Genomic DNA, 71,031 nt, shown 5'->3' on the forward strand with positions numbered 1-71,031 from the left:
AGACTTTCAAAAAACACAATTCTGACAAGCACGATTTCTTGTCAAATGTTTCTCAGAGGGACTGTGAGGCCTCCAGACTGAACAGGACTCATACTGTTTACCCATTCTTTATCTCCATCAGTCAGGCTGCATTGATCTAACAATCTCCCCTGACTCCACATCATCGCTGACCAGCCCTTGTGAAAGGTTATCCATTGTCCTAGTTCGTAGTTCAAAGGTCAGTGAATACAATAAGAATTGATTCTTGTTCAGCAATAAAAAAAAAGACATTGTATTTTTTCAAGTCTGTCGAGATCTAGAAACAGTGATATAGACAAATCAACAGCCGTGGATGTAATCTGCTTTGACCAGAATAAAATCAACGAGGAGTCGTTTGAAATTTCATGGTTTATAATATTACTACTGATTGCATGAATAATTCATTAAAGCAAAGGACAAATTAAAGCAAAATTTTAAATCCTTGTCTACAAAGTAGCATTTTAAAAATTCAATACTAGTTTAATACAGTTTGTATTAATAATAGAAGCAAAGCAAAATTAAAATAGCAAAGTATAAAATTCAAATATTAGTGATTAAGGGTTGGGCATATATTGAATACTGCATTGGATAAAGGAGTACAGGAGTTGAAAAATGTAATCCAGGGGTTGGATAAAGAAACACAGGGTCCTCCACACTAAAACCTCCAAATGAAGCCTTTTACACAGTAGGTAGTGCATACCAGTCAGAGGTACTGAACTCTTAAATTGGGGAGAAGGTGGAGAATGAGATCTGGGGTTAACTGGAAGGATCTCTTACAGACTGATGCTAACATTGCTAAACAGCATCACTGTCTTACTAATTCTGAAAGGATGGCCTGATATTGAAGTTGCACTTGGACTTTCTGAAGCCTAACTTCTTAGACAAGAGCATAAATGGGGAAACCTGCAATTCCACAGTTGTTGTTCCTCCCCCTGGCCATCAGGATGTAGCCAGACTGGCCCCAGTGTTGTCCCCAGCTGAAAGAGAAATGTAGACAGAAAGGAATTATAAAGGAAGGATGGAAAAATCAAACATAAAAAAGTTCACTCTTTGCTATCACAGGTTCGGGATATTTTCTTCCCAGGGAGAATGTCCGCATTTTTTCACAATTTCTGACTGCCTGCTGTAACGGTGCAGTATGAAATGGTGACACTCAGTTGCATCAAGATTATGGTACAGAAACAGTTGCTGCAATGTGTCTCATTCTAATTCATCAACAATAACCTTTTATTCCTTCCTCCCTCATATGATTATCTAGCCACAGAGTCATACAGCAAGGAAACAAACCCTTCTGTCCAACTTTTCCATGCTGACCATGTTTCCCAAGCTAACTTAGTCCCATTTGCCTGCTTTTGTTCAATATACCTCTCAACCTTTCTTATTCACGGACCTGTTCAAATTCTTTTAAATGTTGTAAATGTACTTGTCTCTATCACTTCCTCTGTTAGTTCATATAAACCTCCCTCTTTATGAAAAAGTTGCCTCTCAGGTTGCTTTTAAGTCAATCTCCACTCATCTTAAAAATATGCCTCCTGGTTTTGAACTGACCCATACTAAGGAAAAGACCTTTGCTATTCACCTTATCTATGCCCGTATTAATTTTATAAACAGCTGTAGGGTCACTCCCCAATCTCCTATGCTCCAGTGAAAACAGTTTCAGACTATCCAGTCTCTGATTATAACTCAAAACTTCCAGTCCTGACAACATCCTGGTAAATCATTTCTGAACCCCCTCCAATTTAATAACATCCTCCAGTCCCCAAGATGCACAATGCTACTCAGCATGTCTGTTCTGTTTGATAACAAGTTCCTCATTCTCACCACATTCTGTAGTCAGGCTGACCCTTGTGAGGGTCATAGGGGTGGGGGCTGGGTTTGTGGGAGGAGCAAGCATGACTGGGGATCTGGAGATACCTGAAAAAAGAGTGTATCCCCTGCCTAGAGTCATAGAATTGCAGAGATGTAGAACACAGAAATTTAGACCCTTCAGTCTAATCAAATCCCATTTGCCAGCACTTGGCTCATATCCCTCCAAACCCCTGTATTCATGTGCCCATCCAGATGCCTTTTAAATGTTGCAATTGTACCAGCCTCCACCACTTCCTCTGCCAGTTCATAGCATACCCACACCATGCTCTTCATGAAAAAGTTGCCCCCTAGGTCTCTTTTATATATTTCCCTCTCACCCTAAACCTATGCCCTCTAGTTCAGATCTTCCCCACCCCAGGGAAAAGACATTGTCTATTTAGCCTATCCATGCCCTTCATGATTTTATAAACTTCTATAAGGTCACCCCTCAGTCTCCAACGCTCCAGGGAAAACAATCCCAGCCGATTCAACCTCTCCCTATTGCTCAAACCCTCCAACCTTGGCAACATCCTTGTAAATCTTTTCTGAATCCTTTCAAGTTTCACAACATCCTTCCCATTAGAAGGAGACCAGAATTGCATGCAATATTCCAAAAGTGACCTAACCAATGTCCTGTACAGCTGCAACATGACCTCCCAACCCCAATACTCAATACTCTGACCAATAAAGGAAAGCATGCCAAATGCCTTCTTCTCTATCCTATCTACCTGCAACTCTACATTCAAGGAGTTTTAACCTGCACTCTAAGGTCTGTTTGTTCAGCAACACTCCCTAGGACCTTACCATTAATTATATAAGTCCAGCTAAGATTTGCTTTCCCAAAATGTAACATCTTGTATTTATCTAAATTAAACTCTATCTGCCACTCCTCAGCCCATTGGCCCATCTGATGAAGATCTCATTGTAATCTGAGGTAACCTTCTTCACTGTCCACTATACCTCCAATTTTCTGTCATCTTCACACTTACTAACTATACCTCCTATGTTCATGTCCAAATCATTTATATAAATGATGAGAAGTAGTGAGCCCAGCACCGATCCTTGTGGCACTCCACTGGTCACAGGCCTCCAGTCTGAAAAACAACCCTCCACCACCACCCTCTATCTTCTACCTTCGAGCCAGTACTGTATCCAAATGAGATATTCCATGAGATCCAACCTTGCTAACCAGTCTCCCATTTTGTCAAACACCTTACTGAAGTCCACTTAGATCACGTGCGCTGCTCTGTCCTCATCAATCCTCTTTGTTACTTGTTCAAAAAACTCAATCAAGTTCGTGGGACATGATTTCCCACACACAAAGCCTTGTTGACTTTGTCTAATCAGTCCTTGCCTTTCTGAATATGTGTAAATCCTGTCCCTCAGGATTCCATCCAATAACTTGCCCACCACCAACGTCAAACTCACCTGGCTTGTCCTTACCACTTTTCTTAAATGGTGGCACCACATTAGCCAACCTCCAGTCTTCCAGCACCTCACCTGTGACTATTGATGATATATTGATGAGGCCCAGCAATCACTTTCCTAGCTTCCCACAAAGTTTGAGGGTACACTGATCAGGTCCTGGGGATTTATCCACCTTTATGCATTTCAAGACATCCAGCACTTTCTCCTCTGTAATATGGACATTTTCAAGATGTCACCATCTATTTTCCCACATTCTATATCTTCCATGTCCTTTTCCACAGTAAACACTGATACAAAATACTTATTTATTATCTCCCCCATCTCCTGTGGCTTCACACAAAGGACACCTTGCTGATCTTTGAGGGGCCCTGTTCTCTCCATAGTTACCCTTTTGTCTTTAATGTATTTGTAAAAGCCTGTAGGATTCTCCTTAACTCTGTTTGCCAAAGCTATCTCATGTCCCCTTTCTGCCCTGCTGATTTCCCTCTTAAGTATACTCCTACTGTCTTTACACTCTTCTAGGCATCCACTCAATCTATCCTGTCTATATCTGACATATGATTCCTTTTTTTTCTTAACCAAACTCTCAATGTCTTTAGTTATCCAGCATTCCCTATACCTACCAACCCTTCCTTTCACCCTAACTGGAATATACTGTCTCTGGACTCTCGTTACCTCATTTTTGAAGGCTTCCCATTTTCCAGCCATCCGTTTACCTGCGAACATCTGCCTCCAATCAGTTTTTGAAAGTTTTTGCTTAATATCATCAAAATTAGCCTTCCTCCAATTTAGAATCCCAGTGGCAGTGGGAAGAATTCAGGAAGATTTGAGGAGGCAATAGACCACAATGTCCATTTTACATTCTACCTGCTCCCTAACCCCTACAACCCAACCATATCCACACAGTTTGGGAGAATATAATGTTCCAGCCACCTTACCTGTTTTTAACAATATAGTACTTCATTCCTGATTGAATGCCATATCCCACCACAAGTACAGCATGGTTAAAGGTGTTAGTGCTGCATCTGGGATCATAATAAACTCCTGGAAAATGAGACATACTGTTATCACCATTGCAAGAATTTAATCAAACTCTCCTCGGAAAGCCTTGCTTTCCCCAAACGGAAATTAATTGATGATCTAATTAACATGTTTAGGAGATTGGTGAGTGCTGAGGTGAAAAGATTTCTTCTCGTAGTAGAATCCAGAAGAAAGGGGCTGAATTTTAAAATTAAGGGCAGAGGCTATTCAGGAGTAATCTCCAGAAATATTTCTCCATAAGTTGGGCAAAACGGAAAGTTTAAAAATTAAATGAGGCTGGTCTTTTTTTATGGGAGAAAGTGAGGACTGCAGATGCTGGAGATCAGAGCTGAAAAATGTGTTGCTGGAAAAGCGCAGCAGGTCAGGCAGCATCCAAGGAGCAGGAGAATCGACGTTTCGGGCATGAGCCCTTCTTCAGGAATGTGGAGAGTGTGCCAAGCAGGCTAAGGTAAAAGGTTGGGAGGAGGGACTTGGCGGAGGGGCATTGGAAATGCGATAGGTGGAAGGAGGTTAAGGTGAGGGTGATAAGGTGAGGGTGATAGACTGGAGTGGGTGTGGGGCGGAGAGATCAGGAAGAAGATTGCAGGTTAGGAAGGTGGTGCTGAGTTTGAGGGTTGTGACTGACACAAGGTGAGGGGAGGGGAAATGAGGAAACTGGAGAAATCTGAGTTCATCCCTTGTGGTTGGAGGGTTCCTAAGTGGAAGATGGCCCTCCCCCAAGTTTCTCCTCCCTACCTTTTATCTTAGCCTGCTTGGCACACTTTCCTCATTCCTGAAGAAGGGCTCATGCCCGAAACACCGATTCTCCTGCTCCTTGGATGCTGCCTGACCTGCTGGTCTTTTTTTATGGCAAGAACATAATGGATTCTGGGGTAAAGGGCTAAATTTTATACTCCCCACCCTGGGTCTTTCTATTTGGATGGAAAGATGCAAGATGGAGACTACACTGCCTTCCTGCAATTGAAACTTTAATCAACTTCAGGGCTTCATCCAATCACCATGAATTTTGTACCAGTGATGGATGGGGATCGACTACCTAACAAACCCTTTTGAGCCTGAGTGGTAAACACGGAGGTCCTTTGTTTTAAGGGACTCTGACTATTCAAATGCTCTGACTTTGGGAAGAGGGTTTCTCAGGAACCTCTACCCTTCCCTTTCTATTTACATTCAGCCCAACCCTGAAAGTGCCACCGTCCCAAGAATCCCCTCCCTACCCCTTTACTTCTCTCCACAGTGTCCAGCATTGGAAGTCACTGGCATTAACAAAAGTGCAGTACCTGCAGTGGCCTCCCCTCCCAGTGGCACTGTTGATCTTGGACAGCTGCTGATCTCTGGTCGGATTGCAGCTGTTGAAGACTCACTTTCCACCCACTAGCTGGCACGGTGCAGTTTTGTTTTCTTTATCTGAGTAAGGATGTTCTGGCTATGGAGGGAGTGTAATGAAGACTTACCAGATTGATTCCTGGATTGGCAGGACTGATAAGACCATAAGACATAGGAGTGGAAGTAAGGCCATTCGGCCCATTGAGTCCACTCCGCCTTTCAATCATGGCTGATGAGCATATCAACTCCACTTACCCGCATTCTCCCCGTAGCCCTTAATTCCTCGAGACATCAAGAATCTATCAATCTCTGCCTTGAAGACATTTAGCATCCCGGCCTCCACTGCACTCTGCGGCAATGAATTCCACAGGCCCACCACTGTCTGATGAAGAAATGTCTCCGCATTTCTGTTCTGAATTGACCCCCTCTAATTTTAAGGCTGTATCCACGGGTCCTAGTTTCCTCGCCTAACGGAAAAAATTTCCTAGCGTCCACCCTTTCCAAGCCATGTATTATCTTGTAAGTTTCTATTAAGTCTCCCCTTAATCTTCTAAACTCCAATGAATACAATCCCAGGATCCTCAGCCATTCCTCGTATGTTAGACTAACAATTTCAGGGACCATCCGTGTGAATCTCTGCTGGATACGTTCCAGTGCCAGTATGATGTGTGAAAAGAGATTGGATTGGTTAATTCTATATTCACTGGAGTTTAGAAGAATAACAGCCATAACCACATTGAATGGTGGAGCAGAGACAAACAGCAGAATGGCCTACACCTGCTCCTATTTTCTACATATCTGTTTTGTTTCACAGATCAGGATCGTAGCACCTATATTATTGCTACCCAAGGCATGTTTATAGAGTTTGTTATTGACCAGGCCAAACCCCCTCAAAATATTTTATGAAGGTAGCCTAGACTCTAACTTTTTCTTATTTTAAAGGCAAATGTGAAGTGGATATTGCAGGAGTGAGGCAGCTGGTCAAATCACCCGGCTTTGAGCAAAACAGAATTTATTTAAACACTGCAGTTGAAACACAAACAAAGAAAGCAGAATTTAGAATAATTTGACTTTTGGAAAGCTTAACTGATACAGTAACTATTACTAATTAACTGTTCCAATTCAGTACACCCCTTGGCAAAAAGGTAAACTCAAACAGAAATTCTTACAGACAGGAAGAAACAAAATCCAAAGAAAAGTCTGAGAAGAAAATCAGCAGAGTTTTTTTCACTAAAGCTTGCAACTCCCCTGGTTTCTCACATTTTGTGACTGCTACAACTAAAACGAACTAGAAAAAAATCTGAACTGGGAGAACTGGCCACTCTCTTCCTAGACTCTTCAGCATCTCTGCCCTTATGACCTCTCTTCAAAATATCCAAGGGTAAAATAACCTTTTTAAAGTGACAGCATCATCACAAGTTAAAGTGCAGATGAGCGGTGATCTACTTGACTAGCAGAACAGGCTCAATGGGCTGAATAGTCTACTTTTGTTTCAATGTTGCTTTTTACTTCTGCTTTAAGCCTATTAGTGCAGTGGGTAGAGTACCTGGCTCTGAACCCAAAGCTCAAGTTCTACCCCAGGAGTTTATTGTCAGGAAAGGTGCATTTACAACATGGCTAGACATATTCATTTACAAAACTTTCTGAGACAGGCAAAAAGAACAGGGTTGATTCCTGTGATAAAAAGTCTCCATTATCACTACCTATAACTCCAGGCTGCAATGTGCAAGGTGCAGGAGACTAATTCTCAGTTTGAGGAGTCCGAGTTATGAGGAAAAAGCTGGAAAGCGTTAGAATGAACCTCAACATAAATTTATTAGATTAAATTATGAAGGCATATAAAGTAATAAACAGCATAGTGAAGGTGGAGCACAATTTGAAGTAAGTGGCGAACATAGAATTCTAAGGAAAAGGTTCAACAAATGAATAGTTGCATTAGGAAGCTCCTCTTCATACAGAGGGAGATTAAAGTTTGAGTCATACTGGGGGCTATTACATATTCTGCAATTCTTTAACAAAGAGTCTCTTGATAATACAGAATCAGTATATTGCTGAAGTATAAGATATATCATTGAAGCTTTCCATCTTGCACTCATCCAGGCAGAATTGCAAGAATACCAAATCTCAAAAGGTACAATTTATACTCCATGAGTAGAGTGTGTCGATTGGTTGGTAAGTGGGCTCTGATTGATAAAGCTGTTGTCATAGACAATGCACTAGGAAACACCTAACTGCCAAGGATTTGTTTAAAGTTAAGTTGACTCAAATTGCCTTTCAACGACAACCCAGAAGTTGATGCCAACTTTGGTTTTGTTGAAAAGGCGCAATGTGTGGACATCCGAGGATCAAATTAAATTGAGAATTTAACATTCTGAGTATGTTTTGGAACGTGAAACAAATAATTTGATGCACCAATAGGGAGGGAACATAGGGATACATTTCTGATGGTTTTTCATGAAGGAAATATGAGGTCTAGATCCATCACTATTCCATGCTCTCCCAGCGGCATTTTAAATTCCAAATCCTTAGACAGACTGTCTGCCTGTCACATTTACTTTCCAGCTTTTACCATGTGTCAGGGAGAGGGCAAGTGATTCACCATAGAAAGGTCAACTATATTGACCCCTTCCATTCAATAGTTCCTGAATCTGCTGATCCAGGAGGTTTTGATTATTTGCTAATGGGTGGTCAATTGAGCTCTATAAGCCAGTGGAAGTCAAACATTGTTCACTTGCATTGTTTATTCAGTAAGGGCTCAGTGATCCACCTCCCAAGTGCCACTTGAAGCACCTGTTGAAATTAGATTGTCTGTTACAGTTAGAAATGTCATGGTTGGCTGGAAAACTAGTAGGGTCCTCACCTGAGCTGTAAAACCGCCAAGATTCCAGTCCTGCATCAATCACCACAGCTATGGGTCCAATTTCAGCCACTGCTCTGGTCAAAGCTTCTTCATCTCCATATGGAAGGGTTTTATAGCTCGATACAGAAACCACACTCTTAGAAGTGTTGTATTTGCAAGATTTGCCTTCCTGTGTGGAAGAAAAACAGGCTGGAAAATATATACAGTGGACCAGCTAGCCTTTAGGTTAGTGCAAGCTGTGGGTAACACACAAACCTTTGCACAGCACAATGTTGTAACTTAGGATATAAAATCTGGCCTGATACTTCAGTGAGCACCATGCTGTTGAGGTGCTGTCTGTTGGATGTGATGTTAAACCAAGACGTTGCCTGCTCTCTTTGGTGATGTAAATGATGTTGAGCAGTGGCTAAGAATCTCACTACACCATATAGCCTCAGGACATCTCAAAGTACTTTCCAGACAATGAGTCTTTTTTTCAAATTTGGCCTTCAGCAATACAACATCTGATTTGCACAGACAAGATCCCAAATGTAACATGGTGATAACAGCACTTTGATCTGAATGATACTGGTTGAGGGATAAATATTAACCAGAAACTAAAGGGAATGAATCTCCTCTTCAGCAACATGGTGCCATGGGATCAGTCATGTCCACCTAATGAAAATCCTCATCTTACGTTCTTACAAAGATCGTACCTCAAACAGTGCATCAGTGTTTTCAATATTGCAGCGAAGCCATAATACTGTATTTCTTGCTCTGTTCTATTTCCCTTATACTCTTTGTATGGTATGATCTGCCTGTACTGCACACAAAACAAAACTTCTCACTGTACTGAGGTACATGTGACGATAATAAATCAAATCAAAAAAAAGGAGAGTCAGAGTAAGAATCACAAGTGACACAACAGAAAAAAGCAAGTGTTAAATTCCACCTTTACATATTGCTATGTAAAAATGTTTTATTCCACACAGCAACTGGACCACTCCTTGAACAAGTAGATTGGACCTTGATTTAACATTTCCGAGAGACAGCAGCCATAATGGTGAAATAAATGGGCAGTTTCAGTGAGAGGTTCAAGTACTTGAATGGCCCATAAATTCTGACATTTCTTTGCCTGTGGTGGGATTGAACCAAGTAACAATTATGTCAGTGCTGTCTATGAATCCAGCTATGCTGCATTGGCTGCCTCTTATTTATCTGTGTAACAGATGCTGTAAATCATTGACCTTGAGGCGTTTGAGATAAAGAACCTTAAAAATGTCCAATGTTAGTACTGACATATTTGAAATTTTAATTGGAGAAACATTTATTTCATTCAGAATTGCAATGCACAATAAGCAATGTTAACTAAAAGAGGGGAGTGGTGAGCTGAATTTTAATAAATTAACAGAGGTTGAAAAGAGATACCTATGTTTAACCATATTTGAAGTGTGGCCAAATGTCAGAATGGTGAAACCAGGAAGGAGATGTACCTTTGCAGTGTAGGCATAGGTGGACTCAGCTTCAATTCCTCCATTCTCATATACGTATTCAAAGGCATTCAAAGACCAGCCTCCATTGCATCCAAAAGCTCCATGACTCCTTGAACAGTCAATGAGGTTCTGTTCACTCAAGGTGATGAGTTTGCCTGTCTTCTTAAACAATTGTCCCTCCAGCACCCCAGTGGCACTGAATGCCCAGCAACTATGGCACTGACCCTGATGAGGAAGATTAAGAGTTTCAGTTTCCACACTGAGACTTGAGCAATTAGTTCAAATTCACTGTACAGCTCAGCACTGAAGGAGAACTATATAAACCAAGTATCATCTTTCAGATGAGCCATTAAACTAATGCCCTATCTGCTTGTTTTTAGAATCATAGAATTCCTATAGTGTGGAAATAGGCCCTTCAGCCCAACAAATCCACACTGACTCTCCCAAGAGTATCCCACCCAGACCCATTCCCCTACCCTATTACTCTACATTTCCCATGACATGCACCTAATCCACATGCCCCTGAACACTAATGTCAATTTAGATTACATTAGATTAGATCCCTACAGTGTGGAAGCAGGTCCTTCGGCCCAACAGGTTCACACCAACCCTCCGAAGAGTAACCCACCCAGACCCATTTCCTTCTGACTAATGCACCTAACACTACGGGCAATTTAGCATGGCCAATTCACCTGACCTGCACATCTTTGGATTGTGAGAGGAAACCGAACCATTCGAAGGAAATCCACGCAGACATGGGGAGAATGTGCAAACTCCACACAGACAGCCGCCTGAGGCTGGCATCAAACCCAAGTCCCTGGTGTTGTGAGGCAGCAGTGCTAACTACTAATGTTTTTCAGAGAAAATTTAATGAATAAAATCCATGGATGGACAATAGACATGGATGGAACAAATGAGATTAATCAGTCCATTATATTTGTGCCATTGTCTTCTTAGAGAATCCAATGACTTTGTTTTTCCTTTTCTACTCCTTCTACTTCAGTTTAATCCCATGTTCCCTTAAAAGTTGCAATGGTCTCTTCCTTAACCATCCCTCTACCAAAAACTGACAATGACATTTCTTTCTGTATATGTAGAACCTTTATCATATTAAATTGTTTTAAAGTAGTTTTGAAGTCGTTCACTGGAGTGTGTTCAAGCAAATTTACACTGAGCTATGTTCGGGAGGTTTATGGAGGTTCTAAATGGAACAAAATGATGAAGATTGCTGGACAGGTTTAGAGAGTGAGAGAGATAGAAACAGAGAGAGAGTGGGAGAGGGAGAGAGAGGGAGAGCTGTAGCTTTTAGGACCTTAGTAACTAAAGACCTGGATATCAGTGACATTAAAATCAGGGATGCTCAAGAGACCTGAGTTGGTGGAGTTATATCAAAGGACTGGAGCAGGTTATAGCAATCAGGTGAGTTGAGTACATAGAAAGCTTTTAAAATCAAGGCGTTGTTAAAGTAGGAGTTAATGTGAGTCAGTAAGCATAAGAGCTGTGAAAAGTGATTCCTTGTGATTTAGGACATTGATAGCAGAGTTTGGATGATCTCAAGATTGGATCCAACCTTCAGTGCATTGGAATAATCAAATCTACAAGTAACAAAGGCATAGATGAGAGCTTCAGCAGCAGACCAGCTGAGACAGGAGTAGAATTGAGCAATGTTACAAAGATTGAAATAAATCATTTTAATGAATAACATGAATATGTGTTCAGAAACTCAATGTGGGATCAAATCTCAGACTTGTTGAATAAGCTGATTCAGCATCAGACAATGACCTGGAGAGGGCTCGAGTGGTAATGGATCTAATGGCTAAGAATGAAGTTTGTGGTGGGCACCATACTCGATATTTAAATGTGAAGAAAACGCGCTATAATAAAATGGGATGGTGTTCTAGTAGCTTTGGTAAAGTCCAACACTCTTGTGATAAGAAGAACAGGGGAAATAAGAGCATTAGAAGTCTCTTCAGCTCCTCAGTCCTGTTCTCCAACAAGATTGCTTCACAACTCAGTTCCTTTTTCATACCAGCTCCTCATAGATCTCAACTCCCTGATATTTCAAAAATCTACTCACCACCTCTTTTGATACTTTTAGTGAGTTATCTATGCAGCTCTTTGGACTGCATTCTCCATACATTCTGGGAGAAGAAATGCTTTCACTTCTTAGTTCTACATGAGTGCCTCCCTTATTCTGTAACTGTGTCCACCACTAATGGAATCATCTTCTCAACTTTCACCCTTTCAAGCTCCCACAGAATTTGTATGATTCAACAAGATCATCCTTAACTCTAATGAAAAAAGACCTAACCCATTTAACTGTTCATTATAAATCAACCGCTATATCCCAAGAATCAGCCTTGTGAATCTCTCTTGAGCAGCCTCTAATGCTATACATTAGCTTTTCTTAAACACAAGGGTCGAAACTGGACACAGTTCTCCAGATGCAGCCTTGCCAACAGCCTGTACAGTTATAATAAGAATTCCCTAATTTTAATTCCAAGTTACTATCAATAAAAGCCAAATTCTATTTTCCTTTTTAATTACTTGCTGAACCCAAACACTAACTGCTTTTGTTTTGAGAACTCCAAAATCCTTCGGTGCTGGTCTTTTTAGACTGTCTCTCCATTTAAATAATAGCCAGCTTCTTGGTTCTTCCTACCAAAGTGCATGGCCTCACACCTTACTAAATTAAAAACAATGCCTCCATTATCTCTGCAGCCACTTCCTTTAAAACCCTGGATGTAAGCCATCAGGTTCTGGCAAATTGTCTGACTTTTATCCAATTCGTTTGTCCAAAGCTTTTTTTCCTCATGATACAGAGTATTGCCAGATCTTTCCTCAAATTAGCACTTTGCTTATCTGTTAACTTTGGGCTATTTATTGTGTCCTTGATCATGAAGTTCAAAATGTGGGTTTCAACCATCTGTAGTTTCCCTGTAATTATTTAGTCACATCTTCCACACACTTAGTTCAGTTACTTGCTTGCTTTTTATATGCCCGTAAACATTCTTGCTATATATTTTGTTATATTTATCCAATTTACATTCATAGTCGATGTTCTCTACCTTTATTAGCTGTTTGATCATCTATTGCTGGTTTCTAAAAAATCCCAATGCTATGGCCTACCACTAGTTTTTGATACTTATTCCTGCACCTCTGTGGTCTGAATTTTTTTCAACTTTTGAAACTCCCCTACAATTGAAACCACCCTCAACGAATTAGTTAGTTCACACCCTAGTTATACTATTCACCAGGACAGCAGTCCCAAAGTCTGGTTCAAATGAATCCTGTCCCCAAAACACAGCGCTGTCTTTACCCAATACTGGAGCCAGAATCCCATGTACAGAGCCCATTGCTCCCACAACAATCTTTGAATCATACATTTATCTCTTGAAACTTACTTACCCTAAACCAATTTACACCTGGCTCCGATAGTAACTTGACAAAAATTCCATTTGGTTCTGCTCTTTTATTTAGCTTTGAGCAGTTTGTAATCCCTCAGCACAAATCTTTCTTAGTCCTGTCTATACTGTCAATTCCTACATGGACCATGGCAACTACAGATTTACAACTATAACCGTAGATCCTTCCCCTACCACTGCAAATTGTTATCCAGCCCTGAAGAGGTGTCCTGAATCTTGCTATCAATGTAGCCCTCGGGACTCTACATTTTGTTGCACAGAACAGTATTTCTTCCTCAACTACATTATTCTGCTGGGGAATTTCCCTACTCTTAGAATAAGGACACATTACCGAGCCAAACAATAATACAATAATGATTGAGGAATTTTGAAGCAATAATCATGCATGGTAGAAACAAATAAGAAGATTAGGAACCTGGTTCTTTGGTGGGGTAACATAGCCAGCTGTGCGCCAATCCACACTCTCTGGAATACGGTAAAAGTGTCGAGCCTTCATTGGCTCTCGTGTCTGGTTATTCACTGGCACAGCTTTCCTCTCATACGTGTTGAATAATTCAGCAAATTCTTTTAGTGTCTGAAGAAAAAGAAAGAATTAGATTTTCTACAGCATGTCTCACAGACTCAGGCCATCTAATACAATAGGGATTTAGGAAACACAGCTGCCAATTTGTGCATAGCAAATCCCATGGACAGTAATGCAATAAATGACCAGATAGTCTTCTGCTAATGCTATCTGGAAAGTCAACATTGACCAGGAAACTGCCCCAGTTGTTTTTGCTGTTTGTACATGATGCTGTTTGGGATGCAGTATTCTATTATAGAGACAGGACAACATTTGTATCTGCACCTTAATTTTTTTTTATTTGCACTATGCTATGTCTAAACATTTGAACTCAGGTCAAGATCTAAGCATGTGTTTCTCTAGCATTTCATCGCTCTGGATCATGGTAGCTCTGGGTGGAAGTTGTCACCTAGTGGTATTATCACTGGACTGTTAATCCAAAGACTCAGGTAATGTTCTGGGTGCCTGGGTTTGAAAGTCTTCATGGTAGATGGCAGAATTTGAATTCAACAGAAATTTGGAGTTACAAATTGAATGATGATTATGAAACCATTGTCAGAAAAGAAATGCAACTGGTTCACTAATATCCTTTAGAAAAGGAAACTGCCATCCTTACCTGGTCAGGACTAAATCTGACTCCAGACTTATAGCAATGTGGTTGACTCTCAACTACCCTCTGGCAAAACATTCTGGCCTAGCCAGCAATGTCTTCATATTGTAAATGCATTACAAAAAGGAGATTTTGTGGTGATTTATTACTTGAACATGTGTGCTCTCAAGATATAAACGATGCTGTTAAAACAACATTTGGAGTCAGAACGTCATAGAGATGTACAGAACAGAAACAATTCCTTCAATCCATTTCATCCATGCCGACCTTATATCATAAATTAATCTAGTCCCATTTTCCAGCACTTGGGCCATATCCCTCTAACCCTTTCCTATACATCCAAGTGCCTTTTAAATGTTGTAATTGTACCAACCTCCACCACTTCCTCTGGCAACACATTCCATATGTGCACCACGTGCATGTAAATGTTGTCCTTTAGGTCCCATTCAAATCTTTCCCCTCTCACCTTAAACCTATGTCCTCTAGTCTTGGACTCTCCCAGACTGGGGAAAAGTCCTTGGCTATTCAATCTATCCATGCCCCTCATGATTTTATAAACATCTATAAGATCACCCCTCAGCCTCTGATGCTCCAGGGAAAACAGCCCCAGTCTATTCAGCCTCTCCCTATAGCTAAAACCTCCGACCCTGGCAACATCCTTATAAATCTTTTCTGAATCCTTTCACGTTTCACAACATTTTTCCGACTGCATGCATGATTCCAAAAGTGGACTAATCAATGTTCTGTACAGCCACATGATCTGCCAACTTCTATACTCAATGTACTGACCAATAAAAGCAAGCATACCAAATGCCATCTTCACTATTCTATCAACCTGGGAGTCCACTTTCAAGGAACTATGAACTTCTACTTCAAGGTATCTTTGTTCAGCAATACTCCCCAGGACTGTACTATTAAGTGTATAAGTCCTGCCCTGATTTTCCTTTACAAAATGCAACACTTCACATTTTTCTAAATTAAATTCCATCTGACACTCGTCAGCCCATTGGCCTATCTGATCAAGGTCATATTGTACTATGATGTAACCTTCTTCATTGTCCACTACACCACCAATTTTGGTGCCATCTGCAAACTTATGAACCTCCTATGTTTGCATCCAAACCATTTATATAAATAATAAAAAGCAGTGGACCCAGCACCGATCCTTGTGGCATTCTACTGGTCACAGTCCTCCAATCTGACAAGCAACCCTCCACCACCACCCTCTGTCTGCTTCCTTTGAGCCAGTCTGTATCCAAATGGCTAATTCTCACCATATTAGCAATCTACCATGAGCAAACTTGCCGAATGCCTTCCTGAAGTCTGTATAGATCACGCCCACCACTCATCAATCCCCTTAATTACTTCTTCAAAAAACTCAATCAAGTTAATGAGTTGTGATTTCCCGCACACAAAGCCATGTTGACTATCCCTAATCAGTTTTTGCATTTCCAAATACATGTAAATCCTATCCCTCCAGATTCCCTCCAACAACTTATCCACCACGGACTTTTACTATAACCCCACAGACTCCCATAACTACCTGGGCAATACCTCCTCCCACCCCAGTAGCCTGCAAGAATGCTATCCCATTTTTCCAATTCCTCTGCCTTTGTTGCATTTCCTCAGACGTGGAGACCATCCACTCCCAAGCATACCAGATGTCTACCCATTTTGAACAACATACTTTTCCCCCCTCTGTCATCCAGACAGCCCTCCTCTGCACTTCCTCCATTCCTTGCTCCACTGCTTTAAACCCCCACCCTTCCAAACACTACAAAGACCGAGACCCCAGTCCTCACCTACCACCCGATCAGTCTCCGCACCCAATGTGTATCCTTAAACACTTCTACCAACTCCAACTAGGCCCCACCACCAAGAACACCTTCATCTCCCCACCCCTCGCTGCCTTCTGCAAGGACTACTCCCTTCGTCAATCCTTTGTTCACACCACTCTCCCCACCGACCCCCCGAATCCCCAGGCACCTTCCCCGTAACCGTAAAAGATGCAAAACCTGCCAGTACACCACCCCCCCCACCCAATACACCTCCATCCAGGGCCCTAAACAATCCTTCCATGTGTGACAGGGGTTCACCTGCCACTCCTCCAACCTACTTTACTGTATCTGGTGCTCCCGATGTGGTTTTCTCAAACGTTAACTAAGGGAATGTTTCGCCGAGCATTTCAGCAATGCCTGAAGGGGCCAACCTGATCTCCCAGTCACCGCCCATTTTAATTCTCCTTCCCACTCCCTTTCTGACATGACCATCCTTGGCCTCCTCCATTGCCACCACAAACCAAACTGCAGATTGGAGGAACAACACCTCATCTTTTGCCTGGGCATCCTTCAGCCAGGAGGACTCAACTTTGAATTCTTCAACATGAAGCAACCTGCCTTCTCATCCCCCGACTCTCTTCCCATTCCCTAAATCCGTTCCCAGCCACTAACCCCCTTCCATTCCTCTCATTGACCTTTCCTTCCAGCTACAACCAGACTCAGTCTTCCCATCGACCAACCAGGTCGTACCCTCTACCTGTGTTCACCTATCACTGCCTCACCACCCAGCCCCTCTCCTGCCTGCTCCTCAGATGCTGCCTGACCTGCTGTGCTTTTCCAACACCACTCTAATCTAGACTCTGGTTTCCAGCATCTGCAGTCCTCACTTTTGCTAAACTCTCCTTACCCCCACACCCAGTCCTGAAGATGGATTATGCTTGAAGTGTTGACTTCTCCACCTCCTGATGCTGCCTGGCTTGCAGTATTCTTCCAGTCTCCATCTTGTCTACCTTGGATTCCAGCATCTTCAGTTCTTTTGTCTCTCACCACTGATGTCAGGCTCACTGGTTTCCTGGCTTTTCCTTATCAGCTTTCTTAAATAAAGGCATGACATTAGCCAACCTCCAGTCTTCTGGCACCTCCTCTGTATCTATTAGTGATACAAATATTTCAGTAAGAGGTCCCGCACTCACTTCCTTAGCTTCCCACAGAGTTTGAAGTACACCTGATCAGGTCCCAAAGATTTATCCGCCGTTATGTGTTTTAAGTAATCCAGCACCTCCTCCTCTGTAATATGGACACTTTTCAAGCTGTTGTTATTTATTTCCCCATGCTTTCTATCTTCCATATCCTTTTCCAGGATGCAAAATACTCATTTAGTATCACCTGCAGTTCCACTATTAGGCAGCTTTCTAATCTTTAAGGGACTCTATTTTCTCCATTGTTACTCTTCCAGCTTTAATATATTTGTAGAATCCCTTTGGAGTGTCCTAAACTATTTGCCAAAGCTACTTCATGTCCCCTTTTTGCCTTCCTGATTTCCCTCTTAAGTGTACTCCTACTGTCTTTATACTCTTCTAGGCATCCACTCAGTCCCTGCTGTCTATACCTGACATAAGCTTCCTTCTTTCTCTTCGCTAAAGCCTCAATTTCTCAATTCATCAGCATTCCCTACACCTACCAGCCATTCCTTTCATCCTAACAGGAATATACTGTCCCTGGACTCTCGTCATCTCATTTATCAAGGCTTCCCAATGTCCAGCTGTCCCTTTACCTGTGAACATCTGCCCCCAATCACCTTTTGAAAGTTCTTGCCAAATTCCATCAAAATCACCCTTCTTGCAATTTAGAATTTTGACTATTAGATTCGATCTATCCTGTTCCATCTCTATTTCAAAACTAATAGAATTATGGTCACTGGCCTCAAAGTGCTTCCCCAGTGACACCTCAGTCACTTGCTCTGCCTTATTGCTCAAGAGTAGGTCATGTTTTGCACCTTCTCTAGTAGGTACATCCACATCCTGACTCAGAACATTTTCTTGTAGACACTTAACAAAGTCCTGTCCATCTAAGCCCTTAACACAATGGCAGTCCCAATCTACTTTTGGAAAGTTAAAGACCCCTACAATAATTACCCTATTATTCTGACAGATAACTGAGATCTCCTTACAAGTTCTTTTCTCAATTTTCCCACTGACTATTGGGGGGTCTATAGTACAATCCCAGTAAGATGATCATCCCTTTTTTTATTTTTCAGTTCCACCCAAATAACTTCCCTGGACATATTCCCTGGAATACCCTCCCAAAGTACAGCTAACTTAACCTTAATCAAGAATGCCATTCCCCCTCCTCTCTTGCCCCCTTTCTATTCTTCTGATAGCATCTACACCTTGGAATATTAAACTGCCAGTTCTGTCCACCCCTGAGATACCGAACTGCTATGAAGTTCGGTACCAGAAACCTGGCTGTCAGTGCTACATATCCCTGAGAGTCCATCATTCCCTAATTTTCCAAAACAGCATACTTGTTCAAGTTGGGGATAGCCACAGGAGATGCCTGCACTACCTGCCTCCCTCTCCTACCTTTCCTGGAGGTAATCCATTCATCTGAATGTATCTGTGGTTTATCTCCCTTCCTGCAACTACCATCCATCACACCCTCCTTGCTTCTGTAAACTCTTCATTGCGTCCAGCTGCCATTCCAACTGCTCCATGTGATCCAATAGGATTCACAACCAGATACACTTCATGCAGATATAATCATCAGTAACATGGAAACTCTCTCTAATCTTCCACATCTGACAGGAAGAGCACATCACTCTACTAAAGACCACCTTTGCACCTTAACAATCTGCAGACCCAGAAAATAGCCCAGTCTTCCTGCTGTAAAAACACTGCTCCAGGCCAACTTAGTATCAATGTTGTGGTTCTGTTCGCCGAGCTGGGAGTTTTTGTTGCAAACGTTTCATCCCCTTTATGGGTGACATCCTCAGTGCTTGGGAACCTCCTGTGAAGCACTTCTGTGATGTTTCCTCTGGAATTTATAGTGGCTTGTCTCTGCCACTTCACAGGAGGCTCCCAAGCACTGAGGATGTCACCTAGAAAGGGGACAAATTGTTTGCAACAAAAACTCCCAGCTCGGCGAACAGAACCACAACAACGAGCACCCGAGCTACAAATCTTCTCCCAAACTTAGTATCTATGTTTTATATTTTTAAAGTTTAATCAAGAGACAGACCTCAAGAAAAACATTTAATCAAAAATAAAACACTCTACTCACTGTTGTAGACTTATGTTTTAAAAAAGTGAGGTTATACTTTAAAAACTAGCCACTGAGCTGTTCCCATGCTGTGAGCTCCCCTAAACAGGTTAGCTGTGAACTTCACTCTTAATTTTTCTTAGAAGAGCTCTGACGTCCAAAGATACTTGAAACCAAACAGCAGAGGCAGTCAGCTGTGCAGGTTCATTGCTGGGTCAGACAGTTGTGCTGACTGATTTCTCCGATTGGTTCACCTCCCACGTCATCGCTATCTGTCTCTCTTCTTCCTTTTACAAGTGCTGTTGTTTTAATCTCTTTTTTCCGAAAGTTCTAAAACAATATAACAGCTTATTAAACACTAACTACTGCTCCTAGAATTTGAGGAAATCAGCTCCAACACTGAAAAATCTCAAAAAAGGAACAATTCTTACAGCCACAATTTTTTTCCTGTCCTCCATCTTGGATTAACCACATGGGGTATTTATTGCTCATTGACCTGAGTTGACCTGAGTAGTTGACTTGAGAACATTAAGAGCCAATTATGTAATATAGGACAGAATGATATGTGACTCCGTCAGGTTTATGTTGCAGATCCCCATTCTTGTGCTGGGCTTTCACAATACAACCAGGAATGCATTTATCCGACACTGATCAACAAATACTGGATTCTGTCGAGTTTCATTTCTTAGCTTGTCCTGGTAGAATTTAAGTTCTAAGCACTGGATTATGTATCTAACCAACAGGCCACCTTAACCCAAGACATCACTCACCAAATCACCAAAACTATTCATGACCATCATAAACGTTGAATTTTGTTGTTCGTTATGCTCCTTAATTTTCTTCAGATTTTGCAGCCAGATTCCTTTTCTGACAGCCTCTGTTTTCTGGACACAGAACAGTGAGAAATTAAGTTGTTGTCATCATGAAGATGTGTCTGCATTTCAATAGCACCTCTGGAGACCTCAGAATGTCCCAAAGTATTTTACAGCTATTAGTTTTGAAGTGTAGCTGCTTGAATATTGGTGAGGAAGCGTTGCTTAGTTTTGGTGCATCTAGTAGGTTTACCCTGACAACACCCCATGTTATGTGGGATCTGCATGTCAGGAACCAGCAGAATTTGTACTCCACCCCTGGGCTGTTAAAGTTTAATTTGTCTGTCCTTGCAATGTCCATTAATTGCACCTTTTAGGAACTTGGCCAAACAGTGTTGAAAATACGACTTTTCAACCAAGGAGTTGAATCCATGGAAAATAGGTCTGGGAGATAAAGATGAGAAGGTGTGTCTGTACCAATCTGTTCCGGATAATAAAAGATAATTTGACGTTCTTGTGATCAGTGAACTCCTCACTGACAGAATTCTATTCACTTGAACTCATTGTGGAGTGTGTCTGCTGGATTTCAGTCTTGGATAAATTTGACTCAAAAGTGAACTGAAGTCAAAACCACCAGGAAGTTGTGCCCTAGGTCAAAGGCCAAAATTCAGAGACCAATTTCTTAGTAAGTAATTCTGAAAACACTACTTCTACCTCTATCAAGGAGCTATTCAGAAGGAAGTGAAAACATTTGATGAGGCCATGGGCTGCACGGATAAAGCCCCCACCTCCTTGTCAATATGGTTGGAGGTTTCCAAATCTGGACTCACTACATTGCAATCTGAGGCATTCAGCTCATCAAGTCCATGCCACTTCTATGGGTATGGCTTACAATTGCAGTCTTTGAGATGGTTTCCATTGTAAACAGTAACCATCTTTAATGTTTCTTTAATTTGGATTGGGATCACATTGGGAAAAGGCTACTGCTGTAAACCAAGGACTGTGGAAGGAATCACTATTCTTTTAAGAATAAGGTCAAAAATCACACGACACCAGGTTATAGTCCAATGGGTTTATTTGAAAACGTTAGCTTTTGGAGTGCTGCTAGTGTTAGTGAGAGAGGAAGGCCTTAGACACGGAATTTATAAGGAAAGGATCAAAGGGTCATACAACTCATGAGAATGAATTGAACACACATAAGTTGACTTTTAAATCTTTAATCAGTTAGAATGGAGATGCAGGTTTCAGTTGATTAATATGCAATTCCCAGGATTTCTTTCAAGTCAATGCCCTGAGACAACTTAAGATGTTATCAATATGAAGGAGGTGACACCTCCGGTCAGACAATGTATTTGAGGCGTGAAGTCTTGTTTAGGGTCTGACTGGAGGTGTCACCTCCTTTATATTGATAAATTTTCTCAGAAATTCTGGAATTTGCATATTCATCAATTGACACCCATACCTCCAATCTAACAGATTAAAGATTTGAGATATCTTATGTGTGTTCAATTCATTTTTAAGAGTTGTATGACACTTTGATCTTTTCCTTATAAATTCTGTGTCTAAAGTCTTCCTCTCTCACTAACACCTGATGAAAGAGCAGTGCTCTGGAAGCTAATGTTTTCACATAAAGCCATTGGACTATGACCTGGTGTTGTGTAGTTTTTGACCTTGTCCAATTGAGTCTAACACTGGCACCTCCACATCATGGCTTTTAAAAACAAGAGACTGGAACTCTTTGAGTGTCGCATTTACACTGTTCCTTTATTCACACATTGCATTCATGGGCTTTCGGACTTTTCAGCATAAATAAAGTTTAGGTTAAGCGTGAGAATAATTACATGAAGCGTTTTATTGTTTACAAGTTAATCTGGGCAAATTTATCTAAAGACGTAAGTGAAAATGTTAAGAAATTAATCCAAACTTCAGCCAATGATCTGGTGAGATCTTACAATTTGATAAGGACTAAAAGCATCTCAACCTCAAATCCTTGTGAATCCTAGATCTGAGACCTGCCCCATCTCTGCTCATGTACTCTGCTTTGTACATTTTAAACTTTAGCATTCCCCTTTGTAACTCCTCAGATGCCAAAGCAATTTGTGTTCCTTCTGCAAGACCTGGATAAGATCCTATCTTGGGCTGATAAATAGCCTGTAATATTTGCACCACACAGTACCAGGTAATGGCCATAGAAACATAGAATCACTCTGTCAACCCAGCAGCTGAGATTCCAATCATCTCTCCTTCAATGACTTTACCATCATGAATCCTACAGTATTAGCATCTTATGGGTTATCATTGATCAGAAACTGAACTGAACCAGCTCTATAATCACTCTGGCTGAAGCAGTAAGTCAAAGGCTAGAAATTCTGCAGTGAGTAATTAACCTCCTAACTCCTAAGTGGCATGGTGGCCCAGTGCCAGGGTTCCAGGTTTGATTCCAGCCCTGGGCAATTGTATGTGTGGAATTTGCACGTTCTACCCGAGTCTGCATGGGTTTCCTCCGGGTGCCCCAGTTTCCTCCCGCAGTCACAAAGATGTGCAGGTTAGGTGAATTGGCCATGTTAAATTGCTCATAGTGTGCAGAGATATGTCGGCTAGGTGCACTAGTCAGGGGAAATGTAGAGTAATAGGGTAGGGGAAAGGGTCCGAGTGGCCGACTCTTCTGGGGGTCAGTGTGGACTTCTTGGGACAAATGGCCTGTTCCACACTGCAGGGATTCAATGAGATATATCCAAAGGCCTGTATAAAAAGGGCAATCCAGGAGCCTGAAGGAATACTCTTCCATTGGACAGATGAGTGCAAGATTCCAACAACACTGAGAAAACTTGTCACCTTCCAGAACAAAGCAGCCCACTTTAAATTTTGTTTTAGAGTCATAGAGTCACTCAGCATGGAAACATACCCTTAAGTCCAACCAATCCATGCCGACCATGCTCCCAAATTAAACTAGTAGCACTTGCCTGCATTTGGGCCTATCCCTTCATACATTTCCTATCCATGTACTTATCCAAATGTCCTTTAAATATTAAAACTGTACATCCACTGCTTTTTCTGGCAGTTCATTCCACATATGAGCCAATCTCTGTGTCAAAACATTGCACCTCATGTCCTTTTAAAACCTTTAACAAGCGTGCTAAATGCCTTCTCGACCACCCTGCCTACATGTGATGCAAACTTCAAAGAGTTATATACCTGAACGCTCTTTTGTCAGGTATTTATCCAATTCAAAAGAAAAAAGATATGTGTTCTTCACCTCTGAGACCTTTCTTACCTTACTGTTGTACTTTTTCCCATGGATAGTCTTCCAGGTTTCCCAGTCTATATTTGAACTTGGAGTGGTTGACAAGGCGCATATTGTAATCACGGAATATGCCATGAGCAAGCCCAACTCCAACATCAGGTACTGAGTCAGTGTCATGACACAATGCAGCCACTCTTATGAAAACCTCTAAAATGAGAGGGTGAAATCAGTGTCTCTCAAATCAAGAACTCAGAAGCTTAATTTCTTTATCTGCTCCTCCTTTCCACTTCTAAATGCCTTATGGTTCTGAGGACGTTGTAGTTCATAGGTCCTTCTCTAAGGAAGAAACTGGATATACAATGTTTGATATAACACTGTATGAAAGCTTCAAATCAGAAAAGACTATTTGGCTACTTGGACCCTTTAGCACATCATGCAGGACATTCTCGATCATGTAGGCATTCCTAAAATTAAAAATAGTGGGCAATTTATCTGGAATGAAAAATATCGTGAACTTGGTGTTCACCAGCCTCCATCTTCACTGACTTTCTAGAGTTAGTATTAATTTGTTATTGTAAGGGGTTCCCATAGGTGCCAAGGAGTAAATTAACAGAGGTACTCATTTCTAATTACAGTGTGAAATAAGACCATAAGGGGGTAAGATGGAATTAATAGATCTGGAGCTGGGAAGCTACGTGATGCAAGATCAAAACTTTAATCCACCTCATGATATTTGGTTGCCTAGCCTGGAAAGAGGGTGTAGCTTGATACATAAGGCATTCACCCTCCAAGGCTGGGAATAGTAGCCTGCCCAGAGCTGTTGGTCTCCATGTGAGGTCAATCTCAGAATGATACAGAGATATATGCTTCAGTTTATGGACATGACAATGGTAAAGCAGCCTGACAGGGAAATGTACCAAATTTATCAAATGCTCTCTGTAACTGCCACTCTGACAAGCCTTCAGGTCATTTGCAGCTGTTGTTGCTGATCTAGCATTTCAATACAAATACAAGATATACATTCATACTGTAACAGACAACTCCCATTGCCATTATAACTCCTGGGACATTTCATAAATCTATACACTGACAAGCAGTGTGGGTAAATGTGCACTGCATCAACACATGAAATCTGAAGAGTAATTCTTTAGGATATTGGAACAGAGCTAGACCATTTAGTCCCTTGAACATATTCCATTATCCAACAAGATCATGGTTGATCTGTGACTCAACTCAACACATTTACCTATCCCTATATCCCTTAATACCACTGGATAACAAAAACCAAGCAAGTTTACATTTCACATTTACAACCAATACAATATCAATTGTTATTTGGGAAAAATGCTCCAATTTCCGACACCATTGATATAAAGGGTCAATAGGTGTGGAGCTGGAAAACACAGCAGGTCGCACAGCATCTGAGGAGCAGGAAAGTCAATGTTTTGGGCCAAAACCCTTTGCCAGTACATGGGCTGGTATGGTGGCTCAGTGGTTAGCACTGCTGCCTCATGGTCCCAGGTTTGATTCCAGCCTTGGGTGACTTCCTATATGGAGTTTACATATTCTCCCCATGTCTGTGAGGGTTTCCTCCCACTGTCCAAACCTGTGCAGGTCAGGTGAATTGGCCATGCTAAATTGCCCATAGTGTTAGGTGCATTAATCAGAGGGAAATGGTCTGGGTGGGTTACTCTATGGAGGGTCAGTGTGGACTGGTTGGGCCAAAGAGCCTGTTTCTACACAGTTGGGAATCTAATCATTTATGTGAAGATGCATGTCCTGATTTCACTCATAAATTCAGGCTCTAATCATTTAGACTAGTCTTAAACTTCCAGGAAATAGTTTATCTCCATTGAACTTACCTGTTCCTCCAAACTGCTTGAAAACTCTAAACGATTCATTAAATTCCAGGAAGGCAGGGCCATCTGGAGCAATCACAACTTTTAATTAAACCTTTGCAGTGTAGATGTTTACCCATTAAATCTAAACTCTTTCCAAGGCAAATTTATCCTTTTTAAGGATGGTGGCTAAAACTGCTGACTGTAGAAACATAAAGACTCAGAAATATGTGCAAGTGTAGTCCATTTGGCCCATCAAGCCCACTCTGCATTCAACATGACCACTGCTGATTGTCTATCTCAACACCATACTCTGTGTCTATACCCTTTGACACCTGCAACCTCTAGAAATTTATCTTTTGCTTCAATATATTCAGTGACTTAGGCTCCATGGACTTTTATAGGAGAAACTTCCATAGGTTTGCCACCCTCTGAGTGAAGAAATTTCTCATCATCTCAGTCGCAAATGGATGGAATTAATATATCTCCTGATACTGTTGCCTCTCCTTCTGGAACACCCCTCCCCACTGCTGGTCAGGGGAAATATCATCCTCACTTCGAGTCTGTCCAGCATCATTAGAGTTTTCTACATTTTAACAAGATTCCTGTTTATTCCTCTAAACTCCAGTGAATATAAAATCAATTGACCAATTGCTCCTGATAAGACAAACCTGCCATCCCAGGAATCAATCTGGTCAACATTAGGCATAGTTTAACACAGGCTTTGCGAAACTGGAACATACTCATTAACTAGATGGACCGAAAACAAGGGGTGGACAGGGTTGAGATGCTACATGCATTACATTTCCTCAAAGGAGGTCAACATAGGTTTCTTTACCAATGAGGGCAAGGTGAAGGTAATGGGATCTTGATCAGATGGGGCTTAATGCAAATAAATGTGAGGTGCTGCAATTTGGAAAGACAAATCAGGGCAGCACTTATACACTTAATCATAACGTGCTGGGGAGTGTTACTGAACAGATACCTTGGAGTACAGGTTCACAGTTCTTTGACAATGAAATCATAGGTAGATAGGAGAGTGAAGAAGGCATTTGGTAGGCTTGTTTTTAATTGGGCAATGCATTGAGTATAGGAGTTGGCAGGTCATGTTGCAACTGTACAGGATGTTGGTTAGGCCAGTTTTGTAATATTGTGTGCAATACTGGTCTTGACGCTAGAGGAAGGATGTTGTAAAACTGGAAAGGGTTTAGAAAAGATTTACAAGAATGTTGCAAAGGTTGGAAGGTTTGAACTACAAGGAGAGGCTGAACATGCTGTGACTATTTTCCCTGGAGCATTCGAGGCTGAAGGGTGACCATATGGAGGTTTATAAAATCATGAGGTGCGTGGATAAAGTGAATAGCCAAGGTCTTTTCCCTGGGATGGGGATGTCCAAAATTAGAGGCCATAGGTTTAAAATGAGAGGAGAAAGATTTAAAAAGGACCTGAGAGGAAACTTTTTCATGCAGAGCATGGTGTGTATATGAAATGAGCTGCTGGAGGAAGTTGTGGAGCCTGATGTAATTACAACATTTAAAAGGGATCTGGATAGGTTTATGAATAGGAATGATTTAGAGTGATATGGGCTACTTCCTGGCAAATGAGACTAGATTAATTTAGCTTATCTGGTCAGCATGGACAAGTTGGACCAAAGGGTCTGTTTTCATGCTATGAAATTCTATGACTCTATGATAACTTACAAACACTATTGCTCTGGAAACATGGAAGGGCCTCTCAAATAGTAAATGAAAAAAGAACCATATGCAAATGAGGTAAGGACCACAAATTTCCTTCCCTAAAAGAATAAATTTCTTTACTATAATTGATAATAGATGGAATTGTCATCACAGACTAGTTTTCAACTTAGATTCTCGATCAAATTCAAACTTTTTGCTATTTGAGCTCATATCCCTGCAGCAATAGTCTGGCTTACCAGCCCAGTAAATTATCATTATGTCACTGACTCCCTATCAGTTGGCTTTGAGCCTGGTTTGATTTGTTGTGAGGTGATGCACTGGCAACAGAGTGATAATCTTTGATGAGGGAAAGGATGTTGAAGTCCCTCTCATCCAGCTTCCTAACCCAGGATGGCCAAACATGTTCTGGCAGCCTATTGCCCCCTGTGAAGAAGTTTCTTGAGGTGCCAATCCACTGCCATCTTCTGGCCAACAACAGGAGTGAGGCTGCATAAATAATTTCAAAATTATGTTACAAATATTGTCCTGAGGAGAAAGGAATGCAGGACAATAGTGATCCCATGACCTGTGAACTGGTCAGGTGACTGGTCCTATCAGAGATGTATCTCACATGACTCCCAGTTTTGGCCTTCACATCCCTGAGTTCTGCTTCCATACTGTACACTAAATGCTGGAGCTGACTCATGCTGTGCCCTAACCTGTCAGTAGGTAGCAGATTCCTGTCAGAAAAGCAGGTTATGTTTACATTCTAAAAGACAATCTGCACATCTCCATCTATTGGATCCCTTTGCTATAATAGTGTTTCCAGTTAACTTCCCTGATCAACTGCAATATCATCCACGCCTTTCACAAAAAGCTGTCTGTGTTGTGTGAAAAATATAAAACCCTTTCAATGCTACAGATAGTAAAACTGTGTCCCCTCTAATGAGGTAAATTGTTTGAAAAATTCATTGTTTGGGAAGGCATGGTGGCTCAGTAATTAGCCCCACTGCCTCACAGCACTCATTACCCGGGTTTGATTCCCGCCTCATCTATCTGCATGGAGCTTGTGTATTCTCCCTGTGTCTGTGTGGGGTTCCTTTGGTTTCCTCCCACAGTCCAAAGATATACAGGTTAGGTGGATTGGCCATGCTAAATTGCCCATAGCATGGAGAGGTGTGCAGCCTAGGTGGGTTAGACCTGGGAAATGCTGGGTTACAGGGATTGGATAGGGGGAGGTGGGTCTGGGTGGGTGCTCATCAGAAGGTCAGTGTGGACTCAATGAGCTGAACAGCTTGTTTCTGCACTGAAGGGATTCTATGAATAGGCATCTTCAGTATTCCATACTGTAGGGAATCTAATCTAATCTAATCTAATCAGTCTTCACAAAATTAGCCCTTGGTTAACCGCTATATTAGTGAGATGACCCTTTAGTTTGGCAACAGAATAAATCTAATGTTTTGAAATAGGACTACAAAGTGAGCGGAAGGACATAAATACACAATGAACATGTCCATTAATTTCTAAAGTGCAATTTATCCTCAGCCAGAATATTGCCATAAACCTGCTAGCCCACTTCAGTCTGTTAGGGAAATGAAATGAGGGAACCTAACATTGAAATACAAATGGAGACATTTAATACAGACTGGGAACTTTAAACAGTTTATACACATCATTGGATCTAATGTAAGTAAACAAAATGACTGTAGCCTCACCTCATTTGCTGAGTTCCGGAGTTTCTTCTAAATTGTTCTGATTGAGGGTTGGGATTTATATACCAGTAACTCTAAGACAGAAGGTTCAGAAGATTCTCAAACAGGTTGGTTGTAGCCTTAAGGCAAATGTTAAATTTCTGCTAAGTGAACTAAGATGACCCGAGATTCTATCATGAGCTGACCATTCATCATCAGTAATCCCATTATGCATAAATGCCTGAAACCGTGTGTTAAGACACTGTTTGTAAACTCAAATTAAGTGAGCAGTAAATGGAAGGGGCCTTAGGCTGCTAGAGTACTGCAGCCTAGTCAGAATTTTTGCCATCTTTCACACCAAGAAAACATCAGAGAATCTCTGGAAGAAGCACGAACAGTTACAATGCAGCAAAAAGAAAAACGTCAAGAATTTCCAAATTAGCTTTTGTCCTGTTTTTTGTTTTTACCTCGGATGTTTCAAATGATAGAGCCTTTTAACCTGGTGATTTCCATTTTATTTTTGTGTAGTTATCACAATATAGGAATCAGACAGTATGTGTTGGACTCATCAAACGGTATTACTCACCAGCTCTTACACTTGTACCCTGTTCATTTTTGTCACCAATATGCCATGTTGAAAGTTACTTCATGCAGTACATATTCTGCAACCTGCTATGTAAAAAGATTTCGCTTCAGCCTCCATCCCTCGATTTTAGGCAAATAATCTCTGATCATCAGTTCTCTCACCAGTGGAAACTGTTTCTGCTTATTTACTCAATCAAATCCTTCATGATTTTGGTATGTATATTAAATCTTCGCTTTAATCATTAATCAATCCCAACTGTCCATGTGACTGAAGTTCCTCATGCCTCACAATATTCCAGTAAATCTACTGTGTGGCCTCTTTAAATACTCGATGTTTTTTTCAAGGTATGATGACCCGTACTTCAGATGTGGCTAAACCAGTATTGTATATAAGTTCAACATAGCAGTCTCGCTTTTGTATTTTATACCTCTACTTACAGTCGTCTATATAACTGTAGAAAGAGGTTTATTCACATGGGTCTTGAAGGCTTGGAATTCTAAATGTTATTTTGGTTCTCTAACAATGGGTGGATACAGTTTCCAGTTGTATTTCCTTTCACTGGGAAGAGTCGGTATTCCTTGTGGATTCCTGCTCACGCCTTGAAATTTTCACCTAGGTCAGCCTGAGCTGGGTCACATGTTAGCTGATGGATGTTTGGCCTGAAGGTCAGACTGAGGGCGACTCCCTCTACCTTTTCAAATAGTGCCATGGGGTCATTCATATTGACTAATGACTGCCACTTCTTTAATGTCTCAACAAAAAGACAGCACCACCAACAGTGCCTCAGTATGACAGTCAAGTTTTCAAGTCTCTGGAATGGGACTTGAACCAGCAAACTTCTGGAGTTTTGCCTGCAGTTTGGGTCTCACCATAGGAAGAGTGTTCTGGTGTTAAGGGAAGAATTATCAGACTGATTCCTGGGATGGCAGATCTGACATATGAAGGGAGACTGGATCATCGGAGTGTGTGTGTGTGTGTGTGTGTGTGTGTGTGTGTGTGTGTGACAGAAACCTACAAAACTCTCACAGGATTAGACAGGGTTAAAGCTGGAATTATGTTCCTGAATTGACTGGAGAGTCCCAACCCAGGGCTCACAGATAGGCCATATAGGATTAAGGAGAAATTTCTTCATCCACAGAGTGGTGAGTTTATGGGACTCTCTGCTCAAAAATCAGTCGAGGCCAAAACATTGAATGTTTTGAAGAAGGAGTTAGATATAGTACTTAGGACTAAAGGGATCATAGAGTATGAGAAACAGGGCAGTGAATTGGATGAGAGACCATGATCATATTGAAAGATGCAGTAGGGTTGATGGCCTACTGTGTGCTTCTCCTGATACAAATTGGATTGAATTTGGGGCCAGGACTACCTGTGTAATTTTCGACATTGTCATGCAGATTTCACTGGACTAGAGCTCCCTTCAAACCTGCAACCTCTACCATCTAGAAACATAAGGGCATTAGATAGATGGGTCCCCATCACCTGCAAGTTCCCCTCAGACTCATATCCCAACCTGATTTGAAACTATGTCACAGTTCCTTCACTTCCAGCAGGTAAAATTCCTGGAACTCACTTTTAAACTGCACTGTGGGTATACAGTGCGCATACAGCTACAGTTCAAGAAGGTAAGTGAACTCGACATTCTGAAGGTCAATTAGGGATGGGCAACAAATACTTGTATTGCCCATGTGAATTCACAACTAACTGCATGCCTCAATAGGATGAGAGAAGTCCTGATAGGTTAGCACATGTTCACGGAAGCTATGGCTTAAAAAATAAATAATCCCAATAAGAAAATGCTTTTGGAAACAGTGCATGCTATCACTGGGGTGTCCATGCCGAGGCTGTGGCCAGTGACAGGATGAAAATGTCAGAATGTTCTTATCCTTTTTTGCCCATCCTATTTTTGCCTCATTCCCCCAATCTCCTCTGAGTACAAGCTGCAGACAGTTTAAGGTTTTATCTTTGCATACATTTGTCCACTCCCTTCACTGCAACACCTTCAGATGGTGAAGAACTGCAATTTTGTCTGACAGTGATATAAGAGCAAGACATGACAAAGGAACCAGTTCACACACAGACATACTTGAGAGATTAGCTCTAGGGAGGGATCTGCAAGTCAATGGACAGCCAGCCCAGCAGGAATGAGGTCATGATCATGTCAAATTTACAGAATCACGGAATTGTTATTACTAAAGAAGACCATTTGGCCCATCATGTCTGGACTGACTCTCGGAACATTTTAGCTTTGTGCCATTCTTCCAGACTTTTCCCATAACCCTGCACAATGTTTCTATGTAAATAATCATCTGAGGCCACTCCCAGGCAGTACATTCCTTGCTTTATGAAAAACATTTTCTTCCCACATACTGGCTTCTTTTGCAAAATACTTTAAAACCATTCCCTTTGTGTACTCAATCCACTTATGAGCAGGAACAGGTTTCTGTCTATCCACTCTGTTTAGACCCTCCATGATAAACCTTCTGAAGATTTGACTAGACCCCTGACTGTAGAGGCAATGTTAGAGAAGACGTTAAAAAGGAAATTAGAGGCACCATGAATAAAGGTACAGCTGTAATTATCAATTACTTTAATCTGTTTTTAGATTGGGCAAATTAAATTGGTAATAATATGGTAAGAGGAGGAATTCATGAAGTGTGTACCGGATGGTTTTCTGGCTCTCTACGCTGAAGATTTAATTAGAGAACAGGCTAGCCTCAATTTGTTATTGTGTAATGAGAAAGGAGTACGTGGCAAATTAGCTGTGCAGCACCCCTTAGGGATGAATGACCATAATATAGTAGAATTCCTCATCAAAATGAGAGGCATGCAAGTGATTCTGAGGCTAAGGTTCTGAGTCGAGGTAGAGGAAACTACAATGGTATGAGGCAAAAGTTGGCTATGATAAGTTGAGAAATGGTATTAAAAGGGATGGGTAATGACAAACATTGAATGGAGGAATTGTAACAAGTGTTCATCCCTGTTTGGATCAAAAATGCAATGGAAAACAATGGCATGATCATGGTAACAAGGGAAATTAGGGATAATATTAGATCCAAGTAAGAGACACAAACATTAGCCAAAAAAGTAGGAGATCTAAGGATTGGGGACAGTTCAAATATCAGCAAAGAAGGACAAAGCAATTGATTGACAGAGGGAAAATAGATTATGAATGGAAGCTTGCCAGGGATATGTGTAAGTGAATATGTGGAGCAATGTGATATTCCTGCTTTAAGTCGTCTAAGTCTCTGAATAGCTTTGGAATTTCATGCTGATAGTATCCCTGATAGGTCCTTACCCCTTGTGAGAGGTTGAGCATCATAGGACATAATAAAGGGTCAAGGGTTTAAGACAGAGATGAGGAGAAATTTCTTCCCTCAGAGGGTTGTGAATCTGTGGAATTCTTTACCACAGAGAATTGTTAAATTGCTTGGTCACTAAGTGTATTCAAGGCTGAGATAGTCAGGTTTTTAATCAATAAGTGAAGTGAGGGTTACGGGGAAAAGGCAGAAGAGTGGAGTTGGTGATTAATGGATCTGCCAAGATTTTGTTCAATGGTGGAGCAGACTTGATGGGCTGAGTGGCTGATTTCTGCTCCTATGGCTCATGGTCTTACTGCAATAGACAATATAAACCTGGTAAAAATGCCTGTATTTACTCACTCAAACGCTGAGATTACTGACTGAATCTTACCCTTTCAATCAGGCAATGATTCTAGGAGCCTAATGTATGAGTTGAATGTTTCAATCAAAAATCATACTCTGTCATATTTTCTTTCACCTTTGGCTTCACACAATATCATCAGTTATTAGACATAGGATTTTCCTTCTTGCTCTGTTTTCGTTTCTAAGTTTTTACCCTTTGGAATATTGCTAGTTGTGGCTTGGCAATGAAATTACCGGAAGTTCTTTATTTTGCTGTTTGGAGTCCTTCCACACTGTCACCTTCTGTTCTAAGTTTCCTCCTTTTCCAAGCTTCTGTTTGAATGCTTCCAAGATATTTTCCTGACTTCAGAGTCTCCCCTTCTTTAGCTGCATCTTGTGGACCGTCTCATCTAACCATGGATCCTGAATTTGGAGGGGCCCTAGTTGCCACTATGCTTAATTTTCTGCTTAAAGTAATGCTGCTTCCAGCAGAATTGGATAGTTCTCCTTAGTACCTCTGAGCTGTGGCTGTCTCAACATTCCCTTTGTGTGAGGGTGGAGGCCAATATTCCGTCTAGAGTGTGCGGATGTGCTGGGATGGCCTATGCATGACCTCGGTTTCCAGACACGACTGCTTTGGATGTAAGCATAAGACGTATAGTTACTAAGTTTGCTGATGACACCAAAACTGGAGGTATTGTGGACAGCAAAGAAGGTTATCTCAGATTGCAACAGGATCTTGATCACATGGGCCAATGGGCTGAGAAGAGGCAGATGGAGTTGAATTTAGATAAATGTGAGTGTTGCATTTTGGGAAAGCAAATCTTGGCAGGACTTATACAACATCATCAGTTGCTGAACAAAGAGACCTTGGAGTGCAGATTCATAGCTCCTTGAAAGTGGAGTCACAGGTAGATAGGATAGTGAAGATGGCATTTGGTATGCTTTCCTGTGTTGGTCAGAGTATTGAGTACAGGAATTGGGAGGTCATGTTGTGGCTGAACAGGACATTAGTTAGGCCACTGTTGGAATATTGCATGCAGTTCTGGTCTCCTTCTTATTGGGAAGATGTTGTGAAACCTGAAAGGGTCCAGAAAAAGTTTACAAGGATATTGCCAGGGTTGGTGGATTTGAGCTATAGGGAGAGGCTGAACAGGCTGGGGCTGTTTTCCCTGCAGTGTCGGAGGCTGAGGGGTGACTTTATAGAGGTTTACAAAATTATGAGGGGCATGGAGAGGGTAAGTAGGCAAAGTCTTTTCCCTGGGGTCGGGGAGTCCAGAACTAGGGAGCATTGGTTTAAGATGAGAAGGGAAAGATATAAAAGAGACCTAAAAGGCAACTTTTTCACTCAGAGAGTGGTGCATGTATGGAATGAATTGCCAACTCACTGGAGGAGAAAGCTCCACAAACATTCCCATCACTCAATGTGAAAGATAAAGCTGAATCATTTGCAGCAATCTTCAGCCAGCAATGGTGAATACAGCAAGAGAGTGGTAAGTGTATGGGATTGAGCTGCCAGAGAAAGTGGTGGAGGCTGGTACATTGCAACATTTAAGAGGCATTTGACTGGGTATATGAATAGGAAGGGTTTGGAGGGATATGGGCCAGGTACTGGCAGGTGGGACTAGATTGGGTTGGGATATCTAGTTGGCATGGATGAGCTGGTCCGAAGGGTCTGTTTCCATGCTGTACATCTCGATGATTCTATGTTGAATACAAACCCTGGAGATCCACAGAGGAGGAGGAAAAAGAGAGGAAACATTGCTAGTGTCTCCTTATCCTTAGGTAATGCCCTTCAACTCCTGATCTATAACATTATAGAGTCATATAAGCTCACAGAAACAGAACCGTTGGTCCAATCAGTTCATGCTAATCATAATCCTAACCAAACTCATCCCACCTGCCTGCACCTGCTCCAAACATTTCTTAATAATGTAGTTATCCAAATATCATTTAAACTTCATAACTATGCCCGCATCCACCACTTCCTCTGGAATTTCATTCCATACACAAACCACTCTCCGTGTAAAACCAAATTGCCACATCTTTTAAAAATCTTTCTCCTCTCACATAAAAAAAATACTTTGTTTTGACATCCCCCATCCTAGGGAAAATGCACCAGCTATTCACCTTATCTATACCCTCCATGATTTTATAGACCTCTATAAGGTCACACCTCAACCTCCTATATTCCTGAGAAAAAAAGTCCCAGCCTAAGCAGCCTTTCTTTATAACTCAGACCCTCCATTCCTGGCAAACAATGTGGTAAATTTCTTCAGAGCTCCCTCCAGCTTAATAATATCCTTCCTGTAACAGTTAGTGGGGGTCTGTTTGCTGAATGGCTGGTTTGCAATGCAGTGTGATTTCAACAGCATAGATTCAATTCCCACACCTGCTGAGGTTACCAAGAAAGATTCTCCTTCTCAATTGCACCCCTCACCTGAAGCGTGGTGACCCTTAGGCTAAACCACCACCAGACATTTCCTTCTCTGCAACAACAGAGCGGCCCTTTGGTCTGATAAAACAATAGTGACTTTACCTTATTCTTTTATTACATCTATGCATTGCAGGTTACTAAATACAGTAGTCTGAGACCTCTCTATGTACTTCTTCCAGTTTGATGCTTTATTTTAATCTCTAATACTAATATTAGTTATGCCTTCATCATTTGCATATTATTATGGTGCAGATCTATTTTGCTGCAGTCTACATCTCACATGGCAGTGTCACCTGAGCCCCCTCTCCCCCTACTGACCCTGAAACACTCTGGCTACCGTATTAACAATTTCTCCCTCTTCAGAACTATCTCTGGAAAAGATGAAATGGACTGGATTGCCTTATATTCACTGTCTGTTTTCTGCCAATGTTCATAATCTCTGTACACCCCTGGTCATTCGAGTACTGTGTGCATATGACATTGATGTACAGATTTCAGACCAAGTGGGACCAATCTTTGGTTTACAAGTTCTCCAAGTGGGCAGGTGACTGCAGGAAGGTATTTTGGGAGTAGGTAGTTTCAAGGTTTTAATTGTGAAAATTACAGGCCAGGATCATAAATGACTTCTCACATTGGATAGGCAATAAACATTGGGAGGTTATAGCATCTGAGAGAGAGCACAGGTTAACAAATCTCCACCAGTAATGGACTGATGAGTTAGGGTTACAACTGAAATCCTGACATAGCTTTGATCTTTGCAGGCTCTGATTGATCACTCTTTCCTTTGGGAGTTATTTTTCACCTTTTATCTCTATTCAAAGGGTTTTGGTGGCCTCTGAGTTATAAATGTCATTGGAATAGTTCAAAAGCTCTCCATTCAGCCAAAGTATTCCAACAATCCCACATGTGGTCCTGGAAAACAGCATACTAAATTAGGAAGTACTAAATGAAAATCACTTCCTTATCAGAAAACAGATAATAAAGGAACTATGTTATCTGTTCTGTAAATTTTACGTTAAATTCCCATTGACTACATCAGAAATGCACGTGCCTTGCTTTTGTGGACTCCCTGTTTAGATTTCTGTGTTCTTCTATGTTTTTGAATGCTGCAAATGTCCTTGAAAAAACATGATAAAATGTGAGTATGTCTTATTTAGCCAGCAAATTGTGCCACACAAATGCCAGGCTATGACTATCATCAAGAAAAGACAGTCTAACTACCACCCCATGATATTCAATGGTGTTTTCATCACTGAATCCCCAACTAACAACATCCTGGGGTTTATCGTTGACCAGAAACTTAAATAGACTCACCACGTAAACACAGTAACTACAAGAGCATATCAGAAGCTAGGAATACCATGATGTATAACTCACCTCTGACTCACCAAAACCAGTCCAGTATTAGCAAAGCACAAGTCAGGAGTATGATGGAATACGCCCCACTTGCCTGAATGAGTGCAGCTCCAACACCAATGCTCAGTAGGAGCAGTGCACACTATCTATAAGATGCACTGTAGAAATTCACCAAAGATCATCACACAGCACCTTCTGAACCCATAACCACTTCTATCTGGAAGGACAAGGCCTGCAGGTGCATGGGGCCATGACCTCTTTCAAGTTCCCATCCGAGCCACTCACCATCCTGACTTGGAAATTTTCACCATTCCTTCACTGTCGCTGGGTCAAAATCCTGACATTCGGTCCCTCATGGCATTGTGGGTCAACTCACAGCAAGTTGACTGTAGCAGTTCAAGAAGCATGCAGGTTCATAGTTCCTTGAAAGTGGAGTGTCAGGTAATAGGATAGTGAAGAAGGTGTTTTGTATGTTTTCCTTTATAGATCAGAACATTGAGTTGACATGTCATGTTGCAGCTGTACAGAACATTGGTTAGGCCACTTTTGGAATATTGTGTGCAATTCTGGTTTCCCTCCTATAGGAAGGATGTTGTGAAATTGAAAGGGATCAGAAAAAAGGATGTTGCCAGGATTGGAAGGTTTGAGCTATACGAAGAGGCTGAACAGGCTGGCGTTGTTTTCCCTGAAGTGTCAGAGGTTGAGAGGTGACCTTATAGAAATTCCCTTGAATGGGGGAGTCCAGAACTAGAGGGTGTAGGTTGAAGGTGAGAGGAAAAAGATTTAAAAGGGACCTTAAGAACAACGTTTTCATGCAGAGGGTGTTGCGTGTATGGAATGAGCTGTCAGAGGACGTGGTGGAGGCTGGTACAATTACAGCATGTAAAAAACATCTGGATGGTTATATAAATAGGAAGGATTTCGAAGAATAGGGGCCAAATGCTGGCAAATGGGACTAGATCACCGAGCTGGAAGTTTTTGCTACAAACGTTTCGTTACCTGGCTAGGGAACATCATCAGTGCTGATGATGTTCCCTAGCCAGGGAACGAAACGTTTGCAGCAAAAACTTCCAGCTCGGCGAACAGAACCACAACAACGGACACCCGAGCTACAAATCTTCAACCAGACTTTAAGGGACTAGATCAATTTAGGAAATCTGTTGATTATGGACAAGTTGGACTGAAGGGTCTGTTTGCATTCTGTACATTTCTATGACTCTGAGACTCTAAGGTAACTCACCACTATCTTCTCAAGGGCAACCAGGGATGGGCAATAAATGCTGTCCAGCCAATGATACCCACACAGATGAATTTATAAAACTATCACACTTGCTTCAGTAAGGTAAGGATCGTAGTCAACAGGATTCAAACCAATGTGGGGTGGGGTGGGATGGTGGTGGTGGGGGGGGGGGGGGGGTGCGGGGGGTTGTGGTGAACACATGGGGAGGTGGTAACACCAAAAGATTTTTAATCCATGACCGTAACCACTCAGGTCTGGCATCTCTCTTGCATTAGGTGTCATTGGCGAATATCCCTGTTAGGCAAAAATTCTAGCAATTCTGCCTGGAGAGTGTCAGGTAAAGGAAGAGGCTTCCAATGGCGGCAGCAGCAAAGCCAGGATGTGCTGGACACAGCTCCACCCCAGCCTAGGGTCTCCTGGCAAGCAAGGTTGACTCACCTAGCCTGGGCACACAGGCTGAGCCAAGGCTCCAGGTTCGAGGCTGGGCCTGGGTACCTGAAGGAGCGGAAGAATTGGTGAAAGGGATGCGGGAGGACCCTGATGGATGTTGGCAACATCGTGAGGGACATTGGATAGGGAATGAGAGGGATGGGACCCCCACATCCCAATGTCTACGCTTCCAGCTCTGATGCGGCAGTTGTAACTGGGGAGGCTGGTAACCCAGAGCCCGTTACAGAGACTCTGGCCACTGTCGAGGAACAAGAAGAGAGAAATATGAACTCTATTGCAGTAAAATTATGCATTATATTCAGTGTTTCAAGATGGCAGAGGGGCATGGTGACACTTTACACACACTGTATTTTTATATACATATGACAATTAATCTAAATCCAATCTAGCCATCCATCTTCAAAGATACTATTCCTAACTTTTACCTCTTATAGAGGTTTATAAAACCATGAGGGGCATGGATAGCGTGAATAGACAAGTTCTTTTCCCCGGGATCAGGGAATCCAAAACTAGAGGGCATAAGTTTAAGGTGAGAGCGGAAAAATTTTAAAGGGACCTAAAGGGGAACATTTTCAGGCAGAAGGTGATGCATATATGGGATGAGCTGCAAGAGGAAGTGGTGAATGCTGGTACAATTACAACATTTGGAAGGCATCTGGATGGGTGTAGAATGGGAAAGATTTAGAGTGATGAGGGCCAAATGCTGGCAGATAGGTCTAGATTTATTTAGGATTGAAATGGAAAATTTGGACCGAAGGGTCTGTTTCCATGCTGTACAGCACTGTGTGACTCAGTAACTCACTGATTCTTGATGACTTATTAACTCTTTCTAAATGTCTCCAACTTGTCACTGCCTATCTCTCATGTCACATCTTTCTGCCACTCACCCCACTCTATCCCTCCCTACACATCCTTATTCCTTCCTCAATTCTTACTGCTTTTCTCATGAGCTCTTGTCAAGAGATGCGGCGAGTTAAATAATGAGTGCAAAGTAGTCAGCATCAAGAGGGGAAAGTGGGAAGTGGGGTAGAGTTCAGGACAAATGAAAGTAGGAGGGAAGGAAGAGGGAGTCGATATCTTATGTTGTTACCAGTGTATCCTATCCTTACATGGTTTGGGCCCTCAATCAGTGAATCTGGAATGTTTGCTCATTGTGATCTCATCCCAATACATTTTCTTCACTTTTATAAGCGATTTTGATGTGAATATACGAGGAATGGTTAGTAAGTTTGCAGATGACCCCAAAATAGATGAGATAGTGGACAGTGAAAAAGGTTTTCTCAGAGTACAACGGGAACTTGATCAGATGGGCCCATGGAGTTTCATTTAGATAAATGTGAGGTGTTGCATTTTGGTAAAGCAAATCAAGGCAGGACTTATACACTTAATGGCAGGACCCTGGGGATTGTTGCTGAACAAGAGATCTTGGGGTTCCTTGAAGGTGGAGTCACAGGTAGACAGGGTGTTGACGAAGGCATTTGTTATGCTTGCCTTTTTTGGTCAATGTACTGAGTATAGGAGTTGGGTTATCATGTTGCAGCTATACTGGACATAGGTTAGACCACTTTTGGAATACTGTAATCAGTTCTGGCCTCCCTACTATAGGAAGGATGTTGTTAAACTTGAAAGGGTGCAGAATAGATTTACAAGCATGCTTCTGGGGTTGGAGAGTTTCAGCTATAGGGAAAGGCTGAATAGGCTGCAGCTTTTCTCCCTGGAGTATTGGAAGCTGAGGGATAACATTACAGAGGTTTATGAAATCTTTAGGGGTATGGGTACGATGAATAGCCAAGGTCTTTTCCCCAGGGTAGAAGAGTACAAACTTAGAGGGCATAGGTTTAAGGAGAGAGTGAAAAGATTTAGAAGGGACCTAAGGAGCACTTCTTTTCACATAGAGGGTGCTATGTGTGTATGGAATGAGGAAGTGATGGAGACGGAGATAATTACAGCATTTAAAATGCATCTGGATGGGTACATCAGTAGGAAGGATTTAGAGGGATATAGGCCAAATACTTGCAAATGGGACGAGATTAATTTTGGATATCTGGTCAGCATGGACACAAAGGCTAGTTTCTGTGCTGTACAACAGTATGACTCTGTGAATCTATCTTGAAGCTTGAATATAATTGCAAAATCTTCTTGAGAAATGTGAGAGCTGGGAGTTCTTTAGAGTTGGGGCACAGCTGTTGTAACTTGGTTCCAACTCTACATCAGCCAATCATCTCAAATTCAACCTCAAAATTGTAGCTCGTGACCCACTTGGGGCCACACCCTCAGCTTTGAGTAGCCCTGGCTGAAATGATGAAATTTATACCTGTGATATAAGAAAGTTGACATTGATTGTAACCCGATTTGTGAATTTAATGCAATCTTTCCTTCAATGTCCCATCCACCATTTTTCTTTTTGGCTGCTGAATTTGTCTCTTTTTGTTATTGTGCAATTGTAACATTTCCATGTCTTGATTACTTTTTAGTCTCAATATGAATTTGATTAATTTTTGGATGTAAATCACAGCTGGGAATATGCTGCTTGAATAAAATACTTTTGTTAAAATTAAATACCATTATTCTAAAGAAAGAAACACTTGCAGTAATGTTGATTAAACAAAAAAATTTGGGGGTTGTCAATGTATAAACTATGTTAAAATAAAAATGTATGATTAGAACTTACTTTGAATGCGGAATATCAGCACTACGCTCATGGTGAAGCCAGTAAACAAAAGCTGGAACATTCTCAGTGCTTTTTGGATTTTTCAGATTCTTTCTTTCCAGGGAGAGCTCAAGATAAAATCACTAGGAACAATAAATACTAGGAGTAAAACAGACATGGAATTTTTATGTCCCTGTGTTTCTGGAGGGCTGTTGATATGATCAAAATTCCACCACATCCCCACTGCCCTTTGCTCAGTCTCGAAGCTAAACATACTGCTACCTTCATTGTATCATGGGAATAAGCGGAGTAAGGTCAATGACTTTAATCACTCAATGCCACCCACGAAGCATAGTCATAAATATTTATGTCTCTCCCTGAACTCACGTTGATAAGACAGTATTCAAGGAAGGAAATGGATATTGTTGGCTATTTTCTCAATCTGGCACTCAAATTCCCTTCTGGTTGTTAAACACATTAATCGTGCATGAAACTAATTTCAATCTAATTTCGTTTTCTAATATTGTAACCCTGTCCAACAAAGGGGCTAGCAGGTGTGGAATGCCAGCAGCTCTCTGGTAGTTTTCATGAATTGACTTCTTAACACTTATAGGAGATATGGCATCGGTCGGGCATCAATACCGAAGATTAGACATCCTACAGTGAATCTGGAGCTGAGCAGCAAACTCAGGAAAAGCTGGTGTTGAAACTTCAATTGATCCCAGTGATATGGACAATTTGCAAGTCCCTCAGCATCAATTTGAAGGAGTATGAAAAAGTATTGGGGACTGAGGGTCTTCTGGTGCAGTGCTAGTACCTCTATCTATGGGTTAGAAGGCCTGGGTTTAAGTCTGAATACGTTGATTAAAAAGAATTTGAGAGTTTTTGTTTCTTTGAGGAGGCCTTCAGCAAACTGTGCAGGATGCATTCCAAAGATGTGCAGGCTAGGCAGATTAACCATGGGAAATGCAGAGTTATGAGGATGGGATGGGATGAGGTCTAGGTGGATGCTCTTTGGAGGGTCAGTCCAGACTCGATGGGCCAAATGACCTCTTTCTGCATTGTAGAGTTCCTATGAGACTATGAAACGACAAAGACTAGGCTGGAAAACACAGCATCCCAACCAGTATCTTGGGAGGTGATTACTGGGACCAAAAGGGATAATGTGGCCACACCTTCAAAGAAGGGATGCAGTCTGAGAAATACACCAAGAGCAAGGAATGGTGATGGCTGGGGAATCTTTTCCCTTTTTTTGTTTTCCATGTTCAATGGGGAGAAGAGCTATTCCAGTGGCTCAGTGGTTAGCACTGCCTTATGGTTCTAGGGACCTAGGTTCAATTCCAGTCTTGGGTGAGAGTCTATGTGCAGTTTGCATGTCCTTCCTGCATCTGTGTGGGTATCCTCCGGGTGCTGTGGTTTCCTACCTCAGTCCAAAGATGTGCAGGTTAGGTGGATTGACCATGGGAAATGCAGGGATAGAGTAGGGAGTGAATCTGGGTGGGAAGCACTTTGGAGAGTCAGTGTGGATTTGTTGGGCTGAATGGCCTGTCTCCAACTGTAAGGATTCTATGATCAGTGAAGAAGAACTTACATGAGAGAGATCATGATAAATGCACACAAGAATTGGGGAAGTGGGCAATTCAGCAGCTCATGCCTGCTCTTTCATTTATTGAGATCATGGCTGATCTCACCTTGGCCACAACTCCATTTTCTACCAGCTGGTATGTCATATTGTGGGATATAGGTAAAGTAGTGTTACTTCTGCAATTATAATTACTTATGCAAGGTAAATGAACTCGCACCAGTGTATAAATGTTTCAGCCAAGAGCTGAGTCAACAAGAATGGAAACTATGTGAAGGAAATACATAATTGCTTTTGTATTAGCTAAAATGTGAATGTAAGAATGAAACGTGCCTGCTAACAATGGTAGACAAATAGATAAGGTGCTGTGAGGATGTTGGTTAAGCCAGATATGCTTGTACAAGCAGTAATTATAAGCGTCTGTTTCCCACTTTTGCAAAAACACAAAAACAAACCCCAATTAACAGGTCATCAGGATCAATATGGTTGGGGAAAGGGAGGAAATGGCACAGGTGGAGGAAGTAAATAACCATGAAGAAGGATATACACAACAATGGGCCACAGCAGGATGTGGTGAAATGGCTGAGTAAAGCTTGTGCTTTGTTATGCACAAGGCCGGATAAGGCAAGAGATAAACAATAGTAATGGGTACCGGGTTTGGAGTAGTGAATCCTACATAAGATATGTACTTGCTAAACTCTGTGTGCCAATTCCAGGCACCACGTTTGCAAGCGTATAATAAACATACTGATTGCCTCAGTTCTTGTCTCGGACTGAAATTATTGAAGTGAGTGAGCTTTGTTTCTCACAATATGGTACAGTGATGATACTGAAATGCTTTGTGTTTGAAGAGCAAGAGAGAACCTCAATTGATACAATTCAGCTCAACACATTTCAAAGTGCTTCACAGCCAATGAAGTACTTTTGCAATGCAAAATTGCATTCAATTCTGGTTGCCACACTACAGGAAGGGCATAAAGGCTTTGGAGAGAGTGCAGAAGAAGTTTACCAGGATGTTGCCTGGATTAGAGGATAAGAGCTATAAGGAAAAGCTAGATAAACTTGGATTGTTTTCTCTGGAGCAGTGGAGACAAAGGGGAGACTTGACTGAAGTCTGTAAAATTAGGAGATGCTTAGAAAAGGTTGACAGTCAGAAATATTTTTTTCCCAGAGTTGAAATGTCTTATACTAGGGGACATGTATTTAAGGTGAGAGGGAAAAAGGATATGTGAGGGGCAAGGCTTTTACTCAGAGAGTGGTAGATGTCTGTAAGATGTTGCCAGAGGTAGTGGAGATGTTTTAGATAAGCATATGAATATGCAAGAAATAGAAGGATATCGGTCAAGGGCAGAAGGGATTACTTTAATTTTGCATCATGTTTGGCACAAAATCATAGACCCGTTCCTATGCTATACTGTTCTATATTCAAATGCAATCTCAGCTTCATTAAAGAAATGTGACTGTCATTTTGCAGAATCATGGTCACACAAAGAGAAGCCAAATAATGGCCCCAGGGAAATCCGCACAAAATGCTGAGTTAAAACATATGCAAAAATACCTGTTGTTTCCAACAATGGGCTCTCTCAGGTTGTTCTTGTGGGATATAGGTAAATTAATGTTACTTCTGCAATTCTGCAATTATAATTGATTATATAAAAATAAATGAACTCACACCAGTGTGTAATTATTTCAGCCAAGAGTTGAGTCAACAAGAATGGAAACTATGTGGAGGAAATGCATAATTGTTTTTTTTGTATTAGCTAAAAATGTATGCAAGAAAGAAACGGGACTGCAAAACAATGGTAGATATTACAGGCACTAGATAAGGTGCTGTGAAGAGAGGCAGTTAAGCTAGATACGCCTGTACAAACAGTAGGTATAAACATCTGTTTCCCACTTTTACAGAAACACAGAAACAAACTCCAATTAAAAGGGCTTAGTGATAAGATGCTGTGAGGGGCAGCACAGATGGAGGGAGTAGATAATGGTAAGGCAAGAAATGCCTAACAATAACCCACAGCAGGATGAGGTCAAATGGCCTTGTGTGGCCAGGAATAAACATTTTGTCACAGACAAGGCCGGATAAGACAAGAGATAAACAGGAGTAATGGGTACCGGTCTTAGGGAGGTGGAGGATGCAAACTGGGGTTGGGGGGGGGGGGGGGGGAACAATGAAATTAAAAAAATGTAGGAACCAAACTATATAATTATCAAGTATTTGTTGAATTCAGTGTGTTTTGTCCCTGCCTTGTAGACATCACACTCACTTGCAAGTGTGAAATAAATGACACCATTGATACAGATCTTGTCTCGGACTGAAATTATTGAAGTGAGTGAGCTTTGTTTCTCACATTCTGTTAAAACTGCTTCAGGTAAAGTCTAAAACAGTTACTGATGGATTAAGATTGATTAATATCCAAACAGCTTCCAAGAAATATGGTTGCTATATGCACAATTGACCTGGGTTCGATCCCCAGATATCACCGGAGGATGAGGGGATTTCTGAAAGATTGCAACCAGCTCCAACAATTAACTCCCAGGAGACTTATATGAGTCCAAAATGCCACAAAGGTGAATTCCCCTTGGTACAATCGATCCATTACATTCTGAAGGGCAACAGAGCCATCCCAGCCCAGCAGAGGAGCTCTCAGTACCCAGAGACAGGAGATAGGAATTAACCTGCAGAGTCTCAGAGGATGGGATATTTGACATCCAGAATAGATTGAGAACTAGAACTGTCCTGGCAACCCAGCCTACCCAACAGTGAATTGAGAGACATCGAAAATGAGAGCAGGAGGAAGTGTTTTGGCCCTTTAATATTGCCGTACCATTCATAGTGATCATAGCTGATCAAATCTACTCGTGAAGATAGTGAGAACTGCAAGTGCTGGAGAGTCAGAGTCGAAAAGTGGAAAAGCAAAGCAGGTTAAGCAACATCCGAAGAACAAGAGAGTCGACATTTCAGGCACAAGTATTTCATCAAGAATGTGGTGGCAGGGTGGGGCGGGTAAGGGAACTGAAAGATAAATAGGAGTATAGGGGTGGAGAAAGGTAACTGGGAAGGCGATAGGTAGATGCAGGTGGAGGGTGATAGTGATAGGTCAGAGGGGAGGTTGGAGTGGATAGTTGAGAAGGAAGATAGACAGGTAGGACAGGTCAAGAAAGTGGTGTTCAGGTTGGAGGGTTGGATCTGCAATATAGTGGGGGAGGGGAGGTTAGGAAACTAGTGAAGTTGATGTTGATGCTGTGTGGTTGAAGGGTCCCAAGGCGGCAGTCGAGGCCTTCTTCTTCCAGCCATTGGGTGGCTTGGCTTTGGCAGTGGAGGAGGCCCAGGATTTGCATATCCTTGGGAGAGTTGGAAGGGGAGTTGAATTGGTCGGCTACAGAGCAGTGCAGTTGCTTGGTACATGTGTCCCACTGATGTTCCCTGAAATGTTCCATGAGTTGGTGTCCTGTCTCCCCGATATAGAAGAGACCACATCCAACAGAGATTTTCCTGCACAACCAAACATGTTATCTCTATGGTTGTTGCTTTCAATTTGGTCTCCTTTACATCAGGGAGCGGGGAAGCCAATTTGTGGAATGTTGCAAGGAATATCTTTGGAAAGCACGCACCAAACAATCCCATAGCCCTGTGGCCGACCACTTCAACACCCTCCCATTCCACCAAGGATGTGCAAGTCCTCGGCCTCCTCCACCGCCAAATCCAAGCCACCCAACAGCTGGAGGAAGAAGACCTCATCTGCCACCTTGGGACTCTCCAACCCTGCAAATAATTTCTCTTCACGTAACTAACTAATTCTCGTTTGACAGCAATAATTGAATCTGTCTTGAATACATACTCCAACAGTGCAATTTAGATCTTAACCTTTAACTCAACAGAAAGGTCATTCCTCATGAAGTCTGGCCTCTTTGTCAATTTTTTTAAATCAGTGCCCCGTATGGCTCAGAAATAATCAACACCAGGAACAGATTTTCCCTATCCCCTTTGTCCATGCCCCTCGTGTTTTAAAATTGCTGATCAAATGTCTTTCTCAAGCTTCTCATTCTTAAGGATAATAATCCCAGTTTTCTGAAGCAATCCTTGTGTCTCTCATACCAGAGTCTTAGATTAGATTAGATTACTTACAGTGTGGAAACAGGCCCTTCGGCCCAACAAGTCCACACCGACCCGCCGAAGCGCAACCCACCCATACCCCTACATTTACCCCTTACCTAACACTACGGGCAATTTAGCATGGCCAATTCACCTGACCCGCACATCTTTGGACTGTGAGAGGAAACCGGAGCACCCGGAGGAAACCCACGCAGACACGGGGAGAACGTGCAAACTCCACACAGTCAGTCGCCTGAGTCAGGAATTGAACCTGGGTCTCAGGCGCTGTGAGGCAGCAGTGCTAACCACCGTGCCGCCCTACACCATCAGTGTAGGAGTAGTGATCTTGCTGAATTAGACTCACTGTGTGGGGTTTTAATTTTGTTAAATGAGACTGATCGTGGGGACAATGATTTCCTGAATCAGAGTGAATGTAGAGTCATGATTTTGCTGAGGAGTTGACACTGTATTCAACACTATGGGAAAACAAGTGCTTATAGAGTGATAATCCTCTCTGGGATTTCATTATATTTCAGATGACAGTGAGGGACTAAATATGTGAAAAGATTCTCCATATGGTCCTGCAAGCAACTTGCAAAATTGTTGAAATTGTTTTGTCTGTGAGCAGTTTTGTTGAAATGTTCAACCCTTTCCTTGGAATTCTTTCCATTTTCTGTCTATCTCAACCCTTTTGTGTGATTATTTCAGTTCAAGATGCTGCAGGGCAGACTGCAAAATTACTCGGCGCTGTATAAAGTGTTATTGACAGCTGAGACAGCGGTGCAGTGGTAACTATGGTTGCTCTTTTTAGCTGCTGTGTAGTATGCAAATCTCAGTCACTACATACTTTCCTTCAGGATGATAAGATCCACTAATGAGTCTGTCTGGAACCAGTTCCGTCAATTACTAGACGGCAGTTTCTTCTAAATACCTAGTTTTCCAAACGTCTCACACAAATATTTGCATTAGCAATTTCAATCTTTCTGCAATCCATCACCTTCCAACAGTTTGCACCGTTCCTGAACTCTGTGGGATGACCTCTCACTGCCCAAAGATATCAAAATAGGGCAGGGGCTAGGAAACAATCAAGTTTCCAAGAAGGAGGTTTTTAACAGCATCAGTGAGGCCTGAGCTGAGGCCAGAAATTTATCCCCAGAGAACAGCAGGTGATAAAATTAAAAGAGTTCCTGATGCCAAAATCAAACATTACATACCGTCAAATTAATTTATTTTGTGCAAATTTACATTTTTCCTTGAATTCTTTTGTCTCTCAGTCTCTGCTGATTTTGAAGAGAGAGGCATACGGCTGAATCGTGTGGTTTATATGCTGCAGGCAAATCACATCAAGTTTGGTGGCCTAAGTCTCACCACTGGTCTGAGCAAGTTTTCTCACTGTATCTTTTCAAACTCATCACATGTATTGTTTCAGTCCGAATGGTTGGTATCTGATTTTCACCCCTACTTACCATATACCCATTCCTGGAGCAGCTCCCCGACCAACTGACCCAGATTTCATGGCACAAGTACCATCTTTTAAAGCCCTTTGTGCACCCGGCCAAGCACTGTCAATCTAGAGCTGTCCTGCATGGCTCCTAGCATTTGCCCCAAATATGGAAAGCCAGAGGAAAATTGACAAGGTGTTGTAGACACATAATTCCTCTTCCCCAAGGACCCGCAGTGTAGGCCACCTCCAACCCTGCGGCCCTGCAAATAATTTCTCTTCACGTAATTAACTAATTCTCATTTGACAGCAATAATTGAATCTGTCTTGAATACATACTCCAACAGTGCAATTTAGATCTTAACCTCTAACTCAACAGAAAGGTCATTCCTCATGAAGTCTGGCCCCTTTGTCAATTTTTTTAAATCAGTGCCCCATATGGCTCAGAAATAATCAACACCAGGAACAGGCATACGGCTGAATTGTGTGGTTTATGTGCTTCAGGCAAATCACATTAGCACACATACCAGCCTGTTCCAAGGTTGTCATCTGTGTTAATGTAAATTCAACCATCGAGAAGGATGTCCAGCACTGTAGGAAGAAAGTCAATGTTGGTCTTTCTCTCCACCAGTGTAAATGCCACCGGCTTCTCTTTGCTACCTCACACTCTATCTCTGCTACTGTGGTCACCTCCCACCAAGACTCATGCTCAACCACTTTCATTATGTCCTCTAACACTTTCCCTCTCATCCATCACGACCTCTGTCACTATTAACCCTGTCTGCCCTTTGCACGGCCTACTCACTCACAAACTACACATCCCCACCTGCAACATAAGTACCATTGATGCCAGTGTAATGGCTACTGCTCTTTCTCATTCTAGGAGCAAAACTATCCAAAACAGGACAAGATGAGTCAAGCCAGGAGAAGTGCTGCCCATTGTTTAGCTCCGCACTTCTCATGAGGATAGGATCCAGTCTCTAACCACCCCCAGAAGGGCCCAGACTGTATCAGAGGCTGCCTGTGACTTACTGCATCCACAGTCCCTGAGTGAAGGCCATTCCTTTGACTTGACTGAGGTCTTCTGACAAACATGGCAAACTTGTTGGCTTTGTGGTTGGCAAGACTATAGTATTATGAGCCTGGTATCCCTGGCTGAAGGGGTAATGCCCCAAAAAGGCAAGGCAATATAAGGTGGGATGCTGCAAGCATTCTGGTAGGTTCAGAGTGAGTGAGCACTATGAGTAAAGAGCCCAGAAGTACAGCCTGGTCCAGTCCAGGGGTTGGGTGTATGTCCCTGAGCACACAGTGTCTTTCCTGCAGCATTACAATGGGAGTTAATGGGTCAGCCTAAGGTACAGTGAAGTGTAGAAACATCTTCTGAATAGATTGGAGACACGCCATGAGGTTTCTGAGAGGCTGGCACATGTCGGAGGTTAATATTCGAGGATCTGGAGTGTATGTGGCTGGAGCCTGTGAAGTGTCCCCAAGATGCTGCTGCCTGGTGTTCAACATGGGGCTCTCTTGGATTAAATGGTGAGTTGAACCCACCGAGAAACTGATTAGATTTCCATGCTGAGGTATCACGACACTAGCTTGTATGGTAAGTTTGGTGAGATAGAAAATCATGGTGAGTTTGGCTCTTGACAAGGCTTTTAGCATGCAACAAAAGAGACTCAGTTGCTGCCTAGTATAAATATTGCTATGTCATTTCTGTAAAGCAAATAGGATGCAATGGTTTTGTTACTGTTTTTCTTGATACTTCTGCATGCTTTGGGCTGACTAGAGCTGGCCTTAGCTTTTATTTTTACTCTGGGTGACATTGGAACAAAGGTGACTTATAACAGAAAATCCTCATGCACGTTGCCAAACCTAATAGAACTGAAGCTGATAATCTTCTATACTGAGGGGGTTGGTTGTGTGCTAGCCATCCTCCTGCATTAATAAACTGGGTACTCAGACATTTACCAGAAAATGTGTTCAATTATCACCATGGCAATTTGACTTTTTAAAAAATCAATAAATGCCATGAAGCAGTCAGATTATTGTAAAAGAAATTGTCTGATGTAATGATGTAACTGAAATAGTACATTGAAAAATATCTTGATTGTCTGTTGAGTCTTTCATCTGTTTGAATACCATTGATGTATAATTTTAGTTACATCACACTGTAAATTTTTGCTATAAATTCTGTGTTTTAGGATTGAGTCCTCCACTATCACCTGATGAAGGAGCGTCGCTCCGAAAGCTAGTGCGCTTCCAATTAAACCTATTGGACAACCTGGTGTTGTGTGATTGTAGGAGAAAGTGAGAACTGCAGATGCTGGAGATCAGAACTGAAAATGTGTTGCTGGAAAAGTGCAGCAGGTCAGGCAGTATCCAAGGAGCAGGAGAATCAGGTGGTTTCCTGAAGAAGGACTCCTGTCCGAAACGTCGATTCTCCTGCTCCTTGGATGCTGCCTGACCTGCTGCGTTTTTCCAGCAACACATTTTCAGTTGTGTGATTTTACACTTATCTTGAAGTTGCTTTGCATCTTCCTGACAGCACATGTTCTCATCTAGTTATGACATCCACCAGCTTGGACATAATACATTTAGTCACCACAGCCATGACATTGATATGTATTGTGAACAGCTGGTGTTCAAGTACAGACCCAACTAGTCACAACCTGCTGATGCAAGAATGATCCATATATTCTCACTCTGTTTGCCAATTTTTGATCCATGCCAGATTATTACCTCTTATTTTAACTTTGCTAACCAGCCTTCTGTGGGGACTTCATTAAAATCCTTCTGAAAATCCAAGTATTCTACATCCGCCAACACCCTTTTATCAGATTTGCTCATAACATCCTCAAACACCAACTTTGTCAAACTCCATTTCCCATTTGTAAGTCCATGCCGATTATTCTCATTCAGATCTTTTTTCTTAAACCCCACATCCATTGATCCCATGCTTTTTGATACATTCTCCACTACTGAAGTAAGGTTAATGGGCTTGGGGTTCCCTGCTTTCTCCTTTTCCTCTCTTGTTTAATAGTGCGCCACATTTTTTACATTCCAGTCACTAGAAACCATTCCAAATCTGTAGTATTTTGCAGGATAGTTGAAAGGGCAAATATACCGGACACTTTATTCTGGGAGATGGTCACACCCCCTCGGCTTAAGTCATCTAATTTCATCAATGGTCAGGGAAGGTAGGTGTCACTGCAAGTGAGGTGGGAAAGGTAACCCAGAGAGCAGGAATACAGGAGCATTTGCAATTGCCCAACAGGTTTGAATTTTTGGATGGTAATAAGGGCTGCAAGGATGAATGATCTGTGATGGAAGAAGATTCAAGCTGGGAAATAAGAAAGAGTGTAATGGTAGCCAGAGACAGTATAGTGAGGGGGATTGTAAGTGTTCTCTACATTAAATAACAAGTTCAGATAGTAGCGTTTTCCCCCCATGACAAGCACATCAGATCTGACCCAGGGCAGAATTTTCAGGGGGCAAGGGAGGATCCAGTGGTCCACATTGATACCAATGACACAAATTGAACATAACAAAGAGGTTCTGCTGCAGGAGCATGAGGTACAGTCATACAGTCATAGAGATGTATAGCACAGAAACATACCCTTCGTTCCAACTCATCCATGCTGGCCAGATATCCCAACCCAATCTAGTCCCACCTGCCAGCTCCTGGCCCATATCTCTCCAAACCCCTCCTATTATATGCCCAGCCTGATGCCTTTTAAATGTTGCACCGTTAGATGTTAAATTATAAAACTGGAACATCAAATGTAATAATCTCTGGATTATTACCTGAGCCATATGCAACTTGGCAAAGGATGAATAAGAGTCAAGAACTGAACATGGAGGAGTAGGGGGTTCTGTATCATGGGGTGATAGCACCAGTACTTAGGGAAAGTGGACTCTGCACCATTAGGATGGTCTGCACCTTCACCATGCTGGGACCAGTGGTCCCACATGAAACACAATGACTAAAATGGAGACGGCTTTAAACTAAGGATGGCATAGTAGCTCAGTGGTTAGCACCGCTGCCTCACAGTACCAGGGACCTGGGTTGGATTCCAGCCTTATGATGTGCAAACTCCAAACGGACATTCTCCCATATCTGTGAGAGTTTCCTCCAGGTGCTCCAGTTACCTCCCACAGTGTAAAATGGTGCACGTTAGGTGGATTGGCCATGCTAAATTGCTCTGTTTCCAGGGATGGGCAGGATAGGTTAGCCTTGGAAAATACAGGGTTACTGGGTAGGATAGGGGGAATGGATCTGGGTGGGATGATCTTCGAACAGTCAATGTGCACTTGATGGGCCGAATGGCCTGCTTCCACACTGTTGGTGTTCTATTATTCTAAACAAAGGGGCTGAGGAACCAAGGGAGAAAATGATGACTGCAGATGCTGGAGATCATCAGGAAGGTCTTATGCCTGAAACACCGATTCTCCTGCTCCTCAGATGCTGCCTGACTTGCTGTGCATTTCCAGCACCATAGTCTTGGCTGAGGAACCAAGCTTGGTTAAATGTAACAAAACAAGGAATGGAATCAAGGCATGACAGAAAAATACTATGTGGAAAGTGAAGGCCGGAGAATGACAGGAAAGGACAGAAATAACATTAAGAAATAAACTTAAGTAGTCAAGACTAGATGCTGCAAATACAACAAAAACAAACTAAGTTAATGGTTCTATATCCAAATGCTGGCATCATTCATAATAAGCAAAATGAATTATTGGTACACTGAAGTGAATGAATATGATCTGACCATATCATAATCATGTAGTAGTTACACCTTTACTGAATAGTAGAGGGGGCTTGAAGAATTTTCCTAATTCATCTCCTTTATCAAGTTATCAAACGTTTGTGTGGAAATGCTAGCCACTTTTCTGAGTACATTTCTGTTGCAGCTTGCTGTGGTTTAGGGCACAGGCATTGTGCTCAAAAGAAAGAACTTGATGATGAACTATAAAATAGATAAATTCTGTGTTAAGATCGGGCCCTCCACTATCACCTGATGAAGGAGCGTCGCTCCGAAAGCTGGTGCTTCCAATTAAACCTGTTGGACCATAACCTGGTGTTGTGTGATTTTTAACTTTATAAAATAGAGGGCCCAGTTCAAACAGCCTCAGCTCTCACTCTGTGACTCTGACAGTCCAAGCTCGCCATCTTCTGGCTAAATACAAGAGACAACTTAATCTTCTGAGACACCTTTTGCCTTAGCCACAACATTTTGCCAGTTTAGTCATTCTTTGCTGGTTCTTGAAGTCTGTCCAGTCCTCTAATTCGGCACTCATCTTTGCAGATCTGTGAAGTTTTCTTTCCATTTAATGGTCTCCTGGGTTTATGCATTGAGCAATGGATGAAGGCTGTTTTGCAAGGAGCCTTTCGTTCAACAACAATTCTTTACTGGGTTATTAAACATCTTTTTAAAAAATGCCTCAAACTTTACTATGATACATCGTATCCCAGTTTCCCAGTTCACCTGAGTCAGGTCTGCCATCATATTCTCAGTCACCTTTAATTCATTTTAAATCACAAGTAATGGTCAGAGAATTGAGTGTGGGAATTGTGACATTGTCTTATGGCTGTGTAAGATATTATTCTAAATGTGGCCTTGGCAATGTGTACAATACTAGTTGCTTTGCTATATGAAGGATATTATTAAAGTGGGAAGGGCAAAAAAGATTTACAAGGATGTTACTGAGACTGGACAAGATGAGCTATAAGGATAGGCTGGAATCTTTCTCCCTGATACCCCTCTCTGAGGGGTGACCTCATACAGATTTATAAAATCATGAGGGGCATGGATAATCTGAATAGCCAAGATCTCTTCCCCAGGGAATGAGTCCAAAACTAGAAGTCATAGGTTAAGATGAGAGGGGAAAGACTTAAAAGGGTCCTAAGAGGCAACATTTTCAAACAAGGGGTGGTGCAAAATGGAATGAATTGACCAAAAACATGGTAGCAGCAGGTGCAATTACAACATTTAAAAGACATTAGGATAGGTACATGGATAAGATAGGTTTAGTGGGATATGGGCCAAACACAAGCTGAAGGGACTAATTTTAGTTGAGAAAACCTGGTTGGCATTGACAACTTGGGCTGAAGGGTTTCGGTGCTGCATGATTCTATGACACACAATCTATCGTTTCAAACTCAACATTAATTTCTATTGTTGTGATCACTGTTGAAACAACTTGAGGCTGGTGTCATGAATTTTCTAATTAAAATATTGAGTCAATCTCAGTGAATCTTTCTCAATCAACTTCATCTCATCAAGTTTGGGCCCAAGCCTTTTACTATAACCAGTGGTAACTGAACCTGCAGTTTCTCAGAGACCAGAGCCAAAGTCATTCATTTAATCTGTAAAGGCTCCCCAGTATAGGTTCTCAGTCTAGCTGAGGTCTTGCACCAAGTTAAGGGTTGGAGTCCAGAGTGAACTTTGCTTAAAACTGGTTCTGCAATCATTGAAACAGTTGCACCAAAATCAACCTCCATTAGAATGACCATTTAATCTGATGTTTATTTTGATTGACTCTGGTTTGGATGTTGTTAAGCAATTTAACTGTTCTAAGCCAGATGTAGGAGGATTTTCCAGATGTGCACTTACATGGATATAGGCCCATGAGTTCTCTTACTGGATTTAGGTCTAATGGGACCTTTTTACTGGCTTGAGTCCTCAATTGGTAGCAACTACATCAACATGCCAGTCTGGATCCTGAAGAAAGCTTGATTATTTGGCTAAGGCTTGGCTTTGTTTTGAGGTTTTGCTGTGGGGCAGACCTACAGTCCCTCTGATCAAGATATGTCTTGAGTGAGGTTATGCAATTGTCTTCACTCAAGTGGTGTTCCCCAAGTTCAGTCAGACTCACATGGATGTCCACTTCCATTGGTGTACCCTGCAACTCATAGACTCAATTTGCCATATTTTCCAATGATAAAGCCAGTTGTACTGCCCTTTTGAAGTCCTGATTTGGAGATGCCGGTGTTGGAAATCCAGTTGCTATTTAGCTAATAGATTATCTTACATGGTTACATCATTAATCTCATTCTTGTTGCCCCTGAAATAACTCCAGAGGCCAGTATCCTATCACCAAGTCACCCTTTATTTACATGTGGTGAGTCCTTGACACTGATCCAGCCCTCAGAGTGAGCAGGATGTCTGACAATCCTGTTTACTGTATATCTCTCAACCAAGGCTCTCTGACTGGATCAGGTTAACAGCTCCAATCGGGAAACTCATTCTGAGGTCCACCTGGCTGACAACATTGCAAACCCAGCAGCTGTCACCTCGAGGCTCCTTTACCATCAGATTATTGACCATTCCTATCTCCTTGCAAACTGCCATGTCTAAAATGGCTTGTTCACAGAAACAACTGACTCATTTTTCCTGCTGTCTTTGTGAATTTTATTTTCCCAATTTACCTTAAGTTTAAAGTCATCAATAATTATTTTGGTACATTGCTCAATTTTTCCTCCTGTATGCTCTGCTCTTCGTCACTACTCTCAAGGACCTTATAAACTGTGACCTCTTATCTTTCCTACTCTTGTCTCCACCCAAGCTGATTCTACAGTTGGATTTTTCAAGTTAAGACCATCCCTCAGTATTGAACTAATGCCAAACCTAATTAACAGAGCTAATGCACCAACCTTTCCTAGCTTCACATGCCTCAAATACCCTTCAACATTCAATCCCAGTCTTTCTTACTTTTCCACTACATTTTTGTAATTCTTTTCAACCCATTTTCACAAACACCAATCACTGACAATTCATCCGAATGTGTTGTGCATTCAGCTACAGTGCCTTAAATTCATTCTCTTTATCTTTTGTTTGCAATCAAGGCTCCATTCTACTGCTGCACTCTTATATTTATATGTTCTGTCCCTTCCTGACATACTTTTGAACTCATCACTCAAGATATTACCCTGCTCTATCAATTTGTTGTTTCCCATCACTTTATGATGTCTCCCCTTCACTTGACCATGGGCCCCACTACTTAGTCATTGTCAGTGGCAGCAATACGAGTGCAATTGCCCCCTCGAAAATTCTATGTCATTGCTAATGGATTCTCTGGGTCCTTGTGCACCTCATGAGCCCAATCCTCGAGTCACATCTCCAAACATACATTTGGGCAGGTGTTTTTGTAATTTATATGTGTACGTGTGTGTGTGTGTTTCTTTGCGCTGACATGTGTCCCTGTGTTTTTGTGTAGGTGTGCGTGTTAGCTTGTGTGTTTGTTTGCATATCTGCCATTATGAAATTTGCCATTTCTACTCCTAATCTGGCAGCCTTAACTTGCTATTCCACATAAGTTCTTATAACTTCAGGAAGTGAATTCTTCGAACTCCAAAGTAATCCCTAATTCCATCGTGTGTTTGATCTATTTTCAATGCCTTTATCCACCTATTGAATTAACTTGTATATGTTTGACCAGCTTCCCTCCTCAGATTCATGAAATGTTGGCTGGAGGCTTCTGGTGTTAGCTCAAATGTACTTAGGATGGCATTTTTCACCTCATCAGGACATTAAAAATAGACCAAAACACATGACGCTCTGAGAGACAATTATTTTGGAGGAGTTCAAAAATTCACTTCCTGATGTAGTGAGAACTCACGAGGAAGTGCAGAGGTTTAAAATGACAGGATTAGCAGCTGAAATTGTGATTGAGTTGGGTCATAAATTAATGTTCAGCATCCAACCTCAATTTCATTCTGTGAGGCATAGAAATTGAGGTAAAGAAAAGTCCTCACGTGGTAAGGAAAAAGTAGATCTCGGTGAAGATGATAAAGATAGCTTACTACAGGGTTAAAAAGGAAAGCCATGAAGGGGAAAGAGAAGTTGAAAACCTCAGGTATTTTCATTGCAATAAAGTAGGCCACATGGAGTCAGTGTTGGTGTGTTAGAAAAGCACTTGGGAAGATTGATGTAGGAAAACAGGATAAGCCAGTGAATTTTGTTAAAGTGGCAAAAGGCACAGTGGGGGCCAAAACGTTGCACCAGAAAGTACAACCTGGTCAGAGGTTGGTTGAGGAGGAAGTGCCAGATTTTCTGAAACTATTTACTTGCAAAGATAAGATTTACTGCTAGCATTACCAGCAGTAGGTAATAAATTACAGTGTTAACAGATATGGGATGGTGCCTCTCTTTGTGAGACGAGCAGACATGTAATTCAGAAGAACTATTGCCAGAAAAAATGCCAATTTGTGGAATTCATGGTAAGACAGGACGTGTTCCATTTATGTAGAGTGAAGTTACAGTGTACCTTGACAAGTGGAGAAGTGGTGGTAGGAGTACTGCAGGAACACTCAGTTCCAGGAATACAATTTCTCCTTGGTAACAACATATCTGGATCACAGGAGTGATGTCTACTGTGGTTGAAAAGCCAGTAGAGAATCGGGCAACTAAGGCATTACAAGAAGTATATCCTGGAAATTTACCTGACTGTAATTACAAGGTCACAAGGCCACCAGTTGAAACAGGTGGAGAAGTCAAAGAATACAAATAAGGAAGTTGATGTAGAACTATCAGACCATGTTTGATCAAATGGTTGAGCCAAAACAGGAACATGTGGAAGACAAAGTGGATATTTTTAGCTTAAGGAATTTAACTGAATTACAACAAAGATGTAAAATTGATGCAATTACATTGGAAAGTGTACACAGAAGTAGAATCGGAGTGTATTTCCAAATGTGGGCAGCACAGCGGTTAGCACTGCTGCCTCACAGTACTAGCAGACCTGGGTTCAATTCCTGACTCAGGTGACTGACTGTGTGGAGTTTGCACATTCTCCCTGTGTCTGTGTGGGTTTCTTCCCACAGTCCAAAGATGTGCAGGTCAGGTGAATTGCCCATAGTGTTGGTTAAAGGGGTAAATGTAGGGGAATAGGTGGGTAGTGTGTTGGTGTGAATTTGTTGGGCCGAAGGGCCTGTTTCCACACTGTAAGTAATCTAATCTAGTTACCATCTAAAAGAGGAAATGGAGGCCACCACATAGTCAGTCAGGCAGGCAGATGTTCTCCAAATTGTGTTACCATGGGTTAGAGAAAGGAGGTACTGTGGAGAGTGCATGAATTATCAATAGAAGGTTATTTGGGGTAAAACAAACTGAAGCTAAAATACAAAAACATTTTTACTGCCCTGGACTGCATAAGGATGTAATTGAGTTTTGCCAGATATTTCACATGTGTCAGTTAACTGGAAAACCTCAGGCAAAGATAAAAACCAACACCTTTAATACCCATTCCTGCAATTGAGAAACCTTTTTGACAAGGGTCATAATCGATTGTGTAGGTCCCCAAACTAAAACCAAAAGTGGGAATCAGTAATTGTTAATACTGGACGTGTCTCCTAGATTTCCAGAGGCCATTCCATCACACAACATTACAGCTAAAATTCGAGAAGAGTTACTCAAATCTTTCACTGGGTATGGACTAACCACAGCAAAACAACCACATCAAGGGGAAAATTTTATACAAAAAACTTTCAGGGAAGTAATGGATAGCTGAGCAATAAAACAATTCAAATCAATGCATATCATTTGGAATTGCAAGTAGTGTTAAGACCATGTTAAGAGTTTACAGTCAAGTTAAGACAGGCGATTGGGAGGAAGGAATTCCTTTTGTATTTTTTGGCCATTTGGGATGCCCAAAATGAATCGACCGAGTTCAGTACACTTGATTTAGTTTTTGTGCATGAGATGAAAGGGCCAGTGAAATTAAAGAAAAATTGGTAAATCAGAATTCCGAAACCACTTGTTTGGACTGTGTCAAACTGCAGGGAGTAATTAAATGGAGCAAGAGTTGACTAGGCAGCATTTTAAAAAAAACACAGCATGAGATTAAACAGGAAGCAGACAAGAAATCAAAAACTAAATTTTGCGAACATACCTAAAGTGTTGGTGTTACTTCCTGTGATAGGTAAACCTTTAAAAGTAAGGTTTTTAGGACGTTTTGTCAAATCAAAAGGAGAGTGAGGTGAGCGATTTGACACCAGGCAAAGAAACTGAGTGTTTTGTAAATATGCTCAAAAGCTTTTTCGATACGGAATCAAAGCAAAAGGTCAATGTTTTACTGGTTACACAAAGGGAAGAAACACCTTCAGAAGATTCTGAACTGGATATGCCTCATCTTAAAATGAAGAGTGAGGAATTTCTCAAAGTTAGAAAATTATTGAGTTACATTCACGAGGAAAATAAATGACCTCACAGAATTTTTAATGACATGGGTGCACACGTGAACGAAAGTCTTTTCCAACTCAGGCAGGAAAGGCCGCAGCAGGGCAACAAACAGAATCCCAGGTAGCTCAGTCGGTAGAGCATCAGACTCTTAATCTGAGGGTCCAGGGTTCAAGTCCCTGCTCGGGCGGGTCGCTTTTAAATTGCACTGCCACAGGACAACAGAGAAGGCGGTGCGAGCAAATCAGACTCAATGGCCCTCCCGTTCTGGCGGTGGGGAAGCAAGTGCAGGCCCGTTTTGCCTGCCGCAACGCCTGGCTTCTGTTTGAATTGATCTCTTTCAGGTCCTCCAAATGTGCGAAATCAGAAATTAGCATAGAATCCCTCGACTGAGGAAACAGGCGACCGACCTCTCCCAAGAGCATCCCCCAGGCACCCAAACCCATACCGCATGACTATGTATTTACCCCGAACAAATGCACCGAACCTACACATCCCTGAAAACAATGGGCAATTTAGCATGGCCAGAACACCTGACCTGCACACTTTTGGAGTGTGGGAGGAAAGCGGATCCGTCGGACGAAATCCACGCAGACACGGGCTGAATGTGCAAACTCCACACAGGGAGTCGCCCGAGATTCGAATCGACGTGGGTCCGTGGCGCTGGGAGGAAGCAGTGAAATCCTGATTTTCATTGCACATGCTGAAGCTTCGATTTATGGAGAGCTCTCAAATCGATGGTCTGCTTTTCTTCAAAATCGACTCAGACACATCAAACGGAACCTTCATGCGCATCTTCCTTGTTTTGGAGCAATGGCGATGTGGCAGTGCGTGTGGGAGTGTCGGTGTCTGCGGCTTGTGGGGTGGATTGTGTCGAGCAGAGAGTGGATGCTGCGGGTGGGGACTGTGCGTGGTGTTGGAGGGATGATGACGAGGCTGTCTCATGAGCACCGTTCTTTCTTTGGCGGTGCTGTGTTGTAAGCTTGCTGATGGCTTGGACGGTGCCAGAAGTGTGTGTTGAGGAGGGTTGTTACAGTAGAGACAGGACGGTGCGGCAATGGAGTGGGGGTGATGAAGAGAGATGGCGGCTTGGAATCGGCCCTGCACAGCCGGGGCTGCCAGTCTTTCCCACTGAATTGTGTGGATTGTGGCAGAATGGCTGCGCGGCAGTGTGAAGCGTGGACGTTTTTGCCAGCTCGTGCAAGCGCACGCCTGGCGCCCGGGTAGCTCAGTCGGTAGAGCATCAGACTCTTAATCTGAGGGTCCAGGGTTCAAGTCCCTGCTCGGGCGGATCGCTTTTAAATTGCACTGCCACAGGACAACAAAGAAGGCGGTGCGAGCAAATCAGACTCAATGGCCCTCCCGTTCTGGCGGTGGGGAAGCAAGTGCAGGCCCGTTTTGCCTGCCGCAACGCCTGGCTTCTGTTTGAATTGATCTCTTTCAGGTCCTCCAAATGTGCGAAATCAGAAATTAGCATAGAATCCCTCGACTGAGGAAACAGGCGACCGACCTCTCCCAAGAGCATCCCCCAGGCACCCAAACCCATACCGCATGACTATGTATTTACCCCGAACAAATGCACCGAACCTACACATCCCTGAAAACAATGGGCAATTTAGCATGGCCAGAACACCTGACCTGCACACTTTTGGAGTGTGGGAGGAAAGCGGATCCGTCGGACGAAATCCACGCAGACACGGGCTGAATGTGCAAACTCCACACAGGTAGTCGCCCGAGATTCGAATCGACGTGGGTCCGTGGCGCTGGGAGGAAGCAGTGAAATCCTGATTATAATTGCACATGCTGAAGCTTCGATTTATGGAGAGCTCTCAAATCGATGGTCTGCTTTTCTTCAAAATCGACTCAGACACATCAAACGGAACCTTCATGCGCATCTTCCTTGTTTTGGAGCAATGGCGATGTGGCAGTGCGTGTGGGAGTGTCGGAGTCTGCGGCTTGTGGTGGGGTGGATTGTGTCGAGCAGAGAGTGGATGCTGGGGGTGGGGACTGTGCGTGGTGTTGGAGGGATGATGACGAGGCTGTCTCATGAGCACCGTTCTTTCTTTGGCGGTGCTGTGTTGTAAGCTTGCTGATGGCTTGGACGGTGCCAGAAGTGTGTGTTGAGGAGGGTTGTTACAGTAGAGACAGGACGGTGCGGCAATGGAGTGGGGGTGATGAAGAGAGATGGCGGCTTGGAATCGGCCCTGCACAGCCGGGGCTGCCAGTCTTTCCCACTGAATTGTGTGGATTGTGGCAGAATGGCTGCGCGGCAGTGTGAAGCGTGAACGTTTTTGCCAGCTCGTGCAAGCGCATGCCTGGCGCCCGGGTAGCTCAGTCGGTAGAGCATCAGACTCTTAATCTGAGGGTCCACGGTTCAAGTCCCAGCTCGGGCGGGTCGCTTTTAAATTGCATTGCCACAGGACAACAGAGAAGGCGGTGCGAGCAAATCAGACTCAATGGCCCTCCCGTTCTGGCGGTGGGGAAGCAAGTGCAGGCCCGTTTTGCCTGCCGCAACGCCTGGCTTCTGTTTGAATTGATCTCTTTCAGGTCCTCCAAATGTGCGAAATCAGAAATTAGCATAGAATCCCTCGACTGAGGAAACAGGCGACCGACTCTCCCAAGAGCATCCCCCAGGCACCCAAACCCATACCGCATGACTATGTATTTACCCCGAACAAATGCACCGAACCTACACATCCCTGAAAACAATGGGCAATTTAGCATGGCCAGAACACCTGACCTGCACACTTTTGGAGTGTGGGAGGAAAGCGGATCCGTCGGACGAAATCCACGCAGACACGGGCTGAATGTGCAAACTCCACACAGGTAGTCGCCCGAGATTCGAATCGACGTGGGTCCGTGGCGCTGGGAGGAAGCAGTGAAATCCTGATTATAATTGCACATGCTGAAGCTTCGATTTATGGAGAGCTCTCAAATCGATGGTCTGCTTTTCTTCAAAATCGACTCAGACACATCAAACGGAACCTTCATGCGCATCTTCCTTGTTTTGGAGCAATGGCGATGTGGCAGTGCGTGTGGGAGTGTCGGTGTCTGCGGCTTGTGGTGGGGTGGATTGTGTCGAGCAGAGAGTGGATGCTGGGGGTGGGGACTGTGCGTGGTGTTGGAGGGATGATGACGAGGCTGTCTCATGAGCACCGTTCTTTCTTTGGCGGTGCTGTGTTGTAAGCTTGCTGATGGCTTGGACGGTGCCAGAAGTGTGTGTTGAGGAGGGTTGTTACAGTAGAGACAGGACGGTGCGGCAATGGAGTGGGGGTGATGAAGAGAGATGGCGGCTTGGAATCGGCCCTGCACAGCCGGGGCTGCCAGTCTTTCCCACTGAATTGTGTGGATTGTGGCAGAATGGCTGCGCGGCAGTGTGAAGCGTGGACGTTTTTGCCAGCTCGTGCAAGCGCACGCCTGGCGCCCGGGTAGCTCAGTCGGTAGAGCATCAGACTCTTAATCTGAGGGTCCAGGGTTCAAGTCCCTGCTCGGGCGGATCGCTTTTAAATTGCACTGCCACAGGACAACAAAGAAGGCGGTGCGAGCAAATCAGACTCAATGGCCCTCCCGTTCTGGCGGTGGGGAAGCAAGTGCAGGCCCGTTTTGCCTGCCGCAACGCCTGGCTTCTGTTTGAATTGATCTCTTTCAGGTCCTCCAAATGTGCGAAATCAGAAATTAGCATAGAATCCCTCGACTGAGGAAACAGGCGACCGACCTCTCCCAAGAGCATCCCCCAGGCACCCAAACCCATACCGCATGACTATGTATTTACCCCGAACAAATGCACCGAACCTACACATCCCTGAAAACAATGGGCAATTTAGCATGGCCAGAACACCTGACCTGCACACTTTTGGAGTGTGGGAGGAAAGCGGATCCGTCGGACGAAATCCACGCAGACACGGGCTGAATGTGCAAACTCCACACAGGTAGTCGCCCGAGATTCGAATCGACGTGGGTCCGTGGCGCTGGGAGGAAGCAGTGAAATCCTGATTATAATTGCACATGCTGAAGCTTCGATTTATGGAGAGCTCTCAAATCGATGGTCTGCTTTTCTTCAAAATCGACTCAGACACATCAAACGGAACCTTCATGCGCATCTTCCTTGTTTTGGAGCAATGGCGATGTGGCAGTGCGTGTGGGAGTGTCGGAGTCTGCGGCTTGTGGTGGGGTGGATTGTGTCGAGCAGAGAGTGGATGCTGGGGGTGGGGACTGTGCGTGGTGTTGGAGGGATGATGACGAGGCTGTCTCATGAGCACCGTTCTTTCTTTGGCGGTGCTGTGTTGTAAGCTTGCTGATGGCTTGGACGGTGCCAGAAGTGTGTGTTGAGGAGGGTTGTTACAGTAGAGACAGGACGGTGCGGCAATGGAGTGGGGGTGATGAAGAGAGATGGCGGCTTGGAATCGGCCCTGCACAGCCGGGGCTGCCAGTCTTTCCCACTGAATTGTGTGGATTGTGGCAGAATGGCTGCGCGGCAGTGTGAAGCGTGAACGTTTTTGCCAGCTCGTGCAAGCGCATGCCTGGCGCCCGGGTAGCTCAGTCGGTAGAGCATCAGACTCTTAATCTGAGGGTCCAGGGTTCAAGTCCCAGCTCGGGCGGGTCGCTTTTAAATTGCATTGCCACAGGACAACAGAGAAGGCGGTGCGAGCAAATCAGACTCAATGGCCCTCCCGTTCTGGCGGTGGGGAAGCAAGTGCAGGCCCGTTTTGCCTGCCGCAACGCCTGGCTTCTGTTTGAATTGATCTCTTTCAGGTCCTCCAAATGTGCGAAATCAGAAATTAGCATAGAATCCCTCGACTGAGGAAACAGGCGACCGACCTCTCCCAAGAGCATCCCCCAGGCACCCAAACCCATACCGCATGACTATGTATTTACCCCGAACAAATGCACCGAACCTACACATCCCTGAAAACAATGGGCAATTTAGCATGGCCAGAACACCTGACCTGCACACTTTTGGAGTGTGGGAGGAAAGCGGATCCGTCGGACGAAATCCACGCAGACACGGGCTGAATGTGCAAACTCCACACAGGTAGTCGCCCGAGATTCGAATCGACGTGGGTCCGTGGCGCTGGGAGGAAGCAGTGAAATCCTGATTATAATTGCACATGCTGAAGCTTCGATTTATGGAGAGCTCTCAAATCGATGGTCTGCTTTTCTTCAAAATCGACTCAGACACATCAAACGGAACCTTCATGCGCATCTTCCTTGTTTTGGAGCAATGGCGATGTGGCAGTGCGTGTGGGAGTGTCGGTGTCTGCGGCTTGTGGTGGGGTGGATTGTGTCGAGCAGAGAGTGGATGCTGCGGGTGGGGACTGTGCGTGGTGTTGGAGGGATGATGACGAGGCTGTCTCATGAGCACCGTTCTTTCTTTGGCGGTGCTGTGTTGTAAGCTTGCTGATGGCTTGGACGGTGCCAGAAGTGTGTGTTGAGGAGGGTTGTTACAGTAGAGACAGGACGGTGCGGCAATGGAGTGGGGGTGATGAAGAGAGATGGCGGCTTGGAATCGGCCCTGCACAGCCGGGGCTGCCAGTCTTTCCCACTGAATTGTGTGGATTGTGGCAGAATGGCTGCGCGGCAGTGTGAAGCGTAAACGTTTTTGCCAGCTCGTGCAAGCGCACGCCTGGCGCCCGGGTAGCTCAGTCGGTAGAGCATCAGACTCTTAATCTGAGGGTCCAGGGTTCAAGTCCCAGCTCGGGCGGGTCGCTTTTAAATTGCATTGCCACAGGACAACAGAGAAGGCGGTGCGAGCAAATCAGACTCAATGGCCCTCCCGTTCTGGCGGTGGGGAAGCAAGTGCAGGCCCGTTTTGCCTGCCGCAACGCCTGGCTTCTGTTTGAATTGATCTCTTTCAGGTCCTCCAAATGTGCGAAATCAGAAATTAGCATAGAATCCCTCGACTGAGGAAACAGGCGACCGACCTCTCCCAAGAGCATCCCCCAGGCACCCAAACCCATACCGCATGACTATGTATTTACCCCGAACAAATGCACCGAACCTACACATCCCTGAAAACAATGGGCAATTTAGCATGGCCAGAACACCTGACCTGCACACTTTTGGAGTGTGGGAGGAAAGCGGATCCGTCGGACGAAATCCACGCAGACACGGGCTGAATGTGCAAACTCCACACAGGTAGTCGCCCGAGATTCGAATCGACGTGGGTCCGTGGCGCTGGGAGGAAGCAGTGAAATCCTGATTATAATTGCACATGCTGAAGCTTCGATTTATGGAGAGCTCTCAAATCGATGGTCTGCTTTTCTTCAAAATCGACTCAGACACATCAAACGGAACCTTCATGCGCATCTTCCTTGTTTTGGAGCTGATGGTGATGTGGCAGTGCGTGTGGGAGTGTCGGTGTCTGCGGCTTGTGGTGGGGTGGATTGTGTCGAGCAGAGAGTGGATGCTGGGGGTGGGGACTGTGCGTGGTGTTGGAGGGATGATGACGAGGCTGTCTCATGAGCACCGTTCTTTCTTTGGCGGTGCTGTGTTGTAAGCTTGCTGATGGCTTGGACGGTGCCAGAAGTGTGTGTTGAGGAGGGTTGTTACAGTAGAGACAGGACGGTGCGGCAATGGAGTGGGGGTGATGAAGAGAGATGGCGGCTTGGAATCGGCCCTGCACAGCCGGGGCTGCCAGTCTTTCCCACTGAATTGTGTGGATTGTGGCAGAATGGCTGCGCGGCAGTGTGAAGCGTAAACGTTTTTGCCAGCTCGTGCAAGCGCACGCCTGGCGCCCGGGTAGCTCAGTCGGTAGAGCATCAGACTCTTAATCTGAGGGTCCAGGGTTCAAGTCCCTGCTCGGGCGGGTTGCTTTTAAATTGCATTGCCACAGGACAACAGAGAAGGCGGTGCGAGCAAATCAGACTCAATGGCCCTCCCGTTCTGGCGGTGGGGAAGCAAGTGCAGGCCCGTTTTGCCTGCCGCAACGCCTGGCTTCTGTTTGAATTGATCTCTTTCAGGTCCTCCAAATGTGCGAAATCAGAAATTAGCATAGAATCCCTCGACTGAGGAAACAGGCGACCGACCTCTCCCAAGAGCATCCCCCAGGCACCCAAACCCATACCGCATGACTATGTATTTACCCCGAACAAATGCACCGAACCTACACATCCCTGAAAACAATGGGCAATTTAGCATGGCCAGAACACCTGACCTGCACACTTTTGGAGTGTGGGAGGAAAGCGGATCCGTCGGACGAAATCCACGCAGACACGGGCTGAATGTGCAAACTCCACACAGGTAGTCGCCCGAGATTCGAATCGACGTGGGTCCGTGGCGCTGGGAGGAAGCAGTGAAATCCTGATTATAATTGCACATGCTGAAGCTTCGATTTATGGAGAGCTCTCAAATCGATGGTCTGCTTTTCTTCAAAATCGACTCAGACACATCAAACGGAACCTTCATGCGCATCTTCCTTGTTTTGGAGCAATGGCGATGTGGCAGTGCGTGTGGGAGTGTCGGTGTCTGCGGCTTGTGGTGGGGTGGATTGTGTCGAGCAGAGAGTGGATGCTGCGGGTGGGGACTGTGCGTGGTGTTGGAGGGATGATGACGAGGCTGTCTCATGAGCACCGTTCTTTCTTTGGCGGTGCTGTGTTGTAAGCTTGCTGATGGCTTGGACGGTGCCAGAAGTGTGTGTTGAGGAGGGTTGTTACAGTAGAGACAGGACGGTGCGGCAATGGAGTGGGGGTGATGAAGAGAGATGGCGGCTTGGAATCGGCCCTGCACAGCCGGGGCTGCCAGTCTTTCCCACTGAATTGTGTGGATTGTGGCAGAATGGCTGCGCGACAGTGTGAAGCGTGGACGTTTTTGCCAGCTCGTGCAAGCGCACGCCTGGCGCCCGGGTAGCTCAGTCGGTAGAGCATCAGACTCTTAATCTGAGGGTCCAGGGTTCAAGTCCCTGCTCGGGCGGATCGCTTTTAAATTGCACTGCCACAGGACAACAAAGAAGGCGGTGCGAGCAAATCAGACTCAATGGCCCTCCCGTTCTGGCGGTGGGGAAGCAAGTGCAGGCCCGTTTTGCCTGCCGCAACGCCTGGCTTCTGTTTGAATTGATCTCTTTCAGGTCCTCCAAATGTGCGAAATCAGAAATTAGCATAGAATCCCTCGACTGAGGAAACAGGCGACCGACCTCTCCCAAGAGCATCCCCCAGGCACCCAAACCCATACCGCATGACTATGTATTTACCCCGAACAAATGCACCGAACCTACACATCCCTGAAAACAATGGGCAATTTAGCATGGCCAGAACACCTGACCTGCACACTTTTGGAGTGTGAGAGGAAAGCGGATCCGTCGGACGAAATCCACGCAGACACGGGCTGAATGTGCAAACTCCACACAGGTAGTCGCCCGAGATTCGAATCGACGTGGGTCCGTGGCGCTGGGAGGAAGCAGTGAAATCCTGATTATAATTGCACATGCTGAAGCTTCGATTTATGGAGAGCTCTCAAATCGATGGTCTGCTTTTCTTCAAAATCGACTCAGACACATCAAACGGAACCTTCATGCGCATCTTCCTTGTTTTGGAGCTGATGGTGATGTGGCAGTGCGTGTGGGAGTGTCGGTGTCTGCGGCTTGTGGTGGGGTGGATTGTGTCGAGCAGAGAGTGGATGCTGGGGGTGGGGACTGTGCGTGGTGTTGGAGGGATGATGACGAGGCTGTCTCATGAGCACCGTTCTTTCTTTGGCGGTGCTGTGTTGTAAGCTTGCTGATGGCTTGGACGGTGCCAGAAGTGTGTGTTGAGGAGGGTTGTTACAGTAGAGACAGGACGGTGCGGCAATGGAGTGGGGGTGATGAAGAGAGATGGCGGCTTGGAATCGGCCCTGCACAGCCGGGGCTGCCAGTCTTTCCCACTGAATTGTGTGGATTGTGGCAGAATGGCTGTGCGGCAGTGTGAAGCGTAAACGTTTTTGCCAGCTCGTGCAAGCGCACGCCTGGCGCCCGGGTAGCTCAGTCGGTAGAGCATCAGACTCTTAATCTGAGGGTCCAGGGTTCAAGTCCCTGCTCGGGCGGGTCGCTTTTAAATTGCATTGCCACAGGACAACAGAGAAGGCGGTGCGAGCAAATCAGACTCAATGGCCCTCCCGTTCTGGCGGTGGGGAAGCAAGTGCAGGCCCGTTTTGCCTGCCGCAACGCCTGGCTTCTGTTTGAATTGATCTCTTTCAGGTCCTCCAAATGTGCGAAATCAGAAATTAGCATAGAATCCCTCGACTGAGGAAACAGGCGACCGACCTCTCCCAAGAGCATCCCCCAGGCACCCAAACCCATACCGCATGACTATGTATTTACCCCGAACAAATGCACCGAACCTACACATCCCTGAAAACAATGGGCAATTTAGCATGGCCAGAACACCTGACCTGCACACTTTTGGAGTGTGGGAGGAAAGCGGATCCGTCGGACGAAATCCACGCAGACACGGGCTGAATGTGCAAACTCCACACAGGTAGTCGCCCGAGATTCGAATCGACGTGGGTCCGTGGCGCTGGGAGGAAGCAGTGAAATCCTGATTATAATTGCACATGCTGAAGCTTCGATTTATGGAGAGCTCTCAAATCGATGGTCTGCTTTTCTTCAAAATCGACTCAGACACATCAAACGGAACCTTCATGCGCATCTTCCTTGTTTTGGAGCAATGGCGATGTGGCAGTGCGTGTGGGAGTGTCGGTGTCTGCGGCTTGTGGTGGGGTGGATTGTGTCGAGCAGAGAGTGGATGCTGGGGGTGGGGACTGTGCGTGGTGTTGGAGGGATGATGACGAGGCTGTCTCATGAGCACCGTTCTTTCTTTGGCGGTGCTGTGTTGTAAGCTTGCTGATGGCTTGGACGGTGCCAGAAGTGTGTGTTGAGGAGGGTTGTTACAGTAGAGACAGGACGGTGCGGCAATGGAGTGGGGGTGATGAAGAGAGATGGCGGCTTGGAATCGGCCCTGCACAGCCGGGGCTGCCAGTCTTTCCCACTGAATTGTGTGGATTGTGGCAGAATGGCTGCGCGGCAGTGTGAAGCGTAAACGTTTTTGCCAGCTCGTGCAAGCGCATGCCTGGCGCCCGGGTAGCTCAGTCGGTAGAGCATCAGACTCTTAATCTGAGGGTCCAGGGTTCAAGTCCCAGCTCGGGCGGGTCGCTTTTAAATTGCATTGCCACAGGACAACAGAGAAGGCGGTGCGAGCAAATCAGACTCAATGGCCCTCCCGTTCTGGCGGTGGGGAAGCAAGTGCAGGCCCGTTTTGCCTGCCGCAACGCCTGGCTTCTGTTTGAATTGATCTCTTTCAGGTCCTCCAAATGTGCGAAATCAGAAATTAGCATAGAATCCCTCGACTGAGGAAACAGGCGACCGACCTCTCCCAAGAGCATCCCCCAGGCACCCAAACCCATACCGCATGACTATGTATTTACCCCGAACAAATGCACCGAACCTACACATCCCTGAAAACAATGGGCAATTTAGCATGGCCAGAACACCTGACCTGCACACTTTTGGAGTGTGGGAGGAAAGCGGATCCGTCGGACGAAATCCACGCAGACACGGGCTGAATGTGCAAACTCCACACAGGTAGTCGCCCGAGATTCGAATCGACGTGGGTCCGTGGCGCTGGGAGGAAGCAGTGAAATCCTGATTATAATTGCACATGCTGAAGCTTCGATTTATGGAGAGCTCTCAAATCGATGGTCTGCTTTTCTTCAAAATCGACTCAGACACATCAAACGGAACCTTCATGCGCATCTTCCTTGTTTTGGAGCTGATGGTGATGTGGCAGTGCGTGTGGGAGTGTCGGTGTCTGCGGCTTGTGGTGGGGTGGATTGTGTCGAGCAGAGAGTGGATGCTGGGGGTGGGGACTGTGCGTGGTGTTGGAGGGATGATGACGAGGCTGTCTCATGAGCACCGTTCTTTCTTTGGCGGTGCTGTGTTGTAAGCTTGCTGATGGCTTGGACGGTGCCAGAAGTGTGTGTTGAGGAGGGTTGTTACAGTAGAGACAGGACGGTGCGGCAATGGAGTGGGGGTGATGAAGAGAGATGGCGGCTTGGAATCGGCCCTGCACAGCCGGGGCTGCCAGTCTTTCCCACTGAATTGTGTGGATTGTGGCAGAATGGCTGCGCGGCAGTGTGAAGCGTAAACGTTTTTGCCAGCTCGTGCAAGCGCACGCCTGGCGCCCGGGTAGCTCAGTCGGTAGAGCATCAGACTCTTAATCTGAGGGTCCAGGGTTCAAGTCCCTGCTCGGGCGGGTCGCTTTTAAATTGCATTGCCACAGGACAACAGAGAAGGCGGTGCGAGCAAATCAGACTCAATGGCCCTCCCGTTCTGGCGGTGGGGAAGCAAGTGCAGGCCCGTTTTGCCTGCCGCAACGCCTGGCTTCTGTTTGAATTGATCTCTTTCAGGTCCTCCAAATGTGCGAAATCAGAAATTAGCATAGAATCCCTCGACTGAGGAAACAGGCGACCGACCTCTCCCAAGAGCATCCCCCAGGCACCCAAACCCATACCGCATGACTAT

At 43.7% G+C, this 71,031-nt stretch overlaps 1 protein-coding gene and 11 non-coding genes across 14 annotated transcripts; 11 read left to right on the forward strand and 1 right to left on the reverse strand.

Moving 5' to 3' along the window:
* Positions 1 to 572: 572 nt before the first annotated feature.
* Positions 573 to 41,314, reverse strand: LOC132829189 (procathepsin L-like). Of its 3 annotated transcripts, none has more exons than XM_060846554.1 (7): positions 41,269 to 41,314; positions 20,394 to 20,507; positions 13,831 to 13,989; positions 9,991 to 10,215; positions 8,519 to 8,687; positions 4,233 to 4,338; positions 573 to 995 (listed from the first exon to the last, which is right to left on the reverse strand). In XM_060846554.1, exons 2-7 carry the CDS (start codon positions 20,421 to 20,423, stop codon positions 896 to 898), a joined length of 789 nt encoding a protein of 262 aa, XP_060702537.1. In that variant the 5' UTR covers positions 20,424 to 20,507; positions 41,269 to 41,314; the 3' UTR covers positions 573 to 895. The 3 variants fall into 3 exon arrangements, with proteins under 3 accessions (XP_060702537.1, XP_060702535.1, XP_060702536.1); XM_060846552.1 differs by lacking the exon at positions 41,269 to 41,314 and adding an exon at positions 23,710 to 23,821; XM_060846553.1 differs by lacking the exons at positions 573 to 995; positions 41,269 to 41,314 and adding exons at positions 3,445 to 3,501; positions 23,710 to 23,821.
* An 18,346-nt stretch (positions 41,315 to 59,660) lies between these two features.
* Positions 59,661 to 59,733, forward strand: trnak-cuu (transfer RNA lysine (anticodon CUU)). Its single transcript has one exon. It is a non-coding gene; the product is annotated as a tRNA-Lys (tRNA).
* A 1,027-nt stretch (positions 59,734 to 60,760) lies between these two features.
* trnak-cuu (transfer RNA lysine (anticodon CUU)) lies at positions 60,761 to 60,833 on the forward strand. Its single transcript has one exon. It is a non-coding gene; the product is annotated as a tRNA-Lys (tRNA).
* Positions 60,834 to 61,863: 1,030 nt separating this feature from the next.
* Positions 61,864 to 61,936, forward strand: trnak-cuu (transfer RNA lysine (anticodon CUU)). The gene has a single exon. It is a non-coding gene; the product is annotated as a tRNA-Lys (tRNA).
* A 1,029-nt stretch (positions 61,937 to 62,965) lies between these two features.
* trnak-cuu (transfer RNA lysine (anticodon CUU)) lies at positions 62,966 to 63,038 on the forward strand. The gene has a single exon. It is a non-coding gene; the product is annotated as a tRNA-Lys (tRNA).
* Positions 63,039 to 64,068: 1,030 nt separating this feature from the next.
* Positions 64,069 to 64,141, forward strand: trnak-cuu (transfer RNA lysine (anticodon CUU)). Its single transcript has one exon. It is a non-coding gene; the product is annotated as a tRNA-Lys (tRNA).
* Positions 64,142 to 65,171: 1,030 nt separating this feature from the next.
* Positions 65,172 to 65,244, forward strand: trnak-cuu (transfer RNA lysine (anticodon CUU)). The gene has a single exon. It is a non-coding gene; the product is annotated as a tRNA-Lys (tRNA).
* A 1,031-nt stretch (positions 65,245 to 66,275) lies between these two features.
* trnak-cuu (transfer RNA lysine (anticodon CUU)) lies at positions 66,276 to 66,348 on the forward strand. The gene has a single exon. It is a non-coding gene; the product is annotated as a tRNA-Lys (tRNA).
* A 1,030-nt stretch (positions 66,349 to 67,378) lies between these two features.
* Positions 67,379 to 67,451, forward strand: trnak-cuu (transfer RNA lysine (anticodon CUU)). Its single transcript has one exon. It is a non-coding gene; the product is annotated as a tRNA-Lys (tRNA).
* A 1,031-nt stretch (positions 67,452 to 68,482) lies between these two features.
* On the forward strand, positions 68,483 to 68,555 carry trnak-cuu (transfer RNA lysine (anticodon CUU)). Its single transcript has one exon. It is a non-coding gene; the product is annotated as a tRNA-Lys (tRNA).
* A 1,030-nt stretch (positions 68,556 to 69,585) lies between these two features.
* On the forward strand, positions 69,586 to 69,658 carry trnak-cuu (transfer RNA lysine (anticodon CUU)). Its single transcript has one exon. It is a non-coding gene; the product is annotated as a tRNA-Lys (tRNA).
* A 1,031-nt stretch (positions 69,659 to 70,689) lies between these two features.
* Positions 70,690 to 70,762, forward strand: trnak-cuu (transfer RNA lysine (anticodon CUU)). Its single transcript has one exon. It is a non-coding gene; the product is annotated as a tRNA-Lys (tRNA).
* The last annotated feature ends 269 nt before the right edge of the window (positions 70,763 to 71,031 follow it).

The sequence above is a fragment of the Hemiscyllium ocellatum genome, chromosome 28 (assembly GCF_020745735.1).
Source record: "Hemiscyllium ocellatum isolate sHemOce1 chromosome 28, sHemOce1.pat.X.cur, whole genome shotgun sequence".
NCBI classification, from domain to species: Eukaryota; Metazoa; Chordata; class Chondrichthyes; order Orectolobiformes; family Hemiscylliidae; genus Hemiscyllium; species Hemiscyllium ocellatum.

Bases quoted from the DNA above. Each gene is read 5' to 3' on its own strand.
- LOC132829189 (XM_060846552.1), bottom strand. From the start codon at position 23,814: ATGGCATATTCCGTGATTACAATATGCGCCTTGTCAACCACTCCAAGT. The intron at 13,990-20,393 runs GTGAGTGATGTC...CTTTTTCTTCAG, and splicing joins TGAATAGTTTTGGTGATTTG to ACACTAAAAGAATTTGCTGA. The intron at 996-4,232 runs GTAAGGTGGCTG...TTTCTCTTTCAG, and splicing joins TACTATATTGTTAAAAACAG to CTGGGGACAACACTGGGGCC.